General features: G+C 39.5%; 1 long non-coding RNA gene across 2 annotated transcripts; it reads left to right on the top strand.

Annotated features, from left to right (window-relative positions):
* Positions 1-27,382: 27,382 nt before the first annotated feature.
* Positions 27,383-59,779, top strand: LOC310918246. Of its 2 annotated transcripts, XR_014591617.1 has the most exons (4): positions 27,396-27,438; positions 30,744-30,833; positions 47,044-47,119; positions 57,417-59,779. It is a non-coding gene; the product is annotated as an uncharacterized lncRNA (long non-coding RNA). The 2 variants fall into 2 exon arrangements; XR_014591616.1 differs by lacking the exon at positions 30,744-30,833 and having other exon boundaries at positions 27,383-27,438.
* Positions 59,780-72,089: the final 12,310 nt, after the last annotated feature.

Here is a 72,089-nt window from a genome sequence, read left to right as displayed (position 1 = left end):
TTGTGAGGGAATGGGAAATGGAAGAAAACCATTGGTTTGTTAGGTTTTCTCTTCATCCATGCTGATGGGTTGCAGAGAACCTGCCAGTGTTAATATCAATGTGCAGCATTGCTCCTTCCATTTCTGGCATCAAATATACATGTAAGCACTAGTCCAGTGATGAGAGATGCTTGGTGTAACAACTAGGGGAAGCAGCAGAGTTATGTACAAAGGAGATGCACCAGTCAACACTCATCTTCCTGAAATACTTTTTATCCTGTGCCAGAAAGCCAGTGGGTGAAGGGTGTGTGACCGTGTGTGTCAACGGCGGGTGGGGGAATGGGACTGGAGGTTTGTTTACTACAGTTTTACTTCATTAATATTTTAGTCTCAGGTGCAGAACTTGAAGAGTCTCACTGAAATCGCAAACAGCACTGATTGTGGTGTTTGTGACAGTGCCATGGGGCATTTGCATTATTTATCCCAGGCTGCACTACCCATACAGCTTTCAGGGAATATTTTCAGACAGAATCGCTAATTAGCACATATGTGGAATCTTCTCAAAGCAGTTGGGAACTCTCCTCATTACTTTTTAATTTTTTCTATTTGCTGAACGTATGTCATAGATGAAAATTCAGAATGATGGTTTGAAGGAATTTTGCATACTAAATACTCCAAATGAAAAGAGCAGGATCTTCTGTCTGGACGTTGTGAGTGTCTCTGGTCTGGCAGGTTCATGCAGCATCACTTTTGGGCTGTCACTTGGTTACTCAAAGTCAGTGAGGACAGCTAAGGCCTTGGCTCATTATCCTGAAGCCTTGCAGGCCATTTACTGGGTGGCACTTAATAATCAACCACCTTCACATTGGATGTGGCTGCTGGTTAGTTCTCTGTAAACAGAAAAAAAAATGTGCCGACTATCTCCTATCTTCAGATAAAAGAGAGTTTATATATGTGCATATCCAATTTTAATAAAAATAAATTTTGGCATATTAGGAAAATTGCTTGTTATTACAGCACTAAAAATGTTTTTAAAAATGCTTTTCAATATGTTAAAAAATGTTTTAAAAATGTGTGAAAATCCCTCCATCACTGCTATATTGACAGATACCTGCTGAGTAATTTTGCTAAATTTTACTCTTTATTTTCTTATCACACATTTTGCGTGTTCATTAAATGATTTATCAGAATTTACAGGAGTGGTAGTGAAAGCAAACTGTTTCTTGTACACTTGTGCATTACAAAAGACTGATTTAAGGAACAGCTTTTCTAAGTTACTGCTCAATTTAGCAGCAACATTAATGTTTAAATGTTATTTATTATGGATTTAAATACAACACAAAAAACCTTCAGTCTGATAGCCTGGGCACCCTTTCCCGGAAATTAAAACCGCAGCACTAAAATGATGAAAACCTGAAACATTAGCACACGTATCATATACAGTCAGCTGAAACACATAGTGCAAGGCTGAAAATGCTGTGCCTTTTGTTCTTGCCCACAGAAAACAAAAGACAAATCCTCCTTCCCCTGTCACAATTGCTCCATGCTCCCAAATGCCTGCTCAGGTTTTCCAGCTTATGAATGAGACCACAGAGGAGAAAATGCAGGAAAACCAGTGTCAAAAATGAAGGCTTATGGCTGGTCAAAAAATAGAGAGGCTTTTCTGAGGAAAATTCTTCAGCAGAAAGCCTAATGATGCAATTTCAAACCTCAGAAAGATCTCAGTGTCCTGTACTATGCTTATAACTCAGTCCTTCATCTATTTTAAGGTCTTGACTTTCTGAGCAGGCCATACTATGCACCAGAGCTTCTCTTTGTCTTGAGCCAGGGCAGAACTGCCTGGGGACGGCTCTGACTGCAGTGCAACATGGAAAGCCTGATCTTGTTAGGAGAGCCAGTCCATGCAGGTCAATAAGGTCATGAAGTGTGTCTGACCAGGAGTCAGGTATCACAGCAGCATTTCTGTATCAAAACTGCTTTGATTCTGATTTATATTTTTCCTAAGATTATAACAAAAACTGCAACAAAACCCCTTGGAAATTGAAGTATACAGTGTTTCAATGAAAACTTCAAATAACCAGGGGCAAAAAAACTCCAGATATGCCTTTAACAAAAATATTGATTTCTGTGAAAAAATCAATTTTCTGCCCAAAAAGCAGCTTTACTGGGGAATTTTGGCAATTTTACGAGAGATCACTAATGGTGAGAATTACTGGTGGCTCTCTGTCTCTTCAACTCTGACAGATCTGGCTTATACATCTCTTCCTGTGTCAACTAAAACAGGTTGGCATAAGGCTGTGTCAGAGCCATTCCTCTCACAGTAAGAGCCTTGCAGAACAAAAGAGCTGCTGCTGTCTGTGTTGTTGTGATCTTTAATATGTTCTCAAGAGATGGCTTCAAGTGGTGGGCAGGTAGTCAGTCAGGCACAGTGTTAGCTGAGAGGTCAAAACATGGGAAAGGAGACAATAAAAACATTTAATTAAATTGTTGAATTTCAAATGTAGATTCCTATCCCACTTGAAATACAGTTGAGTCAATTCAGGTGAAATCAATCAGGAAAAGGAAGTAAGTGACAAAGATCATTTAGTAGATCAGCAAAATACTTGTCATTGGCACCTGTGAATGGTTATGTTCAGCCCTGGTAAACGCAGGCTGAAATATCCCCAGCGTGTTTTTTTTGGAAGGATGGAGATATTGTGACTAAAGGTGAAAGCCTGTTTTATTTTTTCACCCTTGTCATCTACTCTCTGTGCTGCCAACCTCCACTTCAGTTGCCACAGTGCATAAATTACAGTTTCGATCACACAACCATCCATCATCAAATCACCCCATGAAAGTGCTACTAAAGTATGTTGCCAGTTCTCCCGGTTGACACTCTTTTTGTGATTGACACATATCTAACTTACACCATCACTTGTGTCACTGCTGAATTTTGCCCTGAAACTTCCTCGGGAGCTGTGCACATTAAGTCAATCTGAAAGTTTCATGTAAATCAGCTCCCTTTTGTTGTTCTCTGAGCTTTCTGTTTCTTTTATTTACAGTTCCCCCTAATTATTAGGGCAATTTATTGGCTTCTTTCAAGCTCATGCACCCCTTACTTAGGAGAGCTAAAAAATTGGTTAAATACCTCAATTTTTGTTTAATTATTATTATAAATATTTATTTACTAACACTGCAATACCTGAAAGGTAACATATACATAAAATGAACATACCTTGATGACATGCCTTGGTAGCAAGTCACTGCCCACAATGCACAAGCATATGAACAATTTTTACATTATCTGTATATTTGCTACATGATCCATGAAGAGTCTGCATGAATATATATATAAAATCACCAGATTGCTCTTTTGGCTTACAGTTGATGAATCTGAATGAATAATCATGAGAGCTTTCGATGGGCACATGGTTATGTCTTTTCCACATGCAAGTGCACCTAAGCCATGTTAAAACCTGACTCTGAATTGTCTGCATTTGGAATATTATTTTTACCAGTGTGCTGCTGAGATGCAATACAAAATTATAATTTTGAGAATGTGTTTTGATATATACATATATAAAAGTAAAACCTATCATGAATGAAAGGCTCAAACAAAATGAAAATGGAATAAAATTATTGATTTTTCCTAAATGGTGGGAGTCAGGTGTGTTGTGCTTGAAATTATGTACATTATGTCTGCCTTTCTCTTTCAGACACAGAGATGCTGTAAACTAACTGCTAGGTAAGGTCTGCTAAGTGCGAATCATTTGATTGCCGTTGTTTGTGCAGCATCTGTTCCATAGCATGTTTAATTATTTTTGTGTGTTAAATTCATGTAGGTTACTTGAAAATTGCTTAACTAAGTCTTAAAATTGCAGCTATCGCAGAATTCATTATCTTGATTATCATTAGAGATGGGCAGAGGAGATTCCTCTTCATACTTTATTCTGAAAGCTTAAAGTGCAGCTCAAAATTACACTTCCAAACTTATACGCACCTTTTGTTCCTTTGCCAAGTCCCTCTTTGTAGTTGATTTCAGCTCGAAAGACTGCAGACCTTTCTCTGAGTTCACCTGAGCAGGCCTGAGAACTGTCACTAATTTTTTCTACTGGTGTCAAGAGTATCTCAAGTGTGTCCAGTGAACCAAACAGTACAGAAAAATCCCAAAAAAGGCCACTAAATGTTGCAGAGTGATAAGGTGGGCTGGCACTTGCCTATAATGTGTGTATTAACTTGGCACCAGATGTAGTTCTACATCTTAAGATGATATTTTAAAAGCAGAAAATACCAGGCAAGATTCCTCCGCCTAATGAAAAAACCAAAACAACATAACACATTTTCACTTAAGAGCAGTAAACTACTAGGACTTTGTTTAGCTTTGTACTCAGACTGCTGGTCTACCCTTTACTAAGCTGCAGCGGAGTCTAACTTTTATTAGCCTGTGGCTTTAGGCAAGCGAACTGTACTAGCCAGTGCTATCCTTTGTACATCAGGAACATAATTTGAATGGGGCTTCCCTATTTTATTTCAGGTTTTTGATGACTTTGAAGCTGCTCTTGGGAGCTGCTCAAGGCTTTTTACCACCGTAAGAGCTAGAAATACTCTTTTAGTTAGAATCAGATCTTTTAACATTAAAAAAATCACCTGATTCCAGCAAGTGGGAGCTCTTGGTACAGCATAAAAGTGCAGAGCTCACAGTAAGAACTGGCAGTGCTTCTGACAGCCCTTATCACTGGCCTTTGATGCCATGAGCATGGGATGGAGCTGGCAGTGTATCTTGGCAATTTATGCAAACCGCTCACGCTTAGTTCATAGAACTTACTTGTCCTTAATGGAATTGTGTTATAAGATAATGGATATCTTTGGATATTTGGATAATGAGTATTTCCTTAGGAGATATTTAAAACAGTATCTGCATTTAGAAAACCCTTCGAAACTGGAACTGAAGGAAAACGTGTGGAATACAAATACTCCTTATACTGAAAATGCATAACCGTGTGCAGATTTTAGGACATGGACTTAAGTGAAAAGCTTAGCTGAGTTTTTAAGAGAAAAATTTCTCAACTCTGTTTGAGATTTGAATTCCTATTCTACTATCAAAATCAATGAACAGGATGGCTAGAACTCTGCTCAGTTCTTGCAAAATGCACTAGGTAATTGCTAAGTGATTCTCAGTCATCTTGAAATACAATTAAATGAGAAAGTCAGGTTCAAAAAATAGTATGAGATTTCCAATAGACTGGTTGACTCACTTTAATTAACAGTTCTTTAATTATAGACATTCATTAATATCATAAAGTTCTTCTAGTTGGCATCAATTGGTATCAGGCATGTAACTAAAGTCTCATTTCCCTGAGGGTGTACATGGCTAGTTTAATTTGCCTGAGGGCTTTTGACTGTAAAATCTCAACCAACATTAAGCAAGTAAAGCTAAGGTACATTGGTGAAATCCCAAATCAGGACAGATGTTTCTTCACAATGATGTGCAAGCCCCGATATTCCCATGGAAACAGTTCTGAATTGGATATTTTCATGTAGTGATTTCAACTACATAACCAAAGTTATATAATGTGTGCATGTTCACATGCACATGTGGCTGTGGGTGTATGCTAACAGGCTTAGGCAGTTACTCTCATAGTAGGGTTGCCTATGTTTTTATGTGCACATGTGTCTATTTATATACAGATGAATATACCTATTTAATACTGTAAGTATATGATGAAGTATTGAAATTTCTCTTCTGTTCTTCCATCTGTTTTATTCCTTGAGAAAAGTAGAAAAGGCAAACTCCTATTTCAGTGACAAATAGTCAAAATAATGGTGAGCTCTTTGAAGACAGTCCTTGGATTTTTCCAGATGTGAAAACCAAAGGCAGAAGCAGAGAGCTGAACCAATGCTGGTGGAAAGCTGGTGCATTTGTGTTCAGCACTGTGCCCATGCATTATGGCTGGGTAAGCACTAGTGGGAAAGGCCTCTGTTCTGTTATGCTCCAGTTTCCTTCTTTCTTCACAGTCCCTCTGTTTTATAGGTGAAAGTGATTTCCATTTCCCATGTACATATTATCTTTCATTTTCCATGCAAAAAATGATTCCAGTAATTTATATCAGCATTTCTAATTTGTACAGGATGATTTTTAATCTCTCTCTCTCCTTAATGATGTTTGCTTCTCAGTCATAATCTACTCTTCGGATTTCATTTGTAGAGAGTGAAACCTTGCAATGAAAATGAGAGACAGTAATTGGACCTTAGAAGGTGCAATCCAGAGTAACCAAGGCTTTTTGGGCATGTAGAAGGGAGCTGCTGATGAAATGCTTTTAACAGCCAAAACTAAAGAAAGATACTTATTATGAGAATGTTTCTCTAAATGTGGTTGTAAGAATTATTTCTTTATGTTGATTTCCTCACAGGTAGATGTCAGTTATCTGAGATACACCTTTCTTTGCTTGCAATCCGAACCTACCTGTTGTGCTCTTCTTAAACCAAAAGCAATACCAAATCAAAGTGCCTTCAAAGGATCAGGTGCCCTGCACAAGGTAAAGTCAGCTGGCATCAGATTCAGGAATGTGGTAGAGCCAGTATCTACATTTCATCTGGTCCAGATGTTGCAGAATACTGGGCTCTGATAGGCCACTTGACTGATACCTCTGTGCCTGCAGGTTATAATAGGTGATACACAGACACAATCTTTGGTCAGAAATGTGTTGACATTGATTAGATTAGGGGAGGAAGACACTGGAGATTGAACTCAATGTACATCTTTATTTTTTCCATAAGGCTGGAAATAATGAAGGTTCTGTATTTAATTATTTTGCACCTGTTGAGCATGTCACTTCAAATCCCACCAGCTCTCCAGACTTAGATGTGATTTTGATAGCCCAGCCAGAGCAACATTATAACATGGGTGTAGGACTTCACTCAAAGCCCATCACTTGATGATTTATCATGCAAGGCACCCATTCATGATTTTCACAGAATGAAGAAGAATGTCAAGGCTTTGCAGTGGAAGAAGTGACCTTGTTTTGGTTGTATTTTAGCATTTTGCACTCAGCACAAAACTACCTGCTATAATCTGCTTTACCAGTACTGGAAAAAATAAAGAAGAGCTGAAGTTAACAATATGGTTCAAGACCAGCCCACAGCAGCTGTGAAAATAAAATATAAATTCAGTATGTGAAAAATGCTATGTGCACATAGAGTATCAGGAGCTGCAAGTACCCACTCTTGTTTGCAGCTATCATAGGACATGCTTGCACATTTTAGGAAACTACCTTTAGTGGGCAGCCAGGAAGGAAGTTCAAGTTTTTCATAGGCTCTAGGTACAAGAAAATAAATTAGACTGCCTTGGGGCCTTTGGTATTTCTCCATTTTTTTATTTCTGCTTGGCACTTAGCTTAGGCGTTTCTGTGCATACCTGGAAGACTGAGTGCAGGCATTCAAGGCATTGTCTAGAAGTTTCAGGCATCTCCATCTTTGTGAAAGCACATGACATTCAGTTTATTTCACTTTAACTAAGGGGTCTATATTGTTTTATTCTGGAATTTGTTTATTGATTCTTCTCAGCAGTATTTATTCACCTGACTAAAAATTTCCATTATTACCCCCAGCTTATTTATAAAAATACTGAGCCACATTATCACACTCAGCATTCTTGGGATGCCACTGCAGGTCCTCTAGATTGGATAGAAAAACCCATTCATGATGTTTTTCTGAATGCTATCATATGGTCAGTATTGAATCCATTTGAAATATTGATGTTGTATGATGCTAATTTTTAATTGGGATATTCTTGGGATACTAAGGTGAAGTGATTCAGTCTAAATATATTAAATCATTGCAGGCACTTTTACCAAGGTATAGTAACTTCATATAATATAATAACTTCATAAAAAATATGATTAAATTAATTTGACAAGATGTATTTTCCATGAAACCATATTGATTGACATAATTATTTATTAACATCATTTAAATCTGTATTGATTGGACCCCTCATTTGCTGATCCATTAGTTTGCCTGAGTTTTGATGTTGCTCTAACTAGATTATTTCACTATTGCTCTAAGATGAGGTTTCCGGGACTCCTCAACAATTTTTCCAGTATTGCACACAAAAAATGAAAGCAAAAACTTTGATTTTCTTGGCCAAAAAATTGAAAACACATACTACTATGTTATCTGGATGTGCTGAATTAAGAAATTTTATTATTTTTTTAAATGGTCTTTCACGTATTTCTGCCTATTTTTTTCAGTACTATAAATTTTTCAGCATTATACATTGCCTTTGATTTTCCACCTAAAATGGAGGCTTTTTCACCCAAAACCCATGTGAACTCAAGTTAGAAAAATGATCTCTGCATGGCCATCAGTGGGATGTCTGAAGTCTAAGAAGATGCTCCAAGCAGCCAACAGTCCTCCCATCCCACATCTCCAAAGGTATGTCTTCCATTCTGCTAAACTCTCACACGAAAATTTGATCTTTGTTCCCAAAATTTTTCAAGGACCTTTTCTTGTTCCTTCCTTTCAAAAGACAAATATTATCCTCTGAGAACAATGGGACATGACAAAGTGTGTATTACCGGGCCGTTAATGCACTTTGCACTTTGGCCGTGCGCCTCACAGTGCCCCAGAGACTTGCATTAATGGCCCAGTAATACGACACACCCTATCGTGTCTTATTGCTTAATTGGACTCCAGACAAATTCAGTTAAACCACATATGCTGTCTTTTATGACTACTGCTGTACAGCTTTTATTTCCTCAGTTCTTGGGTGCTTTTGGAGGTCTTTGTGTTATTTCAAATGTATCTCTTGAAACCACAGATTGTAGAGGCAGAGGTTTAGCTCTACTCCTGGACCTTTTCCATCCATATGACAAATGAGGATGTGCTCTGACAGGCAAAACATAAACCCTAAGATGCACACCTGGGAAACCTGTAGCAGAAAAGTAGAAGGAGGTATGACAGTTCTGTCTGATCTGTTGGCCACAAAACTCACCCTTAACAGCATATCAGTCATGAATGTTGTGTAGCTGATATTCCTTTGGCATCCATGGTACCCTCATCTCAGAAAAAGCCTCCTTAGATCATCTGTAGTGTTTGAGAGATTTCTCCCATATAGTTCTCTTCTAGTCAGGAGGGCTGCATGCTACAGCTGGAGCAATCCTAATAGACCTTTCTACTGCATTCTCTGTGCTGCTTATCAGTATCCATCTGAGGAATTCTCACAGCCATTGGGATAATTGCAAATAATAAACCTCATATAGGCTGTGATATACCTTAGCATTTCACATCACATTCCCTGAACTTGGGAAACTGAAGCCAAAAGGACACCTGCTTCTGACAAGGGAAAAACAGGAGGCACAGAGTGATACCAAACAGCTTCCACCAATTTTTAGCTGACTGGTCCTGGTCAAGGCAGAGTATGAAACACAAAGATGTGACATGTTTTAGATGTAGTGTACTGTTCTGTGCTCAGTAAAGTTAATGTTTGTCTGATCAGAGTAAATTTCTGGTGTATTTAGTTACTTAGTTATAGGGCTGAAGTTGATGACTGCAAAGTTTCACAGCACCTTCAAGGGATCCTAGACTGTGAATCATCTTTGAATGTTGTGGGACCTTGAGTAATTTCCATCACCATTGCTCCTGCTTGGTGTTAGATTAAACTGTGGATTAATTTCAGTTTTGAGATATGATGAGTGTCACATTTTCTATATACCGTGGATGACAAAGTGCTAATGCGCACCGTTCAAGTATTTAAAGCAGAAATCTTGAAATCGGTGAATTAATCAACACTCTTAAAGTGTTAATTTCAGAATAAAATTCTCAAGTGATTATGATTTGTATAAATTGCTTTTAGACCGTGGACACAGTTTGAGTGGTTATGCTAAAAAAAGAGTACCATTGTGCTCTTTAGAAAAGAATATCACAACGAAATATGCTTTAGTAAATTATCAGTTGTCTATAAGGAACCCAGGGGAAATGCAGAGGGTTTAACATTAGCCTAAATTAATCCTGATGACAACAAAACTAAAGCAAAAGCAGCAATGTAACCTATCTTTGCTCAAAATGATCCCAGCATTTAATACATCGATTAATGTAAAGAATCAACTGGATCCCCTTCTGACTATTGCTTGTCATTCCTGCTCTCTTCATGAACTGGCACCACTGCAACCATCTTAGGAGTTTAGCAGGGCCTAAAAGTGTCTTGCCAGATGTTGGATCACAGTGCCTGTTAATAACAACTACTATTTTTAATGGTAATATTATAAGTCCTTTATTGTATGGATGTCTGTTGTCATTTGTACTTGAAATGTGGATTTTTATCTGTCCTAGACACAATGAGTTTTTGGGAAGTGTGGTTTGCACTGAATTAATGTTCGTATTTTCTGCTATATCAAAGACCATCCCTTTGTGTGTTTCTAAAGCACTGCAATTACTTTGGTGTATTATTTTTGAAAGAAATGATGTATAGTAACAAATTGAGATGAGTGGAAACAATTTTAAAAAAATAAAAGAAAAATTGGATACTTGAAGATTTTAGAAAATCAAATATATATTTACACACAATTTAGAAATGATTGCCTGCCTTAATTTAAAATCCAGGATAGTCTTAAAAGCAAGAGACATTCTGACACTTCCAGTGATCTGGATGGTTTTGTATTTATAATTTCTCTCTCTCTCAAATTGGTGCTTCAGCGTTTGTTCAGTGTGAGGCTGTTCCCCAGCTGATGCTGTTTGGGAGAAGCAAGGGCTGGCTCAGAACAGCAAAGTTTGCTCTTCCCCCAAGACTTTTATGCTGGGTCATGGAAAGGAGAAAAGTAAGCGACACAACTTTGGCAGCCCAAAAGTGAGTTCCAAGGAGGTAACATGATATTTAACAAGACTGCTCTACTTGTGTGTGAAGCAGTGTTTCAATTAAAAAAAAAAACAAACAGATAAATCCTTAAATGAGGGTTATTTGTACGAAAGCATTTTAACTGTACAAATAGTGTAAAATTATAGGTCAGATTTTGTTCACATTGGAATTTTAGGAGACCTCAGAATAACTCGGAGCCTCCTTCAGCACGTGGTTTTGTTATAGGAGTATGTTTATTGTGATATAATGCCACTCTCCATTTAAAGTTCAGCCACAGAGAGAGTGAGGTAAGACATTATTATGAGCAGTCACAACCTAAAGCAAAGAAAAACCAGCTAAACCATGAACATTGCGCCAGAAGTACAGTGTTCTTTTGGAGAGAGGCTTTCCATTTCTAGTCTAGACCTTTATCTGCGAAACATTTTAGCTGCTTTACCACGTCAAGACCAAAGGTCCCATTATATCTTGAGGGGTGTCTGCACAGATAGCACCTCATGGTGGCCTCACTTGAGCCTTTAGCCTGACCACCTCTCCAAAAGGTGCAGAGAGCCTGGGACTTGGTATATGCCAAACCTTCAGGGGGCCTTGAGGGAATAAAGAGCAGTGTGTGTTCCCCTCACAGGCTTATGCACAAGCTCCTTCTACAACCCATGAAGAGAGCATTTTGTTGAAGGATTTAATTTTAACCCTTCCTCAGAGAAGGTATTTTAAAGTATGCAAGATGAGGCTGGATGGGGCTTTGAGCAACCTGGTCTACTAAAAGGTGTCCCTGCTCATGGCAGCGGACTTGGAATCTACATGACCTCTAAGGTCTGCCTACCAACCCAAACCATCCTATGATTCTGTGCTGCTGAGTGTGGCTGGTCACTGTGCCCTGAGCTAGGATATTCCCCTTCATACACTGCCATGCCAGGCTGTCAGCCTCATGTCTTGCTTTATTGGGAGGCAGCATGCTGTGGTGCTCAGAGCACAGGCTGCGGAGCAGAGCACATGGGATCTCTTCCCAGTGCTTCCCATAGCCACAGGCTCATCCCTAAATTATACCAAGCTTCACAGCTACAGCAGAAGGACAGCGATATTTATTTACACAACTCCTAAGCATGTGCAGTAGGCCTGGCAAGACTGTGCAAATTAATTCCTGCTAATGAAAGTTTGAGTTTTTTAATATTTCCCTTATGCTGCGACTGCGCCCTTCTTGTCACCACTTCTTACACACATGAATTTCCATTATGCCAGCAGCAACTCAGGGTCTTTGCTGCTGCTGGCTGGTTATTTGCACTGTACTAATGACCAGAGAAATTAAAGCTTCACTGTGTCATACTCTCAGAATGGGAATTATCTCTACAATATGTAATCACTGCACAAATGGAAAGATGTTTTAGAGAAGAATTTACAACACAAGGCCTTTATTCTGCAAAGTGTGCTGGACTAGTTTGATGGGCAAGAGCAGCTTCTTATTTAAGAATATGAAAACTATACAAATGAGTATTTATTTTCAGAATCTGATAGCAGAGGACAAGAATGTGGTTTGAAAGATGAAGACCAAGCAATCAGATGCATAGAGATTTTCTACTCTGAATTTCATTAATTTAAGCTGTGGTCCAGTGAAATCAAATCTTTCTGCAGAGAATCATATTAACATACGTGTTATGATTTTTGAGGGCTGCACTCAAGAGCCAGAATCTTCTGCTTTGCCCACTGTGAGACACATTCAGCTTGGGACACAGCCCTGAAAGACAGCAAGGTTAAAGAAAGGTGATGTATTTTACTGTGGTGGCAAATCATAGCATTTAATAACTCTTGTTCACTTAAGAAGCACCAGATGGATTAGCAGTAACAAAGATGAAAGGTTTAAATAGCCAGGCAGGAACCATGGAGAACCACAGTGCATGGTACAGAGGATGGATAAACAGTTAGATGGCTAATCACTGAGGATGGTAGAAAAACCATCAATTGCATGTTTTTTCATTAGAAAATGTTTCTTTTTTGCTGAATCAAAAATGTTGTGCAGACTCAGGAGAAACACAGACTGAGTTCTGGCATTTTCATGCATCTTAGGCATGGATCCTGGCAATCCTGGCTAGTCCCCAGGATATTTATTTCCTTCCTCAAAACCCCCAAAAGTTTGACAGTTCATATTTTCATTCTGATGTGATCAAAATCATATTCTGAAATTTCAAATTTTTTCACAAAATGGATTTGTTTACCAGACAGCCCTATGAATAATGTTTCTCAAAGCTGTCTTTGACAAGCATAATATTGCTAATATGGCCCCCCCTGGTGTGTCATCCATGGCCAGGTTTTCAGAGAAATGTCTGCAAAGCAGAGCTATTGAAAAGCTCTGCATATGAGCTGCAGATACCATTTATTTTGGAAAACTGTCTGCTTGCAGGGCACTAAAGGATAGTGCCAAGTCAATGTTAAATCATCATATGGGAAATGGTTAACAAGACAGCTTTCCTTTCTACCTCCTATCTAATCTCTGCCAAATCAGTCTACCACCCAAGACTGGAAGTTGAAAATGTAATAAACAGGTCCACAGTGAAGGATGCACTATACCTGTGCCTAGAGCAGTTCTCTCTTCATCTCTCTTCACCAGCAGCATGCCCTCCTATTACCCAAGGGAAAAAATTAAATATTCAGATTGTTATTATTTATTTAGAGGACACAAAAAAAATCAAACCAAGTCAATATTTATCCATCTGAAAAAAAGCCCAGTATATAACAGAAGCTTTATTCAGGCTAAATTAGTAGACATATGTCTCAGAGAAATGCTGCTGTTGTTGATTTATTCTTTCGTCCTTCTTTCAGTTAAGTTTTCCTCAGGTGTTTTTCAAACCGCAGAGCTTCTAAAGCTTCTGCAAAAAGTCTATTTTTTACTAAATTGCATTAGCTCTTTAAAATATACAGGAAAGATGAACTCATCTATAACAACCTCAGAAAATAACTGCAGCTGAATATAAATAAAATTAAATTTTCACAGAGGAAAAAGCCATTTCAAACTATTTTTTCCATATAATCCATACCACAGATACTCAATAATTCAGTGAGCTTTCAGGCAATATAAGTCAATGTTGACTCATTAAATGCATTAGCTATAAAATGCATCTCTAGTAGGAAGGATGAGAAATGATTTGCGTTCTTCCCTTTTTATCATTATTCCGTAGTGGCTTTAGTTTTAGGTTTTGTTTTATTTTTTTGGGTATTTTTTCACATTTCACACTTTATAAAGAATGCTTTACAGCAACTTCAGGAGCTCTAGTACATCATTAAAAAATAAACACATTTTCTTCCTTACCAGAAACCTGACCAAGAGCAAGATTGCCTTGGTTTTACTTAATAGAAATGCTGACAGACATTAAATTAACGGTTAATTAATCCTTCAGAGATGGCCAGTCAGACGAAAAAATGGAAAACTAAACTGGTAGGGCCAGGAGCAAGGAACTCTCCCAGCCTGGCAGGGCCCAGTTGTGCTGGACTTTCACAGGCATGTGAGAGAAAGAACAAAAAATCTTAATAAATAAAAGCTATCAATTGCATTATTTGAAAAATGCCCCTTATCTGTGAAAGGGCTGTCATTTGCAGAAATTCTGTGGCCTCAGAGTGCCAAGTTTTTAGTCTGTTAAATGGATTTCTGGCATTGACCATCTATATCTTGTTAGGATGCTTGGAATTAATGGATTCCAGCTTCCACATGTGGAAAACTGAACATCAACCCCTAATATGACAGTTGTGATCCATATGTGTAGTTTCAGGTGGGATGATATAAGAGAACATGGACATCAAAAGTTAGATGATGTAGGAAATTATGTAAGTTGGAACTATTCAATAAGTAAATAATTAAATAAATAAAAGCAAAATAACCCTAAGGCAATACATTTGGCTCTTGGCATATAACTCAGCAAAAGAAAACTGGATAAGACCAGCCCCAGATGAACTGATTTTTTTGGTTATCCACATGTTTTTCTTTAGTGTCACATATGGAACAAATAAATAATAGAATTTTGTCTGGTTAAGTTAGGTGAGTTGGCTAAGCTAAGAATCTGGAATGCTAATACAAGTGCATTAGGTTGGTTAGCCACTCAAAAAGGATTTAAAAAATCAGCCTCCTAATGCCCCTTTGTTTGCTCCCCAGCCCCAAGAAGCCATTTATTTCTTCCTCTAATGCCTAAAGAATTATTTTCACGTTCTCGTCAATTAGTACTTCAGTGTGAAACCATTGTCTGCAATATGAGTTCAGCTGTTATCTGCTCCCTAAAAAAAAATAAAAAATTATTTCAACATTTGCTATGTAACAGCCTGACAAACAAATAACACCTGCAGAGGATCATGCTCAATAAAGAAAGGGAAGAAAAATAGGTGGAAAGCATGAGAATTCCGCTAATGCTCAATGATTGATCTTGTCAGTACACACTGCCTGTCGGAGCACATTGCCCCAGCACAGGCACACAGCACTGAAGAACCAGCAGCACGGGAAAGAAATGCATTTCTGTATAGATCACAGTCAGACACCCTCCCCCAGCTTTCTGAGTGGAGCTTGATTGTCAGCATTATACACATGCTCAGACAATGCTTTCAATAGACGCCTTTTTGGAAGACAATTGCAGAAAGCATGATAACGCGATTTGTCACCCTGATGTGGCTGCTGTTTCAGCAGGCATTATAATAATGAAAGGAAGTTTTACTAATTGAAAATGTGAATGAAATTCAGCTGTCTTTTTATTTTAATTCTTTTGGATGAAAGCCAATTAAGATCATCTGTCTAATGCATCTATTCACCCCTACTTCAACAATGTGTCAATTATAATGGATGTCTAATAAACTCAGACTTCCCAGGACAGAGACCTGAGCATACAAAAGAACTAGTGAGAAATCTTAACACATACCTGTAAAATATTTTGTAAGGATTGGCTGAACCCTTCAAATGGCTGAGCTTATTTTTGACAGCATTCCTAAGAGGAGTTAACCTGCACATCCTCAGCAGGGAGTGGTTTGGACACATCTGTGTCCTTCCACAGCTATTCTGCACTAGTGGTCCTAGGCACATCATGGAACCTCAATATTCAAGGCTATTAGATAGCTATTAATTTAAACAGTACACAGTGTTTTCAGGGCAAATAAGTCTGTGTGACATCACCTGTGTGTTTCATCTCATTTATCATCTCTTCACTCATGTGTTTCTGCCCCCCTGAGGCATCTGACTCTCTCTTGGGCTCTTCCCACTCACTAACAAGTGTGGCTCAGAGGGGGAGGGCTTGTGGAGGGAAATTGATCACATTCAGCCTTGTGTCCATTGTATGCACCCTTCAGGTGTTTTACCCTAGATTAGTCTAGCTGTGTGGACTGAAAGCCTATTAGTGGCATTAAATGCTCTTCTAGAGCTCATCTTACAGTTTGGTTTAATGTATAAATAAGCCAATTCACAGCATTCAAGACAGTGCTGCAATGCAAAGAAAATGCAGTACATGAAGACAACTTGCCTCAGAAGGACATGCATGATATGGATTGAAGTGTAACAGTAGAAACAAAGATGCTCAGAAGAGAACCAGAATGCAGAGAGAGAAGTTAAAATAATCCTAGTGAAATAAGTGTAAAAATACATTTTTTCACTGGTTAAATATAGTGTTAGCAATAGGTAGGGTACATAAATATAAAAGTTCAATATTTAAACTTCTGATATTATTAGGCCCCTTACAGAAGTGGATGTTGGATAAACATTGCAAATGTTTATGTAAAAACACTGTCTCTATAAGATGCACTTTCTCACTACATGAAAAGCTTCTTAAAAATAGATCTGTGTTAAACATTAAAGCTTGTCTGTTGCTGTCACCAGTGCTCCTTCTGTGTCCATCTCTGCCACCACTTTTGCTGCTTCTGCTGCAGCAGTATAACACTGGTTACAATACCAGGAACCTGATTAAACCAACTTTTAAGAGTGTAGAGGAATAAGTGCAGTAAGTTTTTGAAACTTTTAAGAAAACAACTTCACTGCAATTCTTCTGAATTTATTTTTCTGCAGATACTTTTGACTATGATTTTAGTGGAAAAAAACTTTTGCCTAAAAAAGACAGACATTTTGAGTAAAGACTATATCTTGCACATGAACTTCTAATTCATCCATGGCAGGAGTTTGAGTAAAGTAGGTTAAAAAAAGCTGGCTCAAAGTTTAAACTCATCCAGTCAGGCAACAGAAACCTTTCTCATATCTTCCTCCTCAACTAGAAGAGACCAGATAAGAAAGAACAAAAATCTTGCTCTTGAGCACAGGTAAATCAGCTGCAAGCCAAGCATTAATTTAAAATTACTATCTCATAAACCCCTACACATAGCAAGAATTGTCAAGAACCTCATAGATCATGTATAGACAGTATGGAAACAGAAATAGGACACAATGAATTGAATCTGCTGTAGTGAAATTATAAGAGCAGCTGTGGGTCCATCAGAAAGCCCTTTTGGCTGCAGACACCACCTATGAGAGCAGAAGGTGCTTTGGGAATGATAAGCTCAGAGAGATCAGCACAAAAGGCCAATACCAGTCACAGTACATCTAGGTTTACTGCTTGACTTGTTAGGGAGGTTTTTACCTCAGCCCTTTGTGTTATTATTAGCCTTACAAGAATAATGTGGGATTAAATATTTATCCTTTCTATACCTGTGTGTATACTCCCACTGACCTTTCTGCTCTGAACTCCAATTTAAATTATTTCTTTATTAAAACCTCTATAAAGGTGAAATACATGGCTTCACAGATGAAATTCATATTTGCCAATGTGATGAAAAACAGTTTGGGAGTCATCATCTACTTCCAGCCTCACCTGAATTGTTAGGCATCTATATTTGTATGCCTTTTCCAGACTTTGAACATCAGACACTTCCCAAATTGTTGAGCCATATAGTAACCCAGAGTGGTACTTCCTTAGACTTTTCTGTTAAAACTATATCACCTGTATGACCCTACCAAATGCTCATTTGGTTCTAGATGAACAAAGTTTAAATTTTTCCAGAAGAAATGTTAGTTTACATAGATTATCTTAGGTGAAGTGAAACTTTGACCCTGGGTCTTCTGTATCCTAAGTTCATTGACTATGCTTTTTGGTTCAAAGAAAATAAACTACTCCAACTCTTATTTTGGTTGATCTTTTTGATGGTTACAGCAGTTCAGGCTTTGCAGGTCCAACACGTGGAGCATCCCAATGGACTCTGGTATAAAGCACACTCTACTCAGCTCTGCTGTGATAATACATATTCTGTATATACACAGCGGGGGAGACTTTCCCAGACATCTGTGGAATAGCTTTATATAGCAACTCAAAGTTCTGGGCAATCCTGGATCTTCTAGGGTTAATAAAATAGTTTTAAGGATCCACATTTTGCATTTAAGTTCTTAAAACAGTAATGAAGGTCTTTAACACATGAATTTAGACCCAGGACCTTCTTATTGTAAGGATTTTTTTGATAGAAGCATTGCATTGATAGAAGCATTGCATTTTGATAGAAGCATTGATAGAAGATTTTGAAGAAGAACAATGTGTATATCTAGTTTTTAGCATATTTACCAGAAAGGTAAGGATGCACATTTCTCTGCATCCCAAAACCTCACCATCTCTGACATAATAAAATCCTGTTTGAAACCCTAGGAAGTGTACAGTGGAGACTGGTGTTACATGAGTTCAGAAAGGGAGATGCAGAGTGAGATGAAGTTTTTGGAGCATGGAGTAAGAAGATAATCTTGCAGAAGCATTTTGACTTCATATAGTATTAGTATAGTATTATATTTCTCAAGTCCAGTGAGAGTCCAAAAGCTTTTTCATGATTTGGGCAACAGCTTTAGAAATTTGTTAGGATTGCTAGAGCTCTGTCTGAAGGATGTTCTAATGGGAGACTCTGTAGATCTCAAATATAGCCCAGATGTTGGTGTCTGGAAGAAAGCTGAGCCAAACACTGGATTATACATGGGATAGACTGTGAGGAGGACTTAGGACAGGGGAAATGATAACCTGTGTTTTACCTTCTTTGATCATGACTCTTCACAAGGATGTATCACAGAAACAGCCAGGCCTATAATTTGCACAGATGGTAGGAGCTCTGAAGAGAAAGGCAAAGAAAGAGAAGTGAGTTTAGAAGAAAAAGAGAAGGAAAGGTGGCCTGAGTGTGACTCATCACTTGCCTCTGCTGCTTTGAGAATTGGAAACAAGATTACACAGAGCTTCTAAGGAATATGTTGTATGAACAGAGCTGAGGAAGTAAGAAAGAAAATATTTCATTATCTTTAAGGCCACCATGTATAAATCTTCACTATCTCTTGCTAATAGGCTGTACCAGCTGAGGCACCAATGCACTAAAGAGGAACACATGGTTTCAGGAAATTTCTATGTGGATACATTATTCTGGAAAAGCTTTCATTCACAAGGTGGGACAAAGAGGGTGAGAGTTGTTTTGGCAGTGTTGTTGAAGATTTTCACTGGGAACAGTATACCAAGACCAGATGGCATAAGCCAGTGAAGAGAAATTACTTTGACAATGGAGGAGAGGCTTTCTCTCAAGAGCAGTAGCACATTGTGCATCAAATAAGTTTAGAGATGGATAAATGGAGTACTGATTAAGGAGGCAAATGTGAGTGGTTTTACTAAAGAGTGAAAAATATTATTATCCCATAAACATGCAAGATGGAAGAGACCAAAGAGGCACCAGACAGGAATGTTTAAGTTCTCACAAGAAAAGGAAGGATATGATGGATAGCAGTTGTAATGGAGAGCAGATGAGGAGATGCTATTTTTGCATTAAGTAGAAGGTTTGAAGGAGAACTGTATGTAAAAGAAGAGCCTCCATATATTGTCAAAGGAAAAGAAGAGGAAAAAGGTAAAGGGGAGGTATTACTTGTAAGATTTCTCCCATTGGAAACTGATGCAGTACAGTGTAGAGGGAGGGTATACAGTACAATGTATAGATGCAGTGAGGTGTTGGGGTGGCTTTAGGCACAGGAATCAAGTGAATTTGGAAGGAGCTGAAAAGGTGCAAGGAGCTGAAAAGACAGAAGAGCTGAAGAAGTAGAGCAATGAATTTGTAAATATCAATATAAATAAATAGATATGAGGCTTAAACCAACAAAATAACATTCATGTATCACTAAAAATTCTTACATTTTCCTCCCTTAAAATGAAGATTTCAAGCCATGTAACTGAGTGCTAAGCACAGGTTTCTCAGGCAAAAACGTGCCTGGCTATGGCAATAATTGCTCAAAAGGCAGCTTCTCTCTTCTTGCTCGACAAACAAAATTCCATCAAATGAAAGGCAATTTAGTCACTTTCTGGTTTTCCTAAAATAACAAGTTTGTCCACACAAGTCTGTGAATATTATCTGTGATTTATTCAGTATTTATTATCACATATGTGAAATAGAGCCATATGTAGTGATAATGCTCAGTGCAAACAAATAGTACTAAGCATAACACTTAGGAAAGGTGAGGTACTACATGCTATCATGCAAACAAGTGCAACGTTTTAAGGTTTATATCAGGTTGCATTTGTGAAGATTTTGCTGAATAATCCACAGTATGGAATTCTACTTATTAAGAACAGTATTTATCACATTATATTGTATTACAATTACTATACAGAGTAAAGAAGTCTTTATTTTGCCTTCAATTTTCCCATCTTATAAGAATACCGTGAAGAGAAAAAAAATGTGAGGTACATTGTTGGGACTTACAACAGCTTGTCCAGCTGTGGAGCATTCATTTGTCTTGTCTGCAAATGCTATTCCAAATTATCTCAAGGATTTGTCTCTGCTACTCTCCTCCTCAGACTGGCTCTGACTTCACCGTCTGTTGCCCATAGAAATGCCCTCTGACTGCATCTGGAAACACTGTGCAGTAAATGTGATAACATTTTAATCTGTACTGCCATGCCAGTGAATTTCCAGCCTCTTTTTCAGCAAGATAATGAGCATAGTGCAAACATTCCTGCATCTGTCCAAAAGTGGGAAAGGATTGTGCCATCTTCCTCCTTTTTTTGGAAAAGGCAGTTCTGAAATGCAAACCACCTGCAAATCCTGGCAGTACAGTCTGGCCTGGGACTTTCATGGCAAAAATAGAGACCAGACAACCCAGACCTTTCAGACCAATTAACCTGTTGTGGAGCACAGAGCACAGAGTCCAACTCAGTACATACTTGTGGCATGTTGGCTCATTTCTGCTGGGAGACAAGTGCTGCAGCAGCTTGTTCTCCTTCTACAGATGCACCAGTGCTTTCAAACCACAGAAACCACAGATGGGGCAAATCTCAAATAGTGACATTTCCATGCCTTGGGAAGAAGGAGGAAAGATTTCCAAGGAGCTGTTTGTGCATTTTCTGTATCATTCAAGTGTCTCCAGCACCAGGGAGAAATAGATATTCCTAGATCCATCAGTAATCACAGGCTGCTAGATGAGCCCGACAGGCTTAGATTACACAGGAGCACCTTGGAGAACTCTCACCTTATGTCAGGGGAACTGGCCCTGCTGCAGACCTTTTCTGTCTCTGGTTAGGAGAGTAGAACCTGTGCTCTGCCCTCTACATCACACTCAGGTTGGACATGCAAAGGCAAAAGTAATTTGCTGTTCCCAGGCACTGCTCCCTGCTGCTAAAGGGTCAGTCTTAAGACATCAGTTCTGCATCATCTTCTGCTTCTACAGCAGGTGGAGAAGTGAAGGAGCTCTTTCAGAAGTTCAGAGGCTGCATTTCCTCTTTATTTTCATTTGTATCTTTTTAGCACAGTGACTTGTAAGATACCCAGTCGCATTTGGACATAACACGTATTAATCATATTGGTCCTTCATGAAGCAAATCACTCTCTGAGTAGCAGGTCCAAAGGAGATGGTTGCTTAGACATTTGCACCCCCTAAATCCTCTGCCACTCTACCTAAGCCTCTCATCCATCTCTTTGTTTGCCACTTACATGTCAGGCTAGGCAAATCATGTGTGTCTTGCAAACCCTGAGCTGAAGGTGCATCTCAGCTGCCTCCTGCCTCCTGAGTAAAGGTAGGGTGAAGTTTCCTCTTCAGAAGTCTTCTAGAAATATAATTTTTAGACCTCAGCCTCTCTGCCAAATGCAGCTGAATGTGGCAAATAGGTTCAGAAATTGCTGGCAAAGAAAGGGAGAAAAGCACATGCAGAGACAGGTACAGACGTGCAGCAGCTGCAAAAACTTCATATTTGCAAGAGACCAGGTGGAAAATTAATTGGTCTAGGCTGAGGTTTGTCTTCTCCACTGTATTGCTTGGTTTCTGGGATGCAAAGGAGCAAGAGAGGGAAAAGACGTAATAAAAATGGATGAGACAAGGCCACAGTGTAAATGTGGTAGGAGGGAGAGATGTCCCAGGGCTGTCAACAGTGTGGCTACTTCATGGCCCAGCTGGGCTGGAGAGAGAGGTTTGTGTCCTGTGTGCTCCTGCTGGGCTTGGAAGAATAGGAGGAACCACAGGGTAGGGTAGGACTGTACAAGTCCTCTTGCTAGGCTACATTTCTGCATGATCATGGGAGCTGAACAGGGGCAGAGAGTCTGATTTCTAGTTCTAGCTCCTCCTCTCTCCTTCATAGGTTCTTCTTTGACATGCTAGGTCATTTAAACTGGAATTTCTTCAGTACCTAAAACAGAGATACCCTCTTCTTATCCAGCACCTCTAGATGACACTGTAATACAGATAAAAAATAGAAATTAAATCCTAACACATGTCCCCTGCATATTTATTAGTAATTAATATCAGATTTGCTTTTTATTATTTTAGTGGCTTTGTGAAAATAGAAATAATTGTTGCTGATTATTATTTATTTAAGTGATGACAACATGATTAATAATACTTCAGCATGGGAAGGACTCACACTGAACTACCTAGAATGGGGAGATATTATCTCTGTTGGTGGCAAAGCTCATAATACACATGCATTGGAAAAATGATAACCCACCTGTAGAGGAAGAATGATTAAAGACAAAGATGGATATGGCAACACACAGATAAAGAGGATCAATATTTAGGATATAAAACAATTTAAGAAGCTGGGCCATGAATTCATTCTAACAGCAGTCCTTGCTGAAGGGAGGCTGGCATAACTGTTATCTACCTGCTCATCATGGTGGGTTCAGGATCTTCCTGTGGAGACACACAGACCTAACCACACCTGGAAATATTCTTCCCTGGTAGATCCCCACTGATTCATACATAGATTTACGAAAGTTAAATTCAGACAGTTATTTCTGTATTTGAAGAGTTATTGAATACTTTTAGCAAAGCTTAGGCCTGTTGCCCCCAAACATTTTTTCCATTGCAGCAAGCATCTTCCAATGGCCTGCTTTTGGGTCACAACAGCCAGTGCTAAAAGCCTAACAACTGTGGTTAGTCCTACAGCCTGGTGCTACTCTGCTTCCTGCAATACATCTCCATCTTGTCATGGGAGCAAAAAATTGTGCAGCTGGTTATAATATTTCCCCATGAAAAGTTGTTGGGTTTTTTTCCCCAAGAAACTGAATTTCCTAAGGTCTTGATTATGAAATTTCATTGCGATGCCTTGTACATCCAGCCCTTTAGCTACCTTGACCTTTCACTCCTACTGAACTTCTCATAGCAATTAATATCTCACTTCCTTTTCAGGAGAAGACATGATGGAGCTGTGAACCTGGGTCACTGAAGAGCAGAAGCATAAAAGGGGGGACATGTATCTATTTTTTCCCAAAACACCTTTTTTTTTCTCTTGCAAGAATCAGAAATTTCAATTAATTGACTTCTTTGTTTACCAAAAGATAAACACTCTACCAGTCTAGTTTTACATGTCTGCAAGAAACAATGAAACATTTTCTACATTTTCTCTCAAGCTGCTGTCATGCTGCCTGAGATCTTTGGGAGTGCCTTTGGTAACTTCCTTGGTGAAACACCTCTCCTGCAGCCATTTCTACTTTTCTTCTCTTGTCCCTGCACCAGTGACTGCCAAATGGTTCTGGAGCTAAAGCTGATGTTAAACAAACTGCTGGGTTGCTGTCTAGTGAGTATTTGATTCCGTACATGCTCAGCTGTTTAAAACAAAATGCCCATGAAGATCTCAAGAGAGAGAGAAAATGTCTACACATATATTCTTTCTCTGTTTCTTTTCATTTAATTATATGAGAAGAGCTATTGAGTTCAGATTGTGTTTGCCTTTTGGTTACAAATCCATGGATTAGAGTTGCAGTTTACAACTGTGGTCATACTAAAGAATATTTCCCTGCCTTCTCTTTGTGTTTCTTCTGCACAAGGTTTCTGTATGTTTCTTCCAGAGATTTTTCACGGTAATTAGGCCTAATTCTTTAATTGCCTCCCCCTCCATCCCTAAAAATGCTGCTGCTTCCTAGTGATTCTAGATATAACATATGTTGCCAGATATAAACAGGGGGGCCTATTAACACGGTAATAAATTTGCATGCTCTATAAATTCTTGCATCATTCATAATCTAAAATAAAAGATGTGAAAAAAACCTACTTTGATTTGTTGCCTTTGGACTGACCCTCCAATATGTAGATTTATATGGCAGAAAACAGTGTTTTGAAGCTCTCAATTTCCTAAGGCTGGAAGAAAAAGAAGGCTTTTTATAAATTTTTTTAATGGAGTACAGTTGGTCCATCAAGTTTCAGTTTCATTTTGAAATGTGCCCTGGGAGAATGTGCCATAAATGCCAAAATATTCAGCATCATGAACTCAAGATGATATCAGCTTGTTATACTGTTCTGTTGCAGTGACTCCTACCAGTTCCCTTTTTATTAAAAAAAAGAAAAAAATAGAAGGAATGGTTTAGAATTTTGTTTATCACCCCTTGCCTTAGAGGAGCAGAATACAAACTATTATCTTCCTTCCTCATCTTTGGTGCTGCCTTTATTGAAAATTCTCAGTCAGGCATCCTACTAGTGCATTTACTGTTGACCTTAGACAGCACTAACATGATTTCCTTGCTGACTAAAGAAAATACAATGCTGAAAAGGACATGTATTTTGATTGACAAGCAATAGGTACATCTGTCTTCAGTCTTCTAGATTCTTAAAGATGCTATTGAATAAACCTTGAAGTTGCCATATTGCAATAAACATAATTCATTCCCCCCAGAAACACATTCAATTTTAAAAGGAATTTTGTGTAAAATGACAGTACCAATAAAATGATGAAACATATTATGGGGCAGAGTCATAGGCAATGTAAATCAGTACAAATCAGCTGAAAACAATGGCTACATTTCTGTCTGGTAGAATATGTCCCTTTTATCTTAGTTATATTAAGCAATTTGTTAGAATATGTGATAAAATGTGTCTAAATATTACAGGTAGGATATGAGCATGATAGCTATTTGACAAAGCAGCCCCTGAGAGAAAGTGCATTTTTCACCCCATCAGAAGTTAGTTCCCTTGATGAAGATAAACAGATAGGTTTGCTCTATGTAATCCTGTACATAATTATCTTCCCTACCTAATTTCTTTCTGTTGCTATGCATCATTATCTTAAATATTTTTGTAACCATTTCATTACCATTTCCATCCCACTGTTCATTCCTTTATCTCAGTTGTTTTGTCTGACATCATAAAACTGAATATTTATCTTGTCCTCTCTACAGCCTTTAATAACTAGCTTGGTGTCAGAAACCACAACTTTAATAAATACACACAGCCTGATGTATTATTAAACATTGAGAAGGCACCCTGGTGTCTCCAGCTTGTGCAGAGGAGTAGAGGAGCCTGCACTGTTCTGAAGAAGCCCCTCCAGGAACCAGCTACGATGTTTACTTGCTGACATTTAAAAATAATGGAGTTGTTTACTCAGTGTCTTTTTTTTTCCCCTCCAAGCAAACAAGCATAAAAGATCCTCTGAAGGTTTTGTTTCCAAAATGGCATTCTGGGAATTTTTGCACCCCACTCCCTTCTTTATTTATTTATTTATTTATTTATTTTTAATGTAAAAGTTTATTATTTTTAATGATTAGCCAATTAGAAATACTGGTGGCAGCAAACCTGTTAGAATAGAAATAATTGATTACAGAGCCTCAGGAGCAGGCCCAGGCTGAGTCATGAGGAGACATGAAAGGGTACAGTGGCAGTTAAGTCTCCTGGCACATGAAGGAGTGTAAACCATTGATCACAATACGAAATGCTGAAAACTGAAAAGGAATCCAATTTATTCTAAATAAAACTACTCTGTTCTCCAGTGACAGATTCCAGAGTCCGACACCAGAGAGGAACTGACAGCAGATGTTTTAGAGCCAAGACACAGAGAGGCTGAGTAATAGTATAGAAAAGAAATTGCTTTGAACTTCACCCCTGCTTTAAATACTTCAAATCAATAGGGTCACAGAGCTCTTTAATAGAGTGATGAGGTCTTGCCCCAGCAGATCTTCACAGTGACAAGTTGATGTGCTTCCTAGCAGCAGGGTCATAAAAATTTCAGGCTTCCCTCTGAAAGGGGGCTTTGTATTAGAGAGGTCCATTTGGAGTAACTCCCTTGTATGGCCGCTCTCAAAAGCTGAGCCCTAATAGTCTACATCTAAATGGGACTGACCTCATGAATTACCTCAAGAAACTTAATCTATAAACTGGCTTCTTCTTATGCAGACTGATGAATTCTTGTTTATTCCTAAATGGCTGTCACAAAACCTATTCATCAAACTCTTAACGGGGAAGAGAGTCTCACATAATCCTGCTTCAAGTGCGGCACCATTAAATAATCATTAGACTTCATTGCTGGTCTTGAGACCCACTCCAAATCCACAAAGCAAGCTTTTTACCATTCATCAGAACTGCATTTAGATGAGATTTTGACCTGATAAAAAAGGGTGTTTTTTGTCACTATCAGTTTCATGGCTGTGCTCTTTCTCCTTTCAGAGGCTGTGGTGGGGTTTATTTTTTTTTCCCCTTTCCTTAACAAAAGTAAAAGAAAATAAAGGCAGATGGCCAACTCTTTCCAATATCCGTTTGCTTTATTTGAGCAGTTTAATGTAGTGAAACAGAGTGAAATGTTGCTACTTGCTAAATGGTAAACAACACCATTACCCAGAATTCAGCAGCAGACTGATACAAAACAGGGTGCTGGTGATTAATTAAACTGTTGTTGTAATTGTAATGCATGATACATAATAGATAGTGTGCTGTGTATTTTAAAAGCTTCAAATTAGCAAAGAATAACTTCCTTACATAGCACATCTCCATTCCATGCTGTTAATGCCCAAATAATCAAAAATAAAAGGTCATTACTGCTAACTAATAAAAAGATTGTCTTTTGATTTTCTTTACCCTGTAACCATGAGCTGCAGGAGTTGCATATTGTGGGGCAGCAGATCATACATCCCTGCAGAAAAAAAAATGTGAGCCTTTTTCTCCTGTCTCTCTTGGATACAATGGCACAATATTCATTATTAATCAATAACAATTAGAATGATCAGCCTGAGCTGCAAAATATCAGAATCTGCTTCTGAGCATATATATATATATATATATATATATATATATATATATATATAATTCCAGTTAATTATTATTCCAGTTATCATCACCTCTCTCAAAAGAGCAAAGTTCATGTTCTGCAAATAACTCCAATGAGCACTCGCATTCATGTGGCAAACTCAAGCATGGCTCCCACAGAGAGGTAGGTTGAGGTTACTTTCCCTATTCTCTGGGATACTGAAACATGCACCTTAATTCAAGAGTGATAGTGTGCCTTGTTGTGACAGGACAATACACGTCTTTAAGTCCAAACATGTCCTGAATGCCTTGCCAAACTTGGCCTAAATCCCTCTTGTGTATCAGGTTTGAGCTGATAATAAAACAAGCTTAGCCTGGTAATTTTTTTTGCTCTGTTTACTCAGTATCTGTTAAGTGGGGCAGGATGCTCTGACTTTGATGGTTTTCTCACTCACCATCAAAGACTTGAGACTTGATCCCTCAGATTGTGCATCTCTGTTGGAGTCTCTGGGCTGGGCTGCTGCAGCCTTTTTTCCATGGACTGGATTTGTGGCACCTGTCTTCCCTATGCCAATACAAACACCAATGTAGATGATCAAGGCATGACCCATGGCAACTGAAAAACTTAATTTTTTTTCCAACTCGGAGTTCTCCTCTGCCTGACTGTCTCTGGTTCTTCTGTGGGGTTGCAGAGGTTACTCTGGACCATGTTGTACCTGCCTGGAAATCATCCAGTGGCAGGATTGTCCCACATTGGTGATACACTGGTAACAGGTCGACTTGTGAAGGGTGAATAATCAAACTGAATACTCCACCATTTCATTTTGATGCCCCTGCTAAAATAATTATTTTTAAAATTTCTTAAAAATAGAAAACACTCAACCCAAATAAGGCCTCTTATCCTGCTTTCAGTTTTCTGCATTAATTTTTAATACTCAGATACCTTCACATAACTGGCAAGTAAGTATTCAATACACTGTATTCACTCTCTAATCAAGATTTTCTTCTTTCCCTAACACATCTTCAGGTACCCTATCCACATACTTATGTGAGTGCTTAGTTCCTGCTCAGTTCTCAGTTAGTGAGCAAGAAGGAGATGGTTGAAGGGAGATCGTGAAGGATAGAGGAGAAAAATTAAGTATAACTGCTGCCTGTGTTTACTGATGAGGTTCACAGGATTATGTGTCTCAGAAAAATTTAATAAGGTTCTGTGAGTACGTGATGTACTCTACTGTCTTGTGTGCATAAGAGATGAACACAGGTCTTGACACACATATTTATTCATAAAGGATTCTGAACTGGCATGATTTAAAGTATAGCCTGGAATCCAAGGATAGTAATAAGGATGGATGATGATAGTGGAGCTTGATGCCTTAATTAATGCAAAGGCTAACCCTGAATTTTGAGAAATGGCAAGTTCTTCTGCCTACACCCTTGCTGCTGCCATCCTCTGCTGTTCAGAGATGTGTGAATCCTTGGCCAGAAAGCAAAGAAATAGTGCAGCCTTAGTCTGGCTGCACACTGCTGTTAGAGGGTAGAATAAACATCCATCTGCTACCTTTTTTTATATCCTTCCTGCAGTTCCCATGATCTAAGAACGTGTTGTTTATCCATGCTACTTAGTCTCCCTCTCCTTCAACTCTTTCTGCTTTGCTCTGTGAGGGATGTAGGAACGCCTGTAATAACTTTTATGAACACTCTATGTTCCATCTGCTTTTTGGAGTGCTTAAAATATTGCAAGGGGTTAATTCCAGTGAGGCATCTCAGCTTCGAGGAAAGGAAATGATGTTGGGATAGTAGACCTGGTGATCAATTTGCTGTACAGGCAAGACAGGCAATGCCTTCATATTTTAGCTCCCTTTGCTTTGGGTCTGGAGTATTGAGGAGGATAACATGCTGAAAAACAAAGCTATGGAACAGGAGAAAAAAGAGTTCCCTGAGTTGGAAAGCAGAAACAAGCCAAATTTCAGTTTGAGGACTCAGATATGACACTTAGTGTGATCCATATGTCCACCTCTGCCTCCTTCCGCACCAGAAACCACCTGAAATGCAGCCCATCATTATTTGTAGGTCTTGAACTTTCAATTAAAATAAAAATTTTCCCTCATCATTCCATACTTCTTGTCTCTATTTTGTCTTCTTGTCACCCTCCTGTCTCTTTTGTTAACACATGAAATTTTCCATGTTTTCAGCATTTTCTACATTTTCATCTGGCTTCATACTGCTCTTCAAACCCAACAACTTCCAGAAATATTGCTTGATTATTTGTCCAGTTTCTTCCCTTATCTCCCCCTTTTTGCACGAGTCTTTATCTTACTTTAGATTATACGGTACTTCAGGGAGTAATTGCATGAGCCCTGAATTTACTTTTTCATAACCTTAGGTTAGTCACTGTTTCTTCAGCATTTTGTTTTCTCAGCTATGGTTTTGATTGACTGTAAATTTTCAGTTCAGCTTTTACACACTTCCCACATGGATATATGATATATCCATGCCTATAGATTGCAAGTTTGCTGCTTGGTTTACAATGTAAGACGAGCTGTAAGAGTCTGATTTTGCTCAACTAGTGCTAAAGATTAAGTAGTACACAATTACAATACTGTCTTTTCTTGATAGTTAAAACACTATTGACAGTCTCTTTCAAATACCTTTTGTGTAGCACATCTGAAAGGCATTCAAAATGTGTATTGAGACACCTTTCAAAGTGCATCATGCTTCCTATGATTAAGTGATTTAGGGAGTGGATAATAAGACACATCATTTTATCACTGATTTTCTCAGGCATTTGTGACAGATGCAGGAGAGCAGTTTGACTCTGAGTATGCAAATGAAAATGATGCTGACCCCACAAGGCATTATCTGTGCAGTAACACACAGGCTCTACTTTGCAGGAGGGTACCAGAGTAAAGATGTTTATCCTGGTCCATGAAAAGTGTTTGTGAAAATACCTGGCCAAGCTAATAGTTACTGTGCAGGAATATTATAGAAAATGAATACAGAGTTTTCATTTTAAGTCTCAAAAAAGTTACTGAGAACTGTTTATGTGAGTTTTTTTTTACCTCTGTTAACATACTTTCATGAATGTACATTGTTTAAGGTCTTTTCAAGGCAATATAACCCTCTCCAGCACAACAGCCTTGTAACTCCTGATGGATTCCTCACTCACCCTTATAATATCATCTTCACTTTCTCTAACTCCATCTTCTCTTCCTCTCTCTGTTCTACTAGTTTAATTAAGAATTTTAGCGCTCTTTGGGTTTTTTTTTTTCTCATTTAATAGGTTATTCCCAGTGGCATTAACTCTTGCTTTCCCTGATTTCTTTGATTTTTTCCCCTTCATAACTGTATTAAGTGAGGTCAAGTTTCAGGAAGATATTACTGCCCATCCAGGGAAAAATCTTGAATCCCACACCTAGAGTGATAGATTTGTTGTGGAGATTCTCAGCATCACTTATCCAAGCTAACATTCTTCTTGCACTGGAATGTCAGTTCCACTCTGTGTGAAGGTCTGGTGTATTCTTAATGGATGTCTCAATCTCGAATCATCTCAGACGGATGAGCAGAAAAAAGTGTCTGAAGGTAAGTATTTATATTAAATATAAGGGTATTTTTTGGCACTTGGTGAAATACCTATTAAATTATTTGGTATCAGGCATTTTGTTATGTAAATAAGGTTTGGATATATTTATGAAGACTTTCACTAGTGTCACATATTACTATTATTAAAGATAGGGAACAGCTGGACTTTTCTATAACAATGAAAAAAGTTTTATTCATCTTGTTTGGCACTTAACAGTCATGTTCAGATTGGTGTTACTCATTTAGTTTATATAAGCCCATGAAAAAAGTAAACAAAAGCATGCAAGAAATAATTAGGTGAAAAAAAATATGTTCACTTCCTAGCCAATCTGAAGCAACCAAATACCCAGATAATACCAGGCTTACTCAAAGTGTCATGAGAAACAGCTGTTTGACCACGCTGATTTCATACTGAGAATTCCTGAGATTCCTGTAGTGTTAGAGATTTTTGCATGGTGTGGTAGTGTGATAAGCATAGTACTTTAATAACCATCTTAGTAGTTTTCTGGTATCACTGTTATGCTGCCATAAATGTAATTCCTTTGTTACCTGGTACCTTGCTGTCTGTATAAAATCCAACAAAAGCAAAATGCTGTAAAAAGCTGTTACTCTCAGAAATCTGAGGGAGGGTGGGTGGTCATCGATTTCTCTGTGGAGAACCTGGTAGATGATTATGGAGATCTTTTCTCTCTCATTATGGACACAAGGGCTTTTAAAGGTCTTTTGCCCTGATTTTGTTCAGCTGTCATGCTGCTTTATAGATGAGTCGCAAATGATGTCACAGGAGGAAGAAACTAAAATTCCTGGTGTGAACATCTTATGCACATGATAGAGCGTGACCACCTAAGGAGCAACAAAGTTGTGAAGTCTTAGTTTAAGGATGTGTGGGGAAAATTGGGAAGGGCTGGTGGAAAATGACCTATTATCGTATTGGCGCAGTAAAATGAAGCACAATTTTTTTCAATACAAATAGATTAGATCATAAAATCTGGCACCAGCACAAGTTAAACAGAGGTTTTCTTTGCTTCACCATTCAAATGGCTTTATCATTGGCATTTGGACACATCAGCAACATCTTGATGTGGTCTGGATTTTGACTCTTTCTGGATGGCTTCTTGCCACATGTTATGTGTTGGTACTGGAAGTTGCCACTGTCCCTGGAGGCAGGGAGACAAATAGGCTCACAGAGGGAATGGTGAGGCCTCCACTCACATTGTTGAATGTTGATAGTTGCCATCTAAAACAGCTGCTGTCAATAGATATCTTTTCTGGGGCAGAGGGTAGAGATTATTGAGGAGTCACGTGTCTGGACAAGGATCAAAAACTGCATCTCTATTGTCAGCCAGGGAGCTCTGCATAACATTGAGTGAAAACATGAGTAATACATGATTTTACTGGAAATGTCAGACTTAGCTGATCTAAAAGTATTTTTGACAAGCCAGTGGTTCTTTGTAGTACTAGTTGGAACTCGCTTTGAAGTGACTTTGCTGCTTTTTTATACTGCAAAAGCTCAAAGGTCAGTAGATTTATCCATTTGAAGGTCTCTGTGGAGAGGTCAGCTCAAAGCTTCACTCTGTTTCACTCATTCAAACGAACACAGGGAGACTGCAGAGGTTAGTTAGGAGATAGGATTACAGTGTCGGCAGTGTGGAGAAGGTGTGCCTCTCAATGTCCCTATTATAGCTATTTCTATGTGAACAAATGACCCAATTCATAAACCAATCTTTTGTGAGATCACCATGCCCTACACAGAATCTCTAGAAATTTATCTGCATTAATAATCAGTAGTATAAAGGTATTATCTACCATTGGATTCACAGGACTTGAGGGGTCTGCAGTTATCAAGGTAAGACCTGTAGTATACCAGAAACCGGATTCCTGAGAAAGAGTTTGTGCTGAAAATTGTGGATTTTGCCCCTCTGTGCTTGTTTGTGCATGCATAACCTTTTGTTACAAGCACACATCCTCTTCTGCTTATCCATGTTACCCTGAGATCAGACAACTGCAATGCATTCTACTTGCAGCTATTTCTGGAGGGAATTTAACAGCGTGAGCTATCCCACTTATCAAAGGCAGGGAACATTTAACAACAATGTGCCACAAACCACAGCAATTCCCAGTGGTCTCTTGGGTAGGATTCAAGGTGATGGCATTGACCTTTATAAACCAAAATGGTCTGGCCCAGCTTATTAGAGCCTTCCTTCCACGCAACACTCCACAGCAGTAATTGAGAAAGGTTCAAGTTTAAAGTGTTTTGGGATATTGCTTTGATTGTATAAAAGCTAGAACTTTTCTTCCGCAAATTGTCCCAAGTATATCAGATTTTGGGGGAGATTATGGAAAGGACGATGGATTGCTCATCAGAATGGAATAGCACATTGTGAAAACATATATCTTCATGACTTTGCCTCTTGCTGGTAAGAAGTTTCATCTGACTTTGATTGAGTTGAAATCACTAGCCCACTGGCTCAGCAATTCATTCAGGAGAGCATAATTTTATCTGCAGCGCTGGAAGAGCAGCTATGTGAGCACTATCCTGCTGTCTTAACACTCAGGCTGTAAGGGCAGCCAGTCCCTAAACTTCTGTTTAGTTCCTAACACAGGAACTATTTCCCAGACTTTGTGATGGTGCTGGGGCAATAAGTAGTGAAAGTACTGGTGAGATGCACTGATCTTCCCCAGGAATCCTGGTCACTAAAGAACCTTGTCAACTGTGTGCCTTGGTGGGAAGAGGATGCATAATAAGAGAAAAAAACCCCATTGTATGCCTGTTGTAGAAGCAAGTAATTCAATTGCTTCAAAACAGAGACCTAAAAAAGAAAAAGTTTAATTTTTCCATTTCATAAGTGTTATAAATCAGAAATCTTAAGTTTTAAACAAAAATTATCTAGACTTGCCCACAGGAATCTTTGTATTTATTTTCTGTTATTCTCGCAGATCACTTCCTTTTGAAGTTGGGTGTTCATGTCATCTCGTGCTTCATTCACAGCATGGAAAAAGCCTTAGGACACAGCCAAAGTGTGCTTGTAATAGGAGAGAGGAGCAGTTCCCAATCATTACAAAGTTAAGGTAGGGTGGTTTCTCACCATATGTAAGTTGTTTGAAGAGAGAGTAGCATAACACAAAGGCACGGCTATGCCCCACGTTGGTGCCAGAAAAGCACTACAACTGGCCTTATCATCCCTCACATGAGGACTCTGTGTAAGCTTGGAAGAGGCAAAACATGGAAAAGGGGAAGCTTAAGAGGGATTTATCTGAGACCTGGAAACCTGGCTAAGGAGTTTTGCTGTGTATGAGCAGGGTCTGTCACACTCTGTGCCATTTCCAGCATGTCTGTAGCAGTGCTTTGGAAAGCAGACTACTGTGAATTAGAAAAGGGAGACAAAAGGTAAAGATATTATCTGAATGCAACTGCTAATCTCATAGGATTCCTGTTTTGCTGCTGGATATTAAAGGCCTTTGGCCTACCTAATAAGAGTCCATATGCTTAGAGAAAAGAAAAAAATGCACAAAATTTTTGAGTGACTCAAGTTTTCTGAGTAGCAACAGCTTCTGAAGGAATGACAGAAATGTTTTATCCTTCCTCCCTTGCCTGTTTATAGCTCTGACCTGCACTTCTTCAGCACTTCAAACAAAGACAGAAACTCTGTATTTGCTCTGCCTGGATTTTGTTATTCCAGGTTCCTTGTGTGACAGCAGACTCTTCTCATATTGCTCTTATCTGTGTCAGCTTGTGGGGATGTTAAACCTCAGAGCCCTGAGATCCCACGCACCATCAGAGTAACTATCACAGCACATGTTGGCCTCCCAAGATATAAACAAATCTTCCAGTATCAAAAGGCAATAAAACACAGAAAACTTTAATCTTTTGATAGTTTTATAGTGAATTGCTTCTCTGTGAAGTGTCCTAGATGGTGTTTCTCTGATAGGCACAAGATTGAGAAAGTAGGATAACACAACAATCCCTACACTTACTTTTACCATCATTCTAACAGTGCATATAATTTCTAGAGCAACCTCTCTTGTGTATTAAAATAGACACACCTGTAAATATATCCCAATATATTAAGTATAGAACTATTTTACAACATCAATGGATATACAAAGAGTGAAGGATTTAAGTCAAGGGATAGAGTTAAAAGAAATGGAAATGATATCTTTCTGTTTTTTCTGAGCATCCAGGGCCACTGTTACCCAGATGAGCTCTCGGCTCAAATCATGTAATGCTCTATCTTCTCTGCTATGATTCTTCTTCTCAGTTAGTAAGCTGTCATCACCGTTCAGGCAGAAGCCAGATTCAATCTGTCATTAAGCACCTAGCATGTGGATCATACTTCTCTGTAGTTCCTCTGTAGTCAAAGAAAGGTCATTTCAGTCTACTTAAACATTGAATCACCCTTGTGAGTTGCCTGGCCCTCTGAGGACCCAGAGGGGAACCCTGGGAAGACTTATGAACATATACCCAGCCCCTTGGATCCACTTTTGCCTCCTATGCATTCAGAGACTGCATCTGCACCAGATGCAATTTTTTCTTGGCCCACCCCTCCATCCTTTTTCTTTTGTGATGGCCACAAAACATAGCCCATGAGATGTACAGTTAAAAAGCATGTGGACATCAAGCTAGGAAAGACTATGTGGAGATTGCTGAGAAGACAATGGAGTGGAGAATGTGGAAAGGGTCTGGGATGTGCTTCCCCACAGGGGGTGGATGCTCCCTATCATGTGTGACACCCACTCACATACAGATGAATTGTCTGTACTGTCCTGACCCTGCTGTGCTAGCTGCTTGAAAGGAAGGGAACAAAACCAGAATGGCCAATGGCTATTTTGCTATTTGAGGAAGAGACAAGAAGGTTGCACTGACCTTTAACAGAAGCCAATGTTCCCTGCAGGACAAAGCCTTAGTCTTAGGTTGCTCTAAATAGTCAGTGGGTTGGGGACTATCCTTATTCTGGGTTGTGGTGGTCCTGACTTACTGCCCTAGATGAGGTCTCTCTGCCTGGGCAGTTGGGGTGTGAAAGATCCTGCCTGGTTACACAGATCAGCCAGTTCTCAGGCTTCTTGGAGTATATCATGGAGTCTATCTCCACTGCTCTAGTAGCAGCAATAGAAAGGCATCCCAATTAAATATATGATACCTATAATTTTAGATAAAAATAACTCACCCAAGTACAGTCCTTGCTCCAGCATTTTAAAACAAGGAGGAAAAACCACCAAATAAATATATATTATATACTTGGGAGAGTCCTTATGAGCAGTGGGTTTCCTGACACTTGACATACATGTGAGCTTTTACTTCCCTGTATAGGCACAGACACAGAAGCGCCTTATATACAAAGGAGATTGTCTCACCTTGCCCTTCTCCAAATGATTTTTGTTCAAGTTTGTTCCAGTTCCCTGCTTACCCCAAACCTAGTCTGCTTCAGCTAGTGCATAACCCTCAGCTGATCCAATGCTGGAGAGGCTTTAATGCCTTGCTCCACTGGCAAAGTTGCAGTCCTCATCCTATGAGGAGTGGCCCACCTCAGTCCCACTTACCCCCAGCTCAGGTCTCAGGATTGGGGTCCAAGCAGAAGCTCCCACTAGACAGCATTTCCTTGACACCAGAGGAGATTGCTTTGCCCCTGCCATGTGCTCACAGAGTATTGGCTCCTGAGACTCTTCCTGTTGCTGCTTGTGAGAATCTCTGCCCTGCAGGAAAGCTTAGGGAAAAGGATTGAAGCTTTTTAAGAGTGACTCTTGGATTTAATTAGGAGTGCTCCCATCTCCTTTCCTTCCTTCTCCTCTGCTCTGAGAGTTACCCACAAAATAGATTTCTGGGTAAATCTCTGATCTGTTTTTTGCTGGTGGAGCTACATGAAAAACAGAATCAGGCCCACCAGCTATTTTTTTTTAAGAAATAAATATATATTTCTCTTGTATCATGAAACTTCTTTGAGGAGATTTTGTTATGCTATGAACCAAGTCCTGCTATTTGGCACAGCAAGTAATTATTGTACAGCTACTGATTTTCTGACTCACTCCTTTGCAGATCTGTTCTGCTTCTTCGGATTCATTACAAGCCTCAAGGAGCTGAGCAGAAAAACAGCATGTCCCACCTTCACATGTCAGATAGTAAAGCTTAGTCATGCAGCTTAAAATAAAGTAAGCAAGGGGCAGATGGCAAAAAGGACAAAATGTGGCTTATTTAATCTGCCTGTGTTTGCAAGGAAGTAATTGTCTTTTAGGTTCCAGAAAACAGAGTGCCACCAGAAGACAAACAATGAAGTCTCTCTTTCCAGGGCACATATGACACTATTTGTATAGTTTCAACAGGAGCCTGCAGTTAATTCAGGGCTTTCAATAAAATTTACATTCACCATATGTAGAGGATAAAACACCTTCCTTGAATTTGGAAGCTGAATTGGACCTGCTTCCCCTCCCTCATGTGATCAGTTCACCCAGAGAAACTGTAATCCTCTTTTGAGCCCATACAGTAAAAATGTCTTTAACAAAACAGACCTTCCAACATAAAACTATTACATGGGGAAAAAAGGCACTAAGTGGTACAATAACTTGAAACACATAATACTGTCAGAAACAATGACTGTAGGCTTGACAGTTTCCATCAAACTGGTACCAATTTAAAGCTTTTAGTAAGTGCAATCATTAATGTATGCAGAGCTGTTAAGTAGTGACTCAGAGTAACTTAGCTACATTTTGTTTTGCACTGACAACCCACAAAAGAACTGCTCAAGTACTGGAAGTACAGTTGCTCATTAGGTATTTAGTTTTGCAAATACCTTTGGAGTTTTATTCAGTTATTTTCAATGAATGTGTACAGTGCAGTTCTGCACAGGCTGAAAGGATCTCTTTCTTGCCACAGATAAATAGGACATATTTTAAACCTACCATGTTACTGGTGAGAAAATGAGCTCTGAGCAAAAAGAAGAAGAGAGATGGCCCAGATCAAATTGTCTAAATTCTTTGAAAAGTTTTAGCTTTTGGATGTTTTTGAGTAGGGAGAAAGTCCTGAAGATTCCAAAGCCAACCGTATGTAACACCTTTTGGGGAGCCAGAGAGGCTCTGGATAACTCTAGAGGATGCTGCATTGTGTTTGTACTTGTTAACAAATGGCAGCTGGGAGGTGTGCACAACTGGAGAAAACAGGGCATGGAAATCTGATGATGCCTACAAATTTCTTCTGCATTCCTAGATTTCCACACTTGAGGTCCAGTAATTTCTAGATGTCTTTATAAAACAGAGAAGGAGAGGCAAACAGTCAGGAAAGGAAACATCAGCCATTATGAGGAGACACTCAAGCTGAAATTCTTGTAGAGGAAAAGATTGGTGAGAGGGAAAGGTGTTTCATGGATATAAAATCATGGAGATGACAGCTAACATTAATGCATCTCTTTCATCCACCAGTTGAGCAAGCTCAGTAACTACTAGAAGGCTGCTTTAAAACAGACAGGAGGAAGCTCTGGACAAGCTTGTACAGAATGATGGTTTCAGCTAGTCCAAAGAAAAGATGGACAAATCCACAGACCAACAGTGTAGTAATAGAGTGAATTAATAAATGTACTCTCCATCATCTCTCATTTTGGGACTACAGTGAATGGATTAGAGGGGAGGGCCAGGTGTTTCATGCTGCTTCTGTTGCAGCAGAACACCTGGCCAAATGGCCCTCTGCTTGTCTCCTATTCTTGTCTCCTGGACTCTAGAGATGGTGGTGTGTTCCTCAGTGCTAGGCATAAATATTGGCATTTTTATATGCAGAATTTTAGTAATTGTTCTCACTTAGTTGCTATCTAAAACCTTTACTGGTTTTTGATTTTGAGGTTGCAGTTCATCTGGTGTTTAGAGATCTACTCTTGGGCCTGTCTAGAGGCATAAAAATCTTAAAAGTGAAGAAGAGCTCAGCAGCACTTTCATCATTACCCTCAGGAAGCAGTTTTATCTACCTTCCATCAAGTAGAGAAACTTGGTTTACTTGTCCACTTACCTGTTTTCTTGAAAAAAGACATAAAAGCTGAGATGCTTACCTGCAGGATGACTTTAGAGCTGATCACTATGTTGAGGCCAAGCATCAGAACAGAGACCTAAAGCACAGTCCCTTCCTTTTCACATTTAAAAGCTCCTTTTACTTTTGTTTCAACAGCAGTAGCAGTTTTGGGAGTTGGTTGGAAGCTGGGGTAGTGAGGTAGAATGTGAGATGTGCAGCTGCTGCGTCTGTGTCCTGTTCAAGGAAGCAGGCATCTTCTCTGCAGAGTTTTTCTTTGTATAAGAGTTTCTCTTACAAGGAACATGACCGGCTTTGCTTACAGCACTTCTTCGTTCAGTCTTCCCATTGCTCCTGAATATTGCATCTCCTGGACTAATTGTGCTACCACACACATTCTATCTCCTTGTCTTATGTGCCAGGTTAATGTTGAGTGATACTTTCTAAGGCATTTGTAACATCAACAAAATAGTCTAGTGACATGTGAAAATCTGCCTGTTCATTTTAAGACAAAACACATTTACCTGCAGGTTACCTACTCAATTTCTGCATTATCTAGAGATCTTCCTGGAAATCTAGTAAGACCAGAAACTACTACTTATTGTGTGGCTGTAGCAATGAAGTAAATGGAAAGGAGCATGCTAAGAGAAGAAAAATGCCACTAATGTTCCCAAATCACCATTACAACAAAAAATAAAATAAATCTGGGGCTAGGTCAGGCACTCAGGTCAGTTCTGATTTGTCAAAAACAGATTATTTCTTCCTTAAAAGCAACACAGCAGAAGTGCATATGTGGCATGTCATGTCCTGTTGCAGTTCTCTGCACCTCACACTGTGCACAAATTTTATTTTGAAGATGATGGTGTTTGCCAAGGTGTCGCTAATAGTTGTTATCCTCCAAGCCAGCAAGTTCCTAAAGCATCACCAATGCAGCAAATTCCTATTATCTAACTTTTAAGTTACCTTGACTCAATTTGTCTCCTCTATGGCTTTCCCAAGATTGAAAATAGTAATGATAGAAGAATGGTTCAAAAAGCAGAAACAAAACCAGAGAAGCATTTGGTCTTATCTTTATTTATTTTTTTTTTTTTTTAATAGAGGCCTGGGGAAAAGACAAATTAACTCTTCTGATAAAGAAAAGCAGTTAATCTTACCTTAGACAGATTTTCAGTATGTGCCATCCAACTCCTCCTCCCCAAATTCAGGCACCTCTGTTAGTAATGTGGTGTCTGATTAGCAAAAGTATTTAGTAAGCTAATGTTCACTGTCCACAGCAGGAGGCTCACACAGCTTGGCTGATGAGAAATGAACTGCCTGAAGCTAGCTTTTAATGGCAACTAATTTCCCATATTTGATACTCAGCTCAGCCAACTAATATCTAGCTCAACCGTGACAAGACAATCACAGTGCCTTTTGAAAATCCTTTAATCTGGGATGCAAACCAGTGTGCTCACGGCTATAATGAACTTCTGAGATTATGTACTGACTATTTTATAGGAGGTACATTTTCTCTTTTCCCTTTTCTGCCTCAGAAAGGCTTAAGAATACATATTTTCGTAGTTTTCTGCTTTTATGCAATTTACTCAGTGCACAGAGATAATCTCCTCCTGAAAGTCAGTGACAAAAAAAGTTTTAAAAGGACAAGTAAGCAGCTTTCCCGTCAGATAACCCATAGGATGTGGCAGTTCACAACAGCACAACATCATAAGTGGCTTTTAAATCAACTGATCTTGTTATTCTGAAAGTGTTTTAAATATCTAACATGTTTTATACTGCACTGGCTTGGGCTTTGACAAATCCCATTACTCTCTGTTACTCTATCTCATTACACAGTGAATTATTAAATAGAACACTTAACCTAATTAGATATTATTGCCATGATACATACAGACATCCTGAAACGAGTCATTCCTTTTTGTTGTTCTGACTAGTCCTTCAGTTGTTTTTTATCTCTTCTGTTTCAGTGGTGGTTTTTTTTTCTTCCCTAATAAGCATCAAATATCTGGTAGAAGAAAAGTTTTTTACTGTTTCTTTTTAAAATTGTTCCTGGATGTAAAAATACACAATACATATATTTGTGTTTGTAAGAGCATGTGTGTCTGTACATAGATACACACACAAAAACACACACATAAAAATTATTCTGGGCTGCAAACACAGTTTTTCTCCTCTGGCAGTGTGCACACTTTGATTTCTGTGGAGATAGTAAGATATGCTTTACAATATTTTGGTTTTAGTCTACACTAAAAATTTTCATTCCAAAGATAATCATTCCAGGAGAGAGAATAGTCTTCATCCCTTCTATAAATTGGCTGACAACCCCAGCCTGTACCAGACCAGTGCAGGGCTATAGGACCTTTTCTCAAGCCCTTACTGATGGCCAAAGCATGCTTCTGTAAGGATGTATGGGAAAATTCCTGGCTAGCAATTTCAGAGCATTATCAGATCAATAAAGCCAGGCTAGTACATTTTCTCAGTCTTTTCAAAATACAGTGCAGCCACGGCTGGCTAATTGGAAAAGATGCTTCCTATCATATAGTATACTTTTAGAATAACAGACTGTCACTTGTGGATCTGTTTCTCATCATTTCGTTATTTTTCCAGCAAACTCTCAAAATAAAATATTTATTTTCCCCGCTCATACTGTGCAAATCAGGTCAAAAATATTACTTGACATAGGCATAACTTTTAAGAGTTGCTTTGGCTATTTACCAAGCTGTCATGTTTATCTGTTCTGTGGCATCTCCCATATTTGGAAACATGACAAATGCCACAGACAGTGTTATTGTTGTGGGAGGCAGTTATCCCATGTTTAATGATGCTAACTATAGAATATTCATTTTTCAGAAATGGCCCACGTGTATCTTCCATTGAAGTAGAACCCTCTAAAATGTATTAATTCATAGCTAATTCATGCTGTGTGAATACTTTTCTGGGCTGAGGATGTCGTGGGAGTGATGCAGTTTCTTGGAGAATGTCCCCATTACCATTTGCTTTGTATGACACCACTGGCTCCTCTGTGTGTCCCCCTTTCTCTTGCTGTCCACCATTGATGAAATAGCCCAATGTGTCAAGTCCTTCTTACATTTGTTTTATGTTCTTTTGTGCTAAACATTAGAAAATTTTACTTTTCTTGATCTTTTACTCCCATACATGTCCTCCTTCTACATCTATTTCTTTAAGTCAAAATGATGCAATTGCAGCTCGGCTGTCAAGATTGACCTTCATTTTTCCACATCAACTTCTGAGTTAAATACTTTTGCTACTCACAACATGTGTCTTAGCAATCACAGCTCTGTGTGTTGTGAATATTCACAATATTAACAATATTTCAATATTTCAATGTATTCTATATTGAAGGGGAGTGAGATGCTGAAACATACATCAAATAAGAAGAGAAAATATAAAATTGTGGCTACTGTCTGAGTCAACGAGCTGCTCAGGTTCTTATCTGTATGTATAAAAGTGAGAATACTGGATTACTTTAGCTATTTTATGAGTTAAATTAGAAACCGATGTGCCTGACATTAAGACTCTTACTAGACACTGTTACTTCATGCTGCTTGACAAGTATCATCTCAGTGTGGATGAGCTGGTTTCAAAAAGACCATAATTTGAAAAGTCTGCACATCTTAAAAATTATTAGCTCAGTAGATATCAGAAAACTACCTTCAGAAAAGATGGTATGGATGAGATAGATTTTTTTGATATACCATTGAATATTTGAGATGCACGAGCAGGCCCACCCAGAACTTGCTGAGACAAGTTATTTTACAATCCTGTCAATATCCACAGAAAACCAAGTTCAAAACTTACCAGGAATTCAAGATAAATATCAATGGTATTGCAAAAAAAAGGCCCCTATGTAAGTCTCTATTTTAAATGGTACATTTCTGAAATGAAAAGAGATTCCTAGTGCTTGTTTTGATGATTCATATGCAATTGTGTTATATTGGGGGAAACATGGTGTTTAGAAGACTTTCTGAATGTAAATCCAAGAGTTTCAAAATTAGAAGAAAGGAGATCAGGAGATGGAGGTTTGGGTGGGAGGGATTAGAAGAATGGATGTCCTTCTATGAACTCTTAAGCAGAGCCCCAGTGAAAGAGCATAGTCTGTAGTCACAGGATCCCAACTGCTTTCCAAAGGACTCTTGGCTCTCAGTGGAAGAGAGGATGTGTGGGAAAAAGTTTATTACCTGCAGGGTCTTTGCTTTCTTTGTGACTGCTGTTAGTTTACACTCAATGCTTCAGGTAGGATGTCATGAAAAGAGGAGGGCAATGTCAGGGAACCCCTGGAAAATTGCATTCTCTCCCTCATTCCACTACAAAATTCTGGTGTGATGCTGGACAGTCATTTGGATTGACCAATAATTGCATGTTCCTCTGTTTGAAAGTGCTTTGGATGAGAGTTTCTACATAAAAAGTGCCAAGCACTTCTGACTGCAGTGAAATTCTTGAGTGTATATGACTACATTATGCTAAGTACTCTAAAAGATTAATTCCTAGACATCCTAAAGTGGGCACCTAAAATTAATGGGCTTTTTTTTTTACTATTTTCATCTTAATCTTTTTACATTCCTCAATAGTCAAATGAGATAATTATACCTCTCTCCATCATGAGGTTGTTATGTAGATAAAGTCATAAAAGGTTTTGAACCAGTTAGGTGTTACAGTGATGAGTGCTTTGAAAAAGAGTTAAAGCAAAATGCCTGTACTCAGTACCAAGATTGAAATATGGGAAAGGGCCTTCCCCTGACAGGACTAGAACCCAAAGTAATCCAGCATATGGTGAGAAATATCCTGTCTCAACACCCACTGAAACCAGCATTCTGGTGTGCCTCAGCACCAGAATCAGTGAAATCAAGACTGCTTCATGTCCTCTGCATCTCAGCCAGAGTCAAGCCTCACTGGAGATATTTTTTTCTGTCTCTTAGTTCTCTGACAGGTAATAATGAACGAGTTCTGAAGGTTTTCTTCTAAAAGAGTCAGTAAAAAGTATCCAGATTCTCACTCTCATAAAAAAGCCCCCAAACCCACACTAAGTACAGACTGTGAGGTCTCATTCCTCTTAGAGAAATTTTGGGTGAAACTAGATGGTACATTTAAAGCATCATGGTCATCAAAGCCTTGATGTCAAGGGAAATGTAAAAATAATTTGTGGGGGTAGACAGGTACCTAAACATTTGTATTCAGGGTGACAGCTGAAACATGTTTCACATATTTCATAGTGATTTAAATCTTCATACTGTTTTAATAGGCTGTTTCACATTCGACTCTATTTTAGAAAGGGAACTGAAATATTAGCTATATTAAATAGCCTTATAGACCCACTGCATGGAGAAACAGGAAGTCAGAGATCCTAATATGAGCATCACAGGTCAGGCTTGAGCCAGCCTTCAGTGAAGGGAACATTTTGTTACCCTTTCTGTGGGTCCTCTCCTGAAATAGGATGGTATTGGGTTGTGGGATAAAAGGCTCATGACATGAAGGATACCAGAAACACAAGGACAGATGCAGAAGCTTCAATACCCTAGAACAAAAACCACTGCCCCTCTTTTCAAATTAAACCCTGTTTTGAACTGTTTTCCTCAGTAAGGGATATTTTACATGTGTATGGGTCCAACAACTGGAGTTGTACCAGGAGACATAGGGCCTGTGTGCTTGGGGTGTCTGAAGAGGCCAGAGCCCATGTGCACTGCCTGGGTGCCTGTGTACCAGTGTAGATGGCTACCACACATCAAACTGGACTTGGTGGCTGGAAAGCCAGGCAGGCACCAGAGGTTCTGGCAGTTCTCCACCAGCAACTGAAGGGGCTGCCTTAGGAGCATGTGTCTGGGTGTCAACAGTTGGGAACATGGCAGATCCAGGGACAGTTTTGGGGCAGAAAAAGTATTTAGAGACAGCTAGTAAAAGGGCCCATATGTTGTGTAGATAGATATACATTTTTTCCCATTAGCAGCTGTCATCCTGATCAGTCAGAGAAGGGAACAGGATGAGGCCATGGTGCTGTTTATGCTTGCAAGAGTTGTGTGTTTCCATGTGTGGGGATCCACGTGGCTGGTCACAGGTGCACATGTGTGTGTATACACATGGTGTGTGTGTGTGTGTGTGTGAGGCTGTGGGGAATGCACACTCAGCCTCACTGTGGCTGACCCAGAGGCTACAGAACTGCAGCAGCCTCCCCTCTGTCAGGCTGCTGGGCATCACAGCCCCTAACAGATGGGCCCTCCTCTGCCAGAAGGTTTCAAACCCGTCTCCTAAACAACTAAGGAATGCTGCTCAGTACTAAATTTGCTCCCAGGATGTAAAGAGCTATGGTCAAATGGCTACAGATCCGCTTGTATTTCTTCCTCTGAACCTGTCTCCTGCCGCAGCCTCACCTGCTGGATAATCACTTCTCTCTTGGGAACGGCAGGCAGCACTCAGCAGCTCTGTTTCAATAACACATTCACTACACAAAACAGAAAACACCACTGCATGGCTTCTTCCCTTTGTGATTATACTGATAATATTTCCCTGCTCCATACTGTCCCTCCTCCCTTACAGTTTTTCTCCCTGAAAACTTTCCTGGGAGGACAGTTAGTTGGAAGGAGAGGTTATTGCTGGGTTATCTTTCCTAGGCTAGCTAGCAAGAGTGTCAAATGACTTCCATGTTCCTGAGCAATAAGACTTCTCCAGACACAGATATTTCTGCTGTTTTGTAAACAGTAACATAGTCAGCTTGAAGGAGGATGTTATTAGAGCAGAACAGTTTGGGGGTGGGTGAGAGGAGTGAACTGAACATATAGGCACATGAATTTTAAGACAGAAACAGCATATGCAAGGCGTGTTCCACCAGCTTGATAATAACTTGTCATCTGGGGCTGATGAGGTGCACGTTTCCTGTGAAGTCCTGGATTGGCACTTCACTGCCTGTTGCCTGCAGTTTGTTGGCTCTCCCCTGATCTCATATTCCTTCCAAGCATGCCAAAGGTATCTACTTACACATTTTCACTCAATGAGTGACAATCTCATTTATCTCTACTTACCTCATTCAAGAAATGAATGATATGTTAGGGCAGATGTATCAAAACGGATGTTTTTAACTCTTAGGTCCTGTCATGGCTGGACCTTGGAGCTTGTTCAGAGGATTGGACTCTCCTTGTGTACCACATTTCTTACAAAGGAGCCCTAAAAACTACTAATCAAACTGTTTACCATGTAGACATGTAGAAACTATTTAATAGGAGGAAAACAACAATAACAACAACAACAACAACAACAAAACAAACAAACAAAAAAACACCCCAGGCTTTTCATTGTAATGAAATTTTTTGAATAAAATCATCCAACTTAGAAATAGATAACACCTAGTTGATAAAAATCTCTGTGGTTTACTGTAAACATATTACTGCTAAGAAATTAATACAGAGGTCTTTTTTAATTCTGTTTTTTAAAGTAGAAATAGTGCAGCTGTTGATCAATTTTGTGACATGAAGGATGGTGATGTCATGACCTGGCAGGAACAAACACTGACCACAGGAGATGGAAGAGGAGTAGATCGAGACAGGGAAATAACCCACCGGTAATACAATGTTTAGAAAAAAAGCATAGGGGCAAAAGGTGCAATTAAAGGAATTAGGGAGACAGGAGGAAGAGGTGCTCTGAATTTTGAAATCCTGCACTCGAGAATTGAAACCTCATACACATCAGATTTCTACTGTCTTTTTCAGTCTTATATGAAACTGTTGAATTTACCCTTTGGTTCAGCAGCTTTTTTTGCTAAATATAAAATAATTTGTCTCAGTCTAGATAGCAGGGGGTAGAATTTATCTGGTGTAAATGACTCTCACTTCATACTCACTGAGAAACCAACAGTCTTTGTTCTCTGTATGTGAAGCAGAACTGCTGAAACATGTCAACAGTTCAGTGCTTATCGCAGTGCTCTTGGTTAGGCTCTCTTCATCTTCTGCTTTTGCATCATATTGGTTTGTACCTTTTTCTTGCAGTTTTGTCAGAGAGGTAGCTGCATTTCATTGATGGTGTATGTGCAACTTGTAGTCTTTGGGAAAAATAATAAAAAAGCAAATTGACACTTATACTGTAAATGCCTGGAATTAATTCTGGGAAAGAATAATCTTTCAAAGCAGAAACACTACATGAATGTCAAATTGTCAGACACTCAAAAATTCTTTCTATACTGCCTTGGCATCTGTGCTGATAGTTTTTTTTTCTTTGCCCTTTTCTTAGGTATATTAATGCCACCATATATAACTACAAGTTCACTATTGCTGGATGCAGCGAAAATGTATCTGCATCCCTGCAGGTGGATGTTGAAATACTGTGTCAGGCTGGTGAAAAGCAATTTTGCTACATAGCAAATACCTAGTTTTACTTAAGTTTTTTATTTTCCTCTCCTCTGCTCTGAAAAGCTGTCTGTCTCTCAGACCTCAGAAAACTGCACTGGATTCTCCAACACTGAGTCGCATTGTTGTAGTGACATTGGTTTCAAAGTGGATACTCCTGATATATTGTCCTTCAGTGAGAGTAGAAGCCACAGTTCTCAGTGTATTTCATGTTGAGTGTCTCTGGTATAGTATCACAAAGGCAGTTTTCTAATGTCTGTTATCTTCTAAATAATTAATCTAGAAGTCTGTATGCCCTGACTCTAGTAATACCACTCCACTTGTGTTTGCCATTATTTATGATTTATGTTAACTTTGGTTTTCAGTCAAATAAAAATCCATATTTTGTGTGCACCCAAGTCAGATGTTTCTGTGAGAATAGGGCCTTTGATAACACTGAGGGAAAAATTTAATTGTACCCCTACCCCCACATCATTTACATAACTCAGATTGATGAGATAGGAAGGAAAGTGTTTACAATGCAAGAAGATAGGAATTTGGGGATTTAAATAGGAAGCAAATCGAAATGAGCTGTCTGAGGTAATTATGGAACACATACTTCATGTGTTTTCATTAGATATTGCTATTATACTACACTAGGCAAAGGAGTTTGATTAAACTACAGCTCAGTATATAAATTTATGCATAAATTACCCAGAAATCAGTTAGTTCATTATCTTTCAGGAACTCAGCAGGGGACTGAGCAAAAGCTTAGGTCCACTGGGATAAATAATTTGAACAAGAATAAAACCTGTGTTAGGTAGGAAGAAAAAACACAGCAAGGTCCATGAGATGGAGCATGACGAGGGGTTAAATTAATTCCTGTGCAAAGCCCCCAGGGAGAATAGCCCAGGGCTGAGGTAGTGTTTGCCCATAGCTCCTGTGAGACCACACTAATGCCTGGAGAAGGGACACTTCACACTAATGCCTAAAGAAGAGACAGTTCTCTCCTGCAGGCAGCCCTTCAGTGAAGGTGACAGCTTTATCCTTTCTGTTTGGAAATGGTACCTCAGCTTGATGTCACCACTGGTGAGCCACTGGAGGAGGGCTCAACAAATATCAGCCAGCTAAATTACTTTCTGATTTAACCTCCAGCCTCTAGCATGGTGGTTTTTGGGGTTTTTTTTTTTTTTTTTTTTTTTTTTTTTTTTTTTTTTTTTTTGTGAATGAAATATTTCCTCAGATATTCTTAGCCCTTACTTTGAAAATATACTAATTTTTAGAAACATTGTGTACAAGAATTCTGGAAGGATCACAGCTGAATTCCATACCAGGTTGCCCTCAGCCAACTTTTGACCATTACATGTTGATGGGAAGGAATCACAGCACAAAAATGATGCTGCCAGGATATCTCTGACAAGCAGTCAGAATCAGGGTATGATCTCCACAGACCCTGTGAGCAATAAAATCTGTGATAAATATTACCTAGTGTATTTTCAGTTGATTTTGTTCTTTAGGCCAGACTCTGTCATTTAAGGAAACGAGTATTCATGAGAACATAGTATCAGCTGTCTGGTAAGAGAAGCTATCACAAAACACTCTGCATTAACCTTTTGTATAATTGTAGTGGGTCTGTGAATTCACTCCAGGTCTGCACATCAACATCTGATTGATCAATAGAAACCATGGCTCTCACAAGTATACATATAATCTTTTTTTGCACTTGGTGAGGCAGACTGGACCAAATTTCTCCAGCTTCTGCTTACATAAAATGATGCTCTAACACTTTTGCTAATGAGCATACAAGTTTAATACCTGTGTTCAAGACTCATGGTATGATCTCATTGAAATGCCTTCCAAGGATCTCTCTCTCAAGCCTATTTATACTTTTCTACATTATTTTTAATAGATGCAACAAATACTGTCAAACAGCTTAGCTTTTAACTTCTAACTGTCTTTTAGACTCCCTCCGCTTCTATTCCTGCCGAGGATGCTTGTTCCCTTTTAGTCCTTCATCTCTTTAAATTTCTTTACAATCAATTACATGACACTGATCTGTCTATCTCACTCTCTGTCTGTAGTATATCAGCACCAGCTTCAACTGTAATCCACTCTGCCTTGTTATTGACTGCTTCCCTCCAAGCCTGGTATCATCAAATACTACTGCCTGACTAAACAACCTTTTAATAAATAAACACAACAAACCTTGGCCCTAATAATAAAGCTTCTGACTCTCTGATAATCCCCTTTTCCATTAAATCACTCTGACATTCAAGATTCTTTCTATATTCTCTGCCAGTATAATATATTACACCAATCATTTTTTGGGGAATTGTGTTACAAAAATGGTTCCTTTACCAGCATAATCTCCTGTCAGCAGATGCCATGTATTAAGCTTGTTAACTCTCTCAGAATTTTGACTGGTATTTCATAGATGTATACACTTTCACACCAGAAGGGACATCTTGCTTGATGCTCAGTATGACCTGAACTACAGTTTTACACAACCATTCTTAGGTCAAGTAGATGACTCCTCATGTTGCAGAGTATCTCTTAGGAAGACTTCTAGTTTTGAATTCAAATAGTAAGAGTTATCCACAGCCACTGGTCATTTATTCTTGCAGGTTAATTAACATTGCCATGAAAAATATACTCTTTTGAGTTTGCCATTTGAATCTAGTTTGAATTTGATTGATGTCATCCTCCAGCCACTGCCACTCTATGTTTCTGTGTTCAAGATTAAACAACTTAATGCCCTCAGTAATTTTTCCTTACAGGGTATGGAAAGTTCATTTCAGATTCCAAGCAGTCTGCTCACTCCCTCACTCTCTCCCTCCCTTACTTCTCTCCCTCCAGTCAATGTTCTCTACTTTTCACAGCATCCTTGTGCCAGCAATCAAAGCCCCCTCCAATCTTCTACTGTCCCCAGATGTGTAGGTGAAGTAAGCAGAAAAAGCATATCACAATAATTCTCTTGCTCCTACCAACTACAGAGGTAAATTAATATCTATAGCCTTACTTTCTATTTCCCTGTTCACTCATGAATGGTTCTTTTTAGGTCTTTTGGCCATGACATCCTGCTGGGAGGTTTGCAGTCTCGTGCCTCTACTGTCTCTATGTTGCTTGCTGTAACTGAAACCAGAACTGTCACTATAGCTTTCTCTTGCAAGTTTTCCCCAATATTTTCTCCGACAGCACTTTCATCCAATATTATCTTCACCTGATTACTTTTCCCAGTGTTGTTTTGAATAAAAGGAATGGTTTCTTGCTGTCACTTCAAATCCCTTTTTGACTGTATAGGCATTAAATATGATATCTTCTATTTTACAGATTTTTTTCTTCATATTTTAAAAAGCTTTTGAATGCAGCACATTTACTAATATATATGAATTTATGCTTTTTTTTCTGAATAGGGCATGGGTCTTTGATACTGGCAATTAATTTAAGCCTTTTGATGTCTTCTTTTCATTAACTTCATCTTGGACATAGCTTTGATTTATCATGGTATATTTTTTTTTCTCATGGAAAATAAGTATCTGATTATTTCTCTATGACAGATTGTGAATGTAGGAATAAATAAATAATATTTTTACCACGTCAGCTCCTCCAACAATTTATTACCCCTCCTATCTCTCATTCCACCTCTTCTGCCATCTCTACTTCCTTTATATATATGGAATGTGTCTTGCCATTTATCTTACATCTCATTCTCACTTCTTTCCATTCTTCACCTTGACTTTACCTATACCTTTACTACAGTATCACAAACATTTCTATAATCTTCCCACTCCTCCCCTGTATTGATGCTTTATGCCTGCTGCAAACCTTTATCTCATTCCTTGTTACTTTTTGTACTTTTGTTCATTGCAGGGTGTATGAATTGTTACATGCTTCGAAGTTGCCTGCTCCAATGTTGCCTAATGCTGTGGATATATTGATGAACCGGCCTATAAGGAATTTATCTGCTATTTTTCTTTCCAAATCTATTTCCCAGCCATTAACCATTTTTTAAATCTCAGCTGGCTGACTTCTCTGCCCAAGCTGTCCATAGCGAAGTCATGCCTTGCCCTAGTCTTGTTTTATCCCTGGGCTGAAAGGGTTGTTTTGGTCAAGAGGACAAATTTGTTCTGAATGTGAGTGAAAAAGGACAGGGTACTGTTGTCTGATGAACTGTTTATCAGGCAAATTTCCCCCTTCTACTTGTAGGAGAAGTACAAGATCTGTCTGTCCTCCCCATCCCTGTCAAGAGCAGCATCTTTTTGCAAATGTGGGGGATGGCAACAATGCAGTTCTGCTGCTGGAGGCTCCTGAGGAGGAGAGAAACATTCTTGGGCACCAAAGACACCTTGGGGAGACACCCTGTTAAACCCACCACCATCAGCAGTGTCTCTGACTGAGCCTTCATTCTCCTTTTCTTCTTGTTTCTAAGGCTCCATACCTTCCCTAAACATCCAAAAAGTCAGGAACTGAGGCTAAAAATCTGCTGGAATTATTGAAAAAATCCTTTGATTCTGTTGGATGAGGCCAAAATTGCTTTCCAAGGAGCTGGGTGCATCAAGCTTTTCAACAGCAATGCAGCCCTCCCTGTGTGATGCAAGGCAGCTGCTAGTGCAGGAACAATTCATCTACACCATGCAGTGGAGCTTGCTGTAGGAGCTTCAAACCACTGCCCCTACCAGTGCATGCCCATGTGGCAGAATTTCCATCATTTAGTTCTGCCCCTACTTAGCAACAGAATGGGTCTGAGACTTTTTTTTTCAGTATGAAAACACAACAGAAATGTTATGCTTAGACTTTTATGACATTGGGTCCCAGCTAGACAATTTACTGGGTAGTTTTTCTCACCCCAGCTATTTGTCATTTTTACACCAGTCTCTCCCCACACACACAGTTGCTGCTGTGCTGTGCATTGCAAAAGCACCATTTGCCACGATAACTGATTTGGGGATTTAGATATACCTGAAAAACAGGAGGAAGTTCCTTCCACCATGAGATTTTTCTTTTTTTTTCGTGCTTCTTATTAATAACAATTTGCAAGTCCATTTGTAGTTTCTCATTATAAGCTCACCTGCCCTATGTGGATTGATTGATTTTTTCTTTAATTTACTTTGCCCTTAAACTTTGTAGGCATGTATATTCATGAAAAGAACAGAGGGGAAAAAAATCCCAGAAATTACCACAAGAAAAACCCCTGCTAAAAGCAATAAGTTTGCTGACAGATGGTAGAATCAGTTGAAAATCGAGCACCATATTTACTAAGTCTAACCCATTTAGTAAGCCAGAAAAGTGTTATCTAATTCTATCCCCTGTGTGTTTGTGTTTTGGAATAAACAGATGCCTAATGAGGAATGTGTCTACAATGGTTTTTGAAGAACCTGGATGGATCCTGGTTCTCATTCAATACTTGATTTTGACAAAACTGATAACGTTCACTGCAGAACCTATTGTTTTGGCTTTCAAACCTACAGATATTCCAACACTAGCTGACTGACAAAAATGTAGCTTCAAATGTAGTTTCTGCCAGAACAGGGCAGAAATCAAAAAAAAAAAAACCCCAGAAGTGTCGAATGACTTAACCTGCATTTTACATTTCCTGTTCTATTTATATAACACCCAAAAATGCAGTGAACGAAAGGGCAAACGCTCTTGAATCACTTGCAGGCTTGACAGCTACCACAATCAATTCCTGTATGTTTTTCACTGGGTTTTATAAAATAATAGAGATTGGCTTAGAAAGACATATGTTCGTGTACTTTGTGACAGATCTGGGTGAGAAGCAAGAACTGAATAAGCAGAGAAGAGTGATCTGAGGCTTTAGGGAAGATGAGCTCTCGTGGGCCATCCTTGGCCAACAAGGCTATTGCACAAGCACAGGGTTCCTCAGAGGCACTGTCCTAACACTGCCTGGATGGCTTCTAAATTCTCACCCTTAGTAGGAGCCATCAGGAAGTTTACCAAGGAGAATCAGCTCTCCATGAAGTCCATAGCAAAAGTTACAGAACAAGATTTCTCCCATGCTACATAAGGCTTTTAAAATAGGCTTTTTCTAAGTGCGTGTGAAACAGATAAAGAATAGAATCTGTAAAAATAAATAAAGTTATTTGTTCACATAGAATATTTCAAATGATGGCTTAATAGAGGCAAGGTCTGTTATTTTCCACAGTATTTAAAAATATAGTGTTCAGTGATGGATTTCAACAGACTGATACGCATTCCTACTTGTTGAAGTTGCTCAAGAGTTACTAAAGGAATTTTTCTCAATTTATATCCTATTTTCAATTACATGAAACTTATCAGCAGTGAGACATTTCAATTCTGGAATTATAAAATATATTCTCAAAATACTAACTAGTCAATTGCTGAAGCAGTGATCTGAATATCCACAACCCAACGCCCAGCATTTCCCATCTATCTGTTCCGTGAGTAAAAGTAAGCAATTTCTGTTCTCTTTCTTTCTTTATTCCCCTGTCTACCCTCAAGGTGCACATGAAAATAAGAATTTAAACTCACATATGCATTATTCTAATGCGACTGATTTTCTAATTTCCCTGAATGAATATCTAAGATACAGGTCAAGTCAGCATATCATCACCTTATTGCTACAGGAAATATCAAGTTGCCCATCAAACGAAAGTGGACACTGGTGGTGGTAATAAAGTGTTTTAACCTGTGGAGATAGAAGTGATTCTTATATATTAATAGCAAGAACTGCATTTCATCTTTTATCTAGGTGGTATCTGAAGATGGTTTTCTGTTCACATTTTAGTGAACGCAAGTTTTGATGGGGGAACTGAGAGAAAAGAAAAAGTGCCAGCACTATGGGTTTTTTACTAAAGGTTTTTCTGTCTCTCAAAGCCAGAACAGACAAAATGATTGTAGGAAAGATTTTACTCCGTCCTTGTTCAAAAATATAATATAAGTACAAATTTGACTTGTTTCTAGTTTTGTGTGAGCAAAGAAGGGAAATGGGAGAAGACGTTGTGTCCTGATTTTCAAGTTTCAGGTTTTACTTTGCCCTTTTTTGGCTCTACTTTGTCGCTTTTCCAAGGCATTAAAACAGAGACTCAGGGGCCTCACTAGACATAATGGTATAAAGTTTCCAGTGCAATAAGCTGTAACACTTTGTGTGCTCTGGAAAGTTTGCATTCAGCCTTTTAATAAGTAAAGACGCAACATAATGCTCCTGATAATTTTCAGCACGGACAGATGGTATATGAACAGCCTGGTGGGAGGAGAACCAGCCCAGCTTAGGGTAACAATGTTCGACTAGCTATCAGGGAGGAAACAGACTTCCTCTGCCATTGCCCAGTGCCAAGGAGCTTGTTTTATCTCCTGCTCACCACACTGATTATGCTTTGCTTTCTTCTGTTTTATAGGCATTGGCTTTATGCAGAAAGTGCAGTTCCTTTCTACTGCCAAAATGAAACAGTATTTTAGATTATAACTAGGCTAGAAGTCATTTACAATTAATTCTGCTCCAAAACTCCTGTAGCTGGAAATACAGATTACAGCAATTTGCTGTGAGCTGTTGTAAGATGAAGATGCCATTCATCGCTGCCATTCGACAGTGAATTTTCTGACCCACGTGCTAATGTTAGAGGAGGCTGGGGCAACAACCCCAGCAATGCAGCAGGTCACATTAGCAGGAATAAGGATAGGTTCAGGGTTCAGCACCCTTTCTGGAAGATTCTCTGGCAGGTTGTACCCAACCAAGGGTCCCTCTGAAAGAGAATTCAGTAGCAGTGACAGCAGGAAGAGTCACATTGGACACAGACAGTATGCCATGATGACTAAGTATATTATTTTGTAAATATTCTTCTGAAAATGCTACTTTGTCATCTTTCAGTTAGCCCATTCTGCCAAACAGCAAGTATTTTCTAATTTTAAGAAGAAAGGGCTAGGAATAAATTTTGTCATTGTTCTTTATTCTCTAGACAAGTACATTAATTGCAGAGGGCAAAGCATTTCTCCAGCCTTGGAGAGCTGTATGCAGCCAGAAAAATCCTGCCATGTTCTACCTCTGGACAGATGCTTCAGCTGAGCCTAACAGTGAGATGGTTAATAGGTCAAGGAGATTGCTAGTGATGGGAGGATGGATTGAAGATGTGCATTTACTCCTAATTTTGGGTCTTGGAAGCTAGCAGAGATAAGTGTCTTCCATGAGCAATAAGTTCACTGTAAAGAGGAAATTAAGGAAAAAGTGGCATTGCTTTTTCTCTAGATTGTGGCTCTCTTGTGAGCAGGTGACAAAAAGAGATTAAGAAAGAAAAACATATATCTCCCTCCATGCAACTGTCTTTGAAATGTTTGACCATTTTTTGATTTAATTTGATTTTCTTGCCTCTGATCTTTTTTGTGTTTGTGGGATTTTTTAAAATTTATTGCCCCTGAATTCAGGTCTACCAAAAATAGCACTAAGCAGTTACTGTAAATCTCTGACTGCTTTTTTCATCTCAGAGTGGACAGGAGCTTTTTATTTCATACATTATTGACCATGTGATAGAATGGTGATTCCACAAAGTGAGCAGAAGCTTTAAAAACTTAATGAGGAGGGACATCATAGGGTTGTTGTTGTTCTTGTTGTTGTTACTTTTTAATGTTCTGTAGCATTTAGGACTGGGCAGCTGGGCACGCTGGATGCTGAATGCCTCTGCCATGGTTTTTATTGTGCTGCCCTGCTGGCAGAGGATATTTTCCCTTGTGGGCTCTGCACACACCTCCCTGCACCTCACCTGCAACAGGGAACACCCACACCTGCACACACGGGGCGCAGGGAATTGATGCGTAGCATCTGAATATAAATGCTAATCTAAACAAAAAGAAAATGTAATATATTTTTGATTTCCTGAGGTGGTGAAGCATCTACCTTCCCTAAAGACATCTGGTGAATAAGCTTAGTATGTCCTCTGGCTAACATCTGTAGCAAACTTACCTCAAAGACACAAGTACCGTGAGGGTTCTTGCAGTGGTACCTTTGGATATATTATTTTACATGGAGCTACCATCTGTTTCATACTGTAGCACATATCTGAGCGCTCCAGCAGCAGTTGCAAACACCTCTGGCAGGACACTGGGAAGCATATGGGGCCAGGCAGTATGGTGCTGGGCAATATCATGGGGCTGAGGATATGCTGGCATATTCTGGGCTGGATCCCCGCTTACACTGGTGCTATTTTTATACAGCTCCATGGACTTCAGCTGAACAAGCCCATATTTATATAAATATGAGGTCAGTACCTCATCCAAAGATTATTTAAGTCTTAAACATTTTAATCTACTATAAAAATCATGGAGAAATTCATTCTCATGAGAGCATATAGTCTTTCTGAAACATTTGGCTCTTTGCTCTCTAAATGAGAAATATTAAAAGCATAACCTTTTTGTATGGCAGTTTGATGCTCTGGAATTTTAGCTGCATTTTTTTTTTTTTAGCTGCAATTTTTTGCAGACCAAAAAGGACTTGGACTTCTCCCATTTAACAAAAAACTAACACCTCCCAGTTTTATATCTTTAGGGAGTAGAAACTGTCATGGCTTCATTGACTTGAAATGGACTTAAAGATTTTTCTCACTAGTCAGAGAACAAGGCCTGACCGACTTAAATTGCTGTAAGAAAGATTCCAGTTAAATATGAGCACATTCTTGACTTTAAGAGTAAGATTGTAAAATACTGGGATGGGCTGCCTAGAGAAAACACAGCATCTCTGTCACCAGGAGACCTCAAGAGTAGGTCAGGCAAATGTCTCTTACGAAGGACACAGGCAGTACTGAGGGGTCATAACATGGAGGTGGGATGAGGGACCCCCTCACCAACCCTGTAGTGTAAACCCTCTTGGGGATCCTGCTGGGAGCAGTTCTGTGGCTGGGAACAGGAACCAGGTCTCCCCCTCCCTAGAGGAAGTTTGGCTATTTGCTTGTTTCTGGGATGGAAAGGGTACAGAATCTGGGGGAGGAGATGCTCCAGCAGCTAGAGCTGAGATTCCCCTGCAGCCTGTAGAGAGGTAGTCCATGAAAGTCTGTGGTGGAGCAGATATCCACCTGCAGACCCTGGAGGATCCCAAGCTGGAGCAGATGTGTGCCCAGAGGAGGATGTAACCCCATGGGAAGCCCACACTGGTGCAGACTCCCAGCAGGATTCCTTCACCCCAGGAGGGCAATGATACAGCAGCTTTGGTGGGCACCTGATGTCCAGCTTTGGTGGGCACCTGGTGTCCAGCCAGGGTCAAAGCAGCCAAAAAAGGGTTGAACTTAATTGATTTTTATCCCTTGCCTTTTCTAGACCTTTTTGCTGGGCCAAACCCTAAGAGTGCTTGGATGCTGCTGATGCAGGAGCTGGAAGGAAGGCTGGATCAAAGGAAAACATTGATGAAGAAAAGAGATTAGTGTGTCATATAATATGGACGGAATAACATCTTACCCTTCCTATGGTGTGTCCTCTGTCTTCTCGACTTGGAGGACAAATTCTGCAAGCAATGATTGTATTTTACTGCAAACATGTGGAGCATCTTGCATGATGAGGTTCATTTGCCATTACATTCCTCAGAAAACTACTGAAAACCTTTCCTCTCCACATGCATGCACCTGGATTTCTTATGCTCAAAAAGAGTTATACCTGAACAGTCATTGTGTTCTCCTTACTAGTCTTCCATTGAAACTCTCTGCCAACTACTAACATGGAGTTTGGGACATGAAGAACAGTGCACTCTTTCTGAACACAATATCAGTGCAAAACATTAGTAGCTAAAACTTAGGGTTTGTGCTACTTAGTAGGTCACACTTTCAAAACTAGAGGCACGAAAGCATTTACACAAGCATTATATATATATGCATATTACTCTTACATGTCCTTTAGGAGTCCAATATGATTTTGTAAGTCCATTCTGATTTTCTAGGCTCACATCTGCTGGCCAAATATCATTATCAGTGATATACATGTAGACATTGATTTTTTAAAAAAATGTTTGTATCTCATCTGTCTTTTCAAAGTAGTTGTTTTTATGTGCTTTCTTTTTTAATTGAATCTTACAAATTATTGCTCCTTAGAAGAGTATCTTCCCCAACCCTTCCAACTGAGTCCCCAAATTGTGGGAGGGTATCAAAGGAATGATGTTCACTGCTGTTTGACTTTGAATCACTGGTAAAATGTTTTATGTAACTCATTTTCTTCCACACAATTAGATTCTAAGGACACAGGGACTAGGCTCTTTTTTTTTTTTTTTTTTTTTTTTTTTTTTTTTTTTTTTTTTTTTTTTTAATTCAAAGGTCTCAGTAAGCAAAGCATAATGTATTCTGCCCAAACTGTGAGAACAGAGCAATACAGAATAATTTACTTCACCAATGCCAAATTAAAATTCATAACACAATACTTTAATTACCATCTGAATCCAATTCTCAAAGAAGTTTGCCCTAATTGCATTGTTGATATGCATGGATGCAAATAAGATGTTGACTGTTTCCCTTGTAGCAAATGACTCTGTTTCTAATATGCAGACATCTAACAACATGGGGCCAAATTCATCCCTAGTAAAAAGCCATTAGAATCAGCAGAATTATACCAGGGACAAATCAACCACTCTTCTCAGGAAAGCTGGTCTAGTCATCAGCCTCTAAGAATTGCCCCTCCAGGGCCTCTGGACAAACATGTTGTCCCTGCTACCCCCGAGCAAGGCTGTGAAAAGTCCCCAAAACCAACTAACCCCCCACATGCTGAGAAGACAAAGGTGTGAAATAGGTATGTATGAAACAATGTTTGCCAGAGAATAGTGGGGACAAAGAAGCCCAGATGTTCTTTTCTGCTTCTGTGACAGCTCTGAATATGGATCCTGGTCTTAGCCCACAAGCACAGATGTTTCAGAGGAAGAGAGATAGAGCATCATACTGGAGATTCAGGAAATTAAATAATATTCATCAAAAAATGGAGAGAATAGCATGGCATCATGGGGACATTTTTGTAACTGCTGTCTGTCTATTGCTATCAGGTGAGATGCTTAAATGGGGAGACTTTGAAACATTCCTGAAATAAAATAGGCTAAAAAGTAATATTCTGTTAAATATATGGGCAAAAAGAAGTTGTCACTTTTGTTGTTGTTGACCAAAGCCAGCCAAGCCTCTTGCTTTCTGAAGGCTCTGTTTATGTTCAACTTTATTGCTATCCCATTTGAAACCATTTCTTGTTATATGCTAAATAAATTACTTTCTTAAGTAAAAGCCACCCATTCTCCTCATAACCAGATAATAAGCAATAAATATCAGTGTAGGTGCCTGGTGTAGCCCAGAGACATTTACAGAATGAAACTGTGCTGCCTCAGTTGGGGCAGGAGATGGAAGAATACCAAGAGATCAGCTTGCTGAATGTGTTTTTATTTCATTTTTGCCAGCTACACAGGATGAGCTGAAGCCCTCCTGCTCATTTTTGTTAGACACCCTGGTCTAAGACAAATAATATTCATTGTGTGTGCATTCAATTTCCTAAATAAGCCATGTTTTCTTAAAGAAGATCTGCAAAAGGTGAGGGCAAAAGAAGGGCTTGTTGCCCTTCTTTCTTCTTTTATAATGTTAAAAAAAAATCTGGAAAATTTGTTTTATTTTTAATTACATTGAAATTCAGTCTCACTTTACTTTGCTGTTCCTGGAAAAGTCTGTGTTCTGTTAGAGAATAAATTTTTTGAGATGTTAGAAATACCAATATAAATAAAACACTACCAAAAAGAGAGCTGCTGTTGTTCCAATATCTGCTATATTTAATAATAGTTAATACCTGTGTATGTCAGAGGCCTTAATGGGGTCATTAAAACTCCCCTAAGTGCACCACAGATCCTCTGCAGTTGTGTCACCTGCATGGCCTGAAGGAAGGCAACTCCTTCTTGTGGTGACCAAAGCCCAGCTGCTGGCACAGATTCCTGCATGGGAGGTGAGGGAGGCTCTGCTTTTGGTTTAGCTGCACAACCAGGGTAGGAGAAAAGTGAGGCTGCAGTGGCTGGCACAATCATGGGTCCCCTGGGAATTCTGTCCTGGTGGTGGTAGTCCTCAATGTAGATATGTGAGGTCATGCAGAAAGGCACTGGTCACAGAGCTTTTGTGTGACAGAAAGGCAGAGAAAGCCAAGAATGAGCTGGTGAATATGTGGGTAGCATGTTGCTGGAGATCTTAGCTATTTGTAGTATTGCCTGGCTGTTCCTCAGTAAAATTGGATCAAAGTGCAGAAATTAGAGATTTAAAAAAATCCCAAACCATCGGTATTTAATAAGTAGAGAGGATACTATAGATAGAAGGCTTGAAGTCTACAAATTTGATAAAAAGACCCAAATACAGGAAAAATTCTGTTTAGCAAGGCTAATACTGAGGGGATAATTTTTAAGTGGCTGGTGTCATGCTAGAATGTTAACAACACAATGTACCTGAATGTAAAGACTGATAGAATATTTAAATCAGAAATATTACAGGATTAGGATCACTAGGTCCCACAACTATCTACTTATGGCCAGCAGGTCTCTGCTCAGAACCACTTTTCATGACTGCAGCTCTCATGATGTGAGGCTGTGAGTTTATTTGACAATACACAGAAAGTTTACAGAGATTTTGTTTGCATATTGAGTGGCGTTGTAATTGAAAAATGAGACCCTGAGAGAGCAATTGCAAGAGTCTCAGCAGTCTCAAGAAGTCATATACAGAGAAGCTGTCATCTTACAAGCCATTTTGAGTCATCCTGTGTTCAGAGCATTTATAAAAAATCTGGATGTTAGAATAAAATGAATACAAACATGTATAAAATTTCTTCTAATCTGTAAGTATATCTATTTGTAGTTCAATGCTCATTATATACTCATGAAATGACAATTGGCAGCTTTTCTAGATAATGGAAAAATAGACAGAAAAATAAATACTTGTATGGGTGAGAAAGTCAGACAGAGTGACACATGAGGCTTGGCAAACTGCTTAAGACAAAGAAACTGCATTTCAATAAAGACAAATGTGGAGAGAGGAGCAGGGATAAGAATGTGGCAGACTTTCACAGCAGTCGATCTGGCAAGCAGTGCCTCCAAAAGCAGTGGTCTTAGGCATAAACAGTTCAAAGTGAGCTCCAAATCTCAAGCTGTTGCAAAATAGTTAATATAACCAGTGAATCACAAAGTAGGAAGTAACTACAGTGTTGGCTTTATGATGGACACATTTCAAAAAAGATATTTGAAGATTCAAATGGAAATTAAATACATTTGTATGCATGTGTATATAGAGATATACACACATGTTTCCCAAGCTAGAGAGCAAAAGCTTTGCATTTGCAAGATTCAACAGATCTAAATTATTCTGCTGAGAAAGAAACTGAAAGATTACACAAGTGCTCTAGATTCACCTCCAGGCTGACAACACATTGGGTGCTAAAGGACTCTTCAGGAAGGAATCTGGGATCTCTAAGTTTCAAGAAAAAATTAAGGGATAAAAAATTATCACTGGAATAAACAGAAATTTGTGAATTTTCTGTGACTTGACATATTTTTGATCATTACCACTGTTCAGGAAAGCATCAGAGCAAAGTGATTCCCTGCTGTGATTCCAGGTAAATTATTGAAGTCAGGATAGGAGTAACTGGATGTGGGCAGGGGTAGTAAAGGAAGGCTCTCAGCAGAGTGCATTGCAGATGTGTTAAGTGCAACAGCAGTCACTTCTTCCTTTGGGGTAAGGTGTGGGACTACAGAGGAAGGACAAAAAGAGGAAACAAATAGTCTGTTACTACCATTACCATGGATAAATGCAGTGTGTGCAGCTGTGACTGCAGAGCCTCCAGTTTTGTGCCACTGGATCTGGCTCCACTGACCCAGCTGAGAACGGAAACAGGGTTCATAAAGAGGAGGACAGGAAAGTGCTCCTGTCATTGATACAGAAACAACTGGATTAAAACAGGGAGGCTTGGCCCCTTAGCCCATAAATACATATAGGGGAAGAGGAACTACCTTTTACTTCGGTCCTCCCAGCTGTGAGAAGACAGTTAATTTGAATGGATCTTGGCTGTGGAGAATGCTGCCTGTAAGGGCAGGGAATCTTACAGTCAGAGAGGAGGTAAGAGGAGACTCACAGACTAGTTCTAAAATTAAATTTCAGACAATGAGCATGAATTTTGTTAAGTTCAGGGCCTTCAATGCACTCCCACAGGACCTGCCCAGATGTGTTGGAGTGGGGGCATCACTCAATCCAAAGAGAACAGCCAGCATTCAGCAAACACTGTGTCATGTTTCCTTTATTTTAAATTGGCTTCTCTCACTTCTTTTGATGTGTAATTGTGACTGTCAAAAGAAATCCCAGTGGTAAAGCTCACCTTGTACTCCTACATGCTGTGTGTCTCTGAAACCATCTCAAAGCTGAGTTCAGGAGAGAGATCAAAGATGTCCCTGCTTGAATCGACACAGGAGGGCTGTATTAGAACTCTTGTGAGTTGGATTCTGTAAAGTTTGCCAGTCACCTTCAGCAGGTGTTATCAATGTAAAATGTTTGGGTTAGAAGTAGCTTTGTCCCTAAGACCGCTACCATAGTCTCATCTTAGTTTTATTCCTAGAATATCAAAATATATTTCATAGGGTGTAGGGGTATAAACCCTGCTGGCAACCAAGCACCACACAACCTCAGTCTCCCCAGGGGGAGGGGGGAGAGATTCATAAAAGTGAGAAAACTCGTGGTTTAAAATAAACATAGTTTAATAGGTCAAGTAAAAGCCCCATGCACAAGCAAAGCTAAGGAATGAATTCATCCACCACTTCCCATGGGCAGGCAGGTGTTCAGCCCTCTCCAGGACAGCAGAGCTCCATCAGGACAGGTTACTTGGGAAGACAACCACTGTCATTTCAAACATCCTCCCCTTCCTACTTCTCCCAGTTTTATATACTGAGAATGATTCCATAGGTTATGGAATACCTTTGTGGTCAGTTGGGGTCAGCTGTCCACCTATGTCCCCTCCCTTGTGAACCCCCAGTCTGCTGGCTGCTGGGGTGGGATGAACAGAAGAAAAGGCCTTGACACTGTGTAAGCCCTGCTCAGAAATAGCTAAAGCATCCCTGTGATTAGCAATACTGTTTCCAGCACAAATCCAAACCACAGCCCTACCTCAGCTGCTATGAAGAAAACTAACTCTACTCCAGCCAAAACCAACACATAGGAAAAGTAAATCGTGTTATATAAATAACTTGGAAGAAAAATACTATCAAAGGTTTTGTTTCAACATAGAGTGAAAACACTTCACAAGCATTCCCATCAACACTTGTCACACAGGAATGGGAGAAGTTATGAGGTCTGAGACAGACAATAAAAATTGTTACATATACCAGCAAATTCTTTTTCTTTTAAACCACTTTTGACTGTTAAATTATAGCTGCTTTACAAATCAAAGACTTGAGATGCCAAGAGCAGGGCACCTTGACATTTGTTGCACTGGGAATGTTACATATAATCCTTCAAGTAATATCATTTAATGTTTTAAAATTCATCTTCTGTTCATATACATGAAAGAACACTCACTAAATTTTTAGCGTAACAGTGTCTCATGTGTTAGTTCATAAGCTTTAAAACCATAAAGTCTTCAAAATGAAAGAATTTAAAACTGTCAGATATTTTGTCTCGCCTATGGAATTAACTAATTTTTGTATTCTCTTGTTTATTCTGTGAAATTCAGACAGTCAATTTCACTTTGATTTGGAATTATTTTCACATTTTAATTTTAGAAAAGCTAGCAATATCTGTTTTCCTTACTGAGCTTTTCTTAAGCTGTTAAACCCTAAGCACACAATAGCTAGAAGGTCATCTTTGCATTAACATCACTTACTTGATATTGTCGCTGATATCTCTTTTTAGGCCTGGAACCCTCATATGCTTTTACTTGATTATGTATAGTTTTCTCTTGAATAAGAAACCATCACATGAGATGTTTTGACAGAATTGGGCACCTGGTTCCTTAAATTATAATTTAGCTCTTCATTCTGTCAGTGGAGGAGAAAGACGTGTCTTCTGCCACTCCAGAGGTTGTGTCACACAGATAATAGCCCATTACAGCTACTAGTAAAAGAATAGCTCAGTGAAAAGAGATCTGTGTTATGGAGCTAACCTCAGCTGACAGAGCATGTAGGAGCTGCCATTTGGGTGGAGAGTGATGGGGAAAGGGGAATGTTCCATTTCTCCCTTTTAAAGAAATAAAAAAAATTCAGCCAAAGAAACCTATCCATATTCCCATTGCCAACAAAGACAAATAAACTCACCTTTTGGCCAATTCTGTGGTCCATTACTGTAGTGGAACCTTGTAATTACAATATATATTATGCCACTTTCCCTAAACTATGGTTATGTTTTGGCTTGAGGTCCACAGATCCTGATTTAGCTGCAGACTATAATATAAGGTTACTGTGGGTTTTTTTGTGTGTGCATGTGTGTTTTTCTTTTCCCTCAAGCAAGAGATTTCCTTTCTTTTAATGGAGACTGTTGTGCTCTTATAAAAAGATCTGCATGAAAGTGCTGTGATCTGGCTCCCACTGCATGCCCCAACAATGAATCAGGGCATAGATATTTAGGATCACAAAGGTAAGTGGGAGGTATGCTGCTACACAGTAGATGGCACAGAAACTGGTGTAGGGCATTAAAACCAAAGGGGAAAAGTGTTGTTTTAAACCTTCCTAAGGGGAGCTCTTTGACCCTGCTAATTTATAATAATAAAGTGTGAGAGAAAGCAGACACCAGTAGTTGTAAAACATGCCTCTGTAAAGAAAGCTGGGAAAAAAAAAAGAGGTTAAGTTTTGAAGCAACTGTTTACAGCTATATTTGCAATGGGTCTGGAGTGCGGCAAAACCAGCTAATGCACGATAGCATTTGTGATTAATCACAGCATCATGAGGCATGCATGAATTGACAAAAGACAAATGCTGCATACTACATCAATCAGAGAGTTCTTTGGACAAAAGAGAATTTTTTTTTTTTGAGAGGCTCATCAAGTCACTGGGAGATACTGGCATTCATGAGTGATTCTACAAATTTCACAGTGGCCCCGCAGTAGGAGCTGTTTTGGCAGAGGTCTGTGAGACCACCCTGTTCTGAGCCATGGCAGTGCAAGAAATGTATCATAAGACATTCTGAGTCAACAGTTCTGCAGAGACAAAAATGACATTCCCCTGCTTAGGGAGTGCTTGCTGCTTGTGCGGGCAGCCAGTCTAGAGAGTGGATGGTGTATTGAAGTGCTGGTAGATCTATACATTTGATATCCATCCATTAGTGACTGGTATGATGGTGCAAGAGAGCAATGTGCTTAGAAATTTCAATGTGTGCGCATCACATCTGTTTAGCAGGTTCTAATGGACTTTATGTTTACCAGCCAAAGAGCTTTTTCAGGAGATCATATATGTGGTGAGTGACCTGAGCTTCTCTTTTCCGAGGCAGATTGCTACTTTGATTTGTTTTAGCATAATTTGGAAGCATTCACAACTGCTGAACAATGCTTTGGGATGTACATTTGACAGAGAACAGTTTGCCATGAACATATTAAACATGGTCAGAGTCTTCCTATAATACTTTTAAACTCTGAATATGTTTTTTTTTAAAAGTTTGATACCTGGCAAGGTACAAGGGCATAAAGTGTGTGAGAAATAACTAAAGCAAGTACTTCAGCTGTATTTGTAAATTAAAACAATTGAATTATGTCAAGCTTGTTGCTAATATGGGAAGGGTATCCTTTTTCATTTGCATTAGAAGATAGACAAGGGAGCAGCAACAAGTCAGGAAAATTCACTCCACCCAGAATTATCAATAAATTAGGCCACTTGCAATATATCTTTAAGCTCATGCTATTGAGTATTGACTTTGAACCCTCGTGCTGTGACTCAGTCTGGGGGAGGCTTGCAGAAAAGTGTGAGCTGACATCATCAGCCATGTTACAGATTTCATCTTTCAGGCTGGTTCCAGTTGCTCTGAGCAAAGGTCATAATAAACTTCTTTCTTGAAGACAAATAAATGTGACTGAAAAGGCTGAAATAGATGCGCAGGATGGATGGAGCTGCAGGAACCCAAAATGCCTTTTGTGGGTGTTACTCTGTCATCTATGAGGTTCTCATCTAGCCAGGCAGCACAGGAGTCCCACCATCCAGCCTGATGATACCATGCTGGGGGTGGAGACACTGGAAAATCGCAGAGGCAGCCAAGACCTGCCCTGCAGATCTGCAGCTGCAGGTTTCATGGCTTCGACATACGCCTTGCCAGATGAAGAAAGCCCTTGTTTGCCAATGGAATGATGTAAGGCAATTTAACAGCTGAATTTCTTGCCCTCCCTGTGGAAGGTGGAGACCAATCCTCCCGTGGTTAATTGAGAGGCCATGATTTGCCAAGAGTGCCTTTGTAGCGAGTCCAGGCAAGGGGTCGAGGGTGCCCTCTCCTTCACCTTGCAAGCTGCTGGGAGCAGCACATGGAGGAAATCTCTCCCAGGAGCCTCCACAGCCACTCTGTTCCTTCTTGATGCTTTTTGACACAAGTTGCTTTTAACAAGGTAAATACTGCTATGTTTCCAGCAACAGATGTGCTCAGGGAGCTAGAAAGCATCAGGGGTTCCTGAGCAAAATCGCAGTAAAATCTATGTCTGAATAGGGCCTATCTCAGTCACATTCACTTTATTTCTGAAGAGTCCCTTCAAACACTCTAATTGAGGTTTCTGCATCTTTGCTCTAGTGAGCTGAAACAGCAACGGCGATTTGCTGTGCAGAGATAAAGAGAAACAGAGGCAAGATATAGTGACCTGCTCCCCAGCACCACTAGATGCCTCTTCAGTCAAGCAGCCCTTTCATAGATCTCATCCTTCTCTTCAATAACTGGGCTTCACTGAGGGTCAGTCTCCTCCCATGATTCCTGGTCCCACAGTCACAGAAAACATTTGTAACGCCTTAGTTTTTTGTGAAGTAGGTAATTTCTCTTGGCAAGGGTATGATGAGTAATAGAACCCTTGACCGTGGGGAAGGGAGTCGGCCTTGGGCACTGGGGATGCAGCAAATGCAGTGAGGTGGAGATTCTTTGGCAATGGTGTGTGTTGATTTGGGACACTCAACTACAGTGGAATAGATGACTTTGAGCAGCAGAGAAAAGTGGAGAAGGACAGAGAATCTGGATGTTTTTTGAGGTGCTCATCTGCTAAGTTTTTTAAAAGAATGGCCACTTCCTAATCCTGAGTGGCAATACAATCAAAATCAAGACAAGAGGGATAGTGGAGAGGATAAGTTTTGGAAAGGCACTCAGGAAATTCAATCAGGAATCTAGCTTTAGGACCATTAATTTGCACAAGTGACAGAAAGCTTGTGTGAGATTTTGCCTTTTTTCGGTTAAAGAAAAGAGATAAATCTTGAAAAAAAAAAAAAAAGTAGAAGCTCAAAGGTCTGTGGACTTTAAAGACCACACTTATTTTTCTATCTAAAAGCTTAGAGGTTTTGCATTTGTGTTTGGATGCACATATTTCCATATGTTCTGGGAACTTCTGGGGTCCCTCCCAATCCCAGCACTAAGGAGTCCTCCCATACACCTCCTCTCACTGTGACACTGAGATCTCCAAGCTGCACTATCTATCTATCCCTGTTTTCCCCCACAGCAAACTCAGTCTTGTTGCAGGTCCAGGCAGAGACAGAATGACCTCCAAGGGCTGTGAGGAGGTGAATTTTTGGCAGTTAGGATGTGTAGTGTCCTTGGGGGATCTTAGGTGCAAACCATAATGCAGCCCAAGGCTGTGTTATGTTTCTCATGTAGTCTCCCACTTTGGGGATTACGCTGGCTGCTATAGCTGGGGGCTGCCCCCAGAGTGTGTTTTGGCAAAGCTGGCTGCCAAGAAGTGTGAGGGCAATCCTAAGGGCTGGCTGCTGGGCACAGGGCCAGGCTGGAGACCTGGCTCCCTGCATATCCTCCCAGAGTGAGAAAAGGAAAGACTTTTTAACAAATTAAGTACCATTCTGATCAAAATCAAAAAAGTTCATGCTTCCAAATTTTGTTTTATAAAGCCATGTTTCTGACTTTAGGCCAGCTTCCCTCACGATCCAAAGGACTATAATTTGCATTCATAATTCATTTATTCAGACAGGTTTATTTTGCTAGAAATTAATATTGGAAAATTATGTTAAAAAAAGGGAAGCATAGAGACAGAAAATGAAACAATTTCAAACCTTTAAAGATGGAAACACTTTTTTTTTTTCTCACAGGAACTCTGTTCAGACTTCACCAGATGTGGGGGCTGGTCCCCAGAGGGGAACAAACCTTGCCCTTTGATGGGATCCACTGAGGCCTTGAGGAGGGACTGTGGGATTTTCTGCCTCTGAGCCACAGCTGTCACTTCTTCTGCCACTGGGATGAGCTGGGCCAATGGCAGCTTTGCTTTTGCTGTGGATTTTGTGAGTGGGTATTCCAAAGACCTGCTGATGGTAGCAGGTTTAAAATCCCTGGACTGATGGATGGAAATGACTGCTGGAGCAAATTGAGCACATTACCCATCTCTTCCCTTTTTCACAGGAGGATGCCCCTCACACAATACTTCTCATTGTTGCCCTGATTATTTACTCAAGACACCATTTTGTTCTATTTTGTGCCTTGTTTATGTTTTATACTTCAGTACAGGGTGTTTCTTTTCCTCCCTAAAATTAAAATCTTATGCTCATTCTGATAAGGAAAGCTTTATCTCCTTTTTGCACAGGAACGTGCACCTTTGAAAGTCCTGCTTGGATCTCCTTCTCTGGGATATTATTAATAGCAGAGAGGCAAATCAAATCTCCAGCACTTCTCCAGTGTGGGAAAGGTAACAGCATTGCAGTGCCTCTCCTCTAATTCTAAACACATGTGGGATGTCCTTTGTGAAGTGAGTGAGGAGGCTTTTTTCCTTTTTTTAACTTTACTGAGATAAGCAATTTGTAGTGGCACGGACAATCTGCTCTGTTAAGAATCTGGCACCATTTACAGTGGCTGGGGCAAGAGACTCAGCAGTAGATTAGTGCTAATTTCTCTTCACACAAATAATGGCACTGATGACTCTTGACCATGTGACAGGTTTGTGAATGATGAGCCTTGAGACTCCAGTAGTGACACTTTTCTTTCTCCACACTGGTAAATTATTCATTATTGGTGCAGCCCTGGGAAAACATAAAAAAGAAAGAGCGGGAGAGAGGAGGGATTATGTTGCTAATGATAGAAACTGCTGACAAGTCCATTGGGTTTGGGGCTGGGGGTGGAAAAAAAGATTGCAGTATGGGGGCAGGTTGAGGCATTGCGTTATACCCATTTCAGAATACAATATCCAGGGTTCATTTCAATAATATTTCTCAGAAATGAAAGCAAGGATAAGTGCTAACCAGGCAATTTGGGGTCTGTGTCTGTGTGTGTGTGTGTGTGCATGTAATAAAAATGCAGGTGCTGCTGGTTTGCACCTTGATCTAGTGCTGTTCATTCTGAGGTTTTTCACTCTTTTTATGTGAAAATCCCTCTGTGCTTTCAGTACACTCCTTATTTGTAGTGCTTCTCAATGAACACTGTTAAACATTTTCTTCATTCCAGCCCAGGACTAGATATAAGTGAAGCAGGACAAAGAATTTCCCAGATAGAGAATTTGTGAGAGACTGCGTTAGTACTTGTGGAAACCTATCTGAATGAAAGAACATTGTTCATGTGGAATCCCATGGCTGCTTCTGCTGGTATGTGCTGCGCTGCTTGTGAATCACCACAGGTTTAAAGTGTGTGTCATTCCTTTACAGCTTAGCTGCTGAAGCACTGATTAAGCAATACCAAACCTGTCTGAGTAAGACAATGTGGCATTTTACCTGTCTTTAGTTCCTAGCTGCTAATTTGCCATGTTCTTCCTTTTCTTTTGGAAAAGTACAACACTGGATACCATTTTTCACCAGCCTGCATGCAGAGGTGATGGTTTTGAAAAATCTCCTATCTGAACAATCTCTATTCCACCTAAGACTACTCTGCTTGATCTTTGCTTCCATGGGCACATAAAAAACCAAACCAGAAGCACAAAAGCAGTGGCAGCCCAAAACCTGGGGCTGCAAATCATTGTATGCAGGAAAAGAAAGGCTCACACTGCAAACAGAAAGGGATGATTGAATGGAAAGAAAATTCTTGATCAATTTGTACAGAGTACCACTCCAGTGCTCAATCCTTCAAGGCTCTTATTAAGTCAACCCTGAACATCCATTTCAATAACTGATTTGTGCATAATCCAGGGAAGACATGTGATGTGCTCCTGCATCTCAGGGAGTGTTGAAGTGAGCCCTTCACAGTGGGCAGGTAGCAGCACCTGGGATTCCCTGAAGCAACAGTGAAGACCACTCAAATTTGGATGTGGGAAAAGAATACCAAATTTCCAACTGCTTCAGCTGCTCCATGAGAGCAGAAGAGTTGGCTAAGCAGCTTCAGGTGCTCCCAGCCTGGAGAAGACACCTCTTTTCAGGATGTGCTAAGATATTTTCTGAAAGAGACAGAGTTTCTTCCATGGTATCCACCCCCTCATGTTGAGCCACGGCAGATTTTACCCACAACTCTGTGAAGTGTCCATCTCCAGTGCAGCTCTCTGAATGTCAGGAGCTATTTCAGTCCTCTCTAGGAAGAATTCCTACATCTCCCATCTGTGTCTGCACCTGATGGCTGTCTGTCATGTTGAAGTCTAACCAAGAGAGTGCTTGGAGCACAGAGAGCAGCCTCGCCAACCCTCCACACTGCATATAAATGCACAGCTTCACTCTCCTGACTACAGGACTGTTCTCTGGGCACAAGAGCTCCTTTCAGATGAATTTATTCTGTTCATGTTCTGCATCCCATCCTCAGAAGGTGATTCAATGCCAGATCCCACACTGCAGGTGAAATAGTCCCCCTCCTCCTCTGCGCTTCCTCATGGCAAGATCAGAGGAGAAAAGGCACTTGTCTTCAGTACCTCCAGACCCTAATCTATATCAAAGCACCCTGGGGGATATTGCAGTCTCTCAGTATCCCACAGGGTCATCACTGGCTCTGCCCAGCTATGCAGTGATGTTCAAGGCTAGCACAGCTGCTCTCAGACCTGGAAGGGGCTCAAAAGCAGGACCAAAGCAGGCAGTGGGCTGATGAAGGGAGAACCTCTATGAAAACAAATTAGAACAGGAAGCCAGGCAGTTGCAAACAAAATCTTCAATGGGATGCCTTCCCTCCCTGCATTCCCGTCCTTTGTCTCCTTGGTAGTTCCTCGATTCTTGCTGTGCTTGCTAGGAAAAAGAGGAAGTCAAACCTCAAAATTAATTCCTTGTTGACTGGAGAACAGAAAATACTTCCATACTTAAACATATTCTGATGCTAAATACAGCCCTGTTCGTTGTTTTTACTGCTCTCCTTTTATTTTGTTTTCCTTTGCAATATTTTTTTGCAAAGAATTGTGAAATTCAGTCTTGTTATTTTGTTTAAATTCTTAAGATAGTCACTTCAGAAAAATAACCAATCCCCAATTCTAAACTTTGCTTTTTAAATGTAATATATTATCATGACTAAAAATGAATCCTCCACCATTACTCTATCTTTAGTAAAAGAGATGAAAAGACAAGAGAACACGGGTTGGCCTCACGTCCAAGGGAGTGGGACAGGCACACAGGAGCCTCCTTTCTGCTGCAGGTTGCTTTCCTGGCAACATCAAATAAACCAACCAAATAGCCAACAGCATGGTGGGGACAGCTAAGAAGGAATCTTGTCCATCTACTTCAACTGAGTTATCTGATTCTACCTGTTGCTTTGGGAAAAGGGGACATGGTGCTGCCATACCTTATATTCCTATCTGCTTCCAGGAGCAGTGTGAAGCAATGGTCCCTGTATCTTTTCTTGAGGTCCTAGCTATCATCTTGCACAGCACAAAGCAATATTTATTAATATACTTGAACGATAAGCACTTGAAAATGTGGGGTAGATGAAACAAGTGCTTAGAGCTCCTCACTACTGTGTCATC

Source organism: Zosterops lateralis (genome assembly GCF_965231275.1).
Source record: "Zosterops lateralis genome assembly, chromosome: 1".
Lineage (NCBI taxonomy): Eukaryota > Metazoa > Chordata > Aves > Passeriformes > Zosteropidae > Zosterops > Zosterops lateralis.
This window is presented reverse-complemented; position numbering and strand designations above follow the sequence as displayed.